The 70834-nt window shown below is 48.4% G+C and overlaps 2 protein-coding genes across 5 annotated transcripts; one reads left to right on the top strand and one right to left on the bottom strand.

The window, feature by feature from the left end:
• Positions 1 to 263: 263 nt before the first annotated feature.
• LOC102404326 (6-pyruvoyl tetrahydrobiopterin synthase-like) lies at positions 264 to 887 on the bottom strand. Its single transcript, XM_044942550.1, has one exon. The coding sequence runs from the start codon at positions 861 to 863 to the stop codon at positions 426 to 428; it is 438 nt and encodes a 145-aa protein (XP_044798485.1). The 5' UTR covers positions 864 to 887; the 3' UTR covers positions 264 to 425.
• Positions 888 to 21410: 20523 nt separating this feature from the next.
• SNX19 (sorting nexin 19) lies at positions 21411 to 53682 on the top strand. Of its 4 annotated transcripts, XM_006061689.3 has the most exons (11): positions 21411 to 23093; positions 25128 to 25266; positions 26540 to 26640; positions 26743 to 26862; positions 28767 to 28897; positions 30058 to 30154; positions 30640 to 30820; positions 33570 to 33699; positions 50849 to 51033; positions 51760 to 51847; positions 52558 to 53682. In XM_006061689.3, the coding sequence occupies exons 1-11, from the start codon at positions 21420 to 21422 to the stop codon at positions 52712 to 52714; spliced, it is 3003 nt and encodes a 1000-aa protein (XP_006061751.3). In that variant the 5' UTR covers positions 21411 to 21419; the 3' UTR covers positions 52715 to 53682. The 4 variants fall into 4 exon arrangements, with proteins under 4 accessions (XP_006061751.3, XP_044799511.1, XP_044799512.1 ...); XM_044943576.1 differs by lacking the exon at positions 50849 to 51033; XM_044943577.1 differs by lacking the exons at positions 50849 to 51033; positions 51760 to 51847; positions 52558 to 53682 and adding an exon at positions 39354 to 40062.
• The last annotated feature ends 17152 nt before the right edge of the window (positions 53683 to 70834 follow it).

Below are 70834 nucleotides of genomic sequence, written 5' to 3'. Positions count from 1 at the left end.
CCCCTTTTTAAACCTGACACCAGCATTTCTTGAATGTGGACTTCTTGATAGTGATCTTTTTGACTTCTCTGAAGTGATACTTTGTTGTCATTTTATTTTTCATATCTCTCTGATTTACCACATTAAGTAATTTTAGTGTACTCTTTCTTTAAGCATTGTAAATTTACTTTTTTTTTCTTTTGCTTCCAAATGATTCTACACCAGAACATTTTGCTGAAGTGATTGTAATCTACAGATGAAAGACTCTTTAAAGGACACTCAGAATACATTACAAACTTGGTTTTAAATTAGATTTGAGTCTAGAACAGGACTCACTCACAATAATTCAACACAATGTGGAAGTGCAGCAGTAAGGTGATGTCTTGTTAATTGTTCAAGGGGATAAAGATCTTCTTCAAATATGGATGGAAAGTAATCTCTAAGAGTTATTCTCCTTTATAGACTACAATATTATTGTCGGTTTCATATACTTTTACTTTATAAAGAACTCCCACAGGAAGAAATTTCTGGAGGTTTTCCCAGATATAAACGGCTACATTTTCTGTTGTGCTTACAATGTCTGCAAAATACGGCACATCTAGATCCAGATTCTTATGATCAAGGGGCTTCATAATCGCCTCCTCCATATACTCTTTGAGGTCAGTCAAATTCATGACCATCCCTGTAACAGGATCAACCTCTCCAGGTACTGTCACCGCTACTTTGTAATTGTGCCCATGGCCATTTGGGTTGTTGCACTCCCCAAATAATTTCAAGTTCTCTTCATTACTAAGAGATTTGCTGTGGAGGCGGTGGCTTGCGCTGAAGGAGACGAGGCGGGACACTCGCGCCCGCCGGCGAGGGCCCGACCCTGCCCTGTTCATGGCTCTACCTGTTTACCTTTTGATATTTTGTTCTTTGCCCTGTTTTATGTTTTTTATTAGTTTCCCCTGATTTTTTTTTTGATGGCCGTTAACATTTAGAGCCCATCAAATTTTGCAAATCTTAACTGCCCATAAGGAAGAGTTTTTAGGTGGCTGTTGGAGAGAATGGTCAAAGGCAATAGAGGTTCCTCTTGTCCAACTGTGGTTTCTGAGGCAATGAGAGCCTTATCAAAGTACTGAATTGGGGTTTTACATTAGAGGGGAGTCGATCATAATAAACACAAAGTTGTGTGTTTCTGTCTTTTAATAAATATACCTGAAGTCCTTATTGTAATTATCATGAAATATACTTTCTCATTCTCCAATACAAGGTTCTTTGAATTATAGTTGTTCAAAATGTGGCCTTTAATTTTGAATATACATATATCTATTCACATTCATACTTTCCCCCATATTGGGTATTAGAGATTGTTGATGGAACTCCCTGGATAACCTCAAAAGTCAAAGTCAAAGTGGAGTCGCTCAGTCGTGTCTGACTCTCTGCAAACCCATGGACTGTAGCCCACCAGGCTCCTCCATCCATGGGATTCTCCAGGCAAGAGTACTGGAGTGGGTTGCCACTTGCTTCTTCCAGGGGATCTTCCTGACCCAGTGATCGAACCGGGTCTCCTGCATTGCAGGCAGATGCTTTACCATCTGAGCCACCAAGGAAGCCCTTGGTATACCTGCTGCTGCTGCTGCTAAGTCGCTTCAGTTGTGTCCGACTCCTGTGCGACCCCACAGACGGCAGCCCATGAGGCTCCCCTGTCCCTGGGATTCTGCAGGCAAGAACACTGGAGTGGGTTGCCATTTCCTTCTCTAGGAGATCTTCCCGACCCAGGGATTGAATCTGCATCTCCTGTGTCTCCTGCGTTGCAGGAGGATTCTTTAACAGCTGAGCCATCAAGGAAGCCCTTGGTTGTCCTTTTTTATTATTTTCCATTTGTTTCCCTTAATTTTTTTTTTAAGTGCAGGCATCATTAAGAGCCCAGCAATTCTTATGAGTATGAGCTGACCATGAGCAATAGATTAAATGGTGCTTTTTTTGAAATGTCCACAGGGTGGCAGAATTTCTTCTTTCCCTACTCTTGTTAACTGTGTTAATGGGAGTCTTAGACTTAGTCCTGGTTCCTGCAACAGATGAGTTTGGAATGTGTGAGTAGAAGCACAGAAAGCTTGTGTCCCCTTCTCCTCCTGCCTTCCGTGTTTCCCAGCATTGGGGTCTTTTCTAATGAGTCAGTTCTTCACATCAGGTGGCCAAAGCATTGGAGTTTCAGCTTCAGCATCAGTCCTTCCAATGAATATTCAGGACTGATTTCCTTTAGGATGGACTGGTTGGATCTCCTTTCAGTCCAAGGGACTCTCAAGAGTCTTCTCCAACACCACAGTTCAAAAGCATCAGTTCTTTGGCGCTCAGCTTTCTTTATACTCCAGCTCTCACATCCATACATGACCACTGGAAAAACCGTAGCCTTGACTGGATGGACCTCTGTTGGCAAAGTAATGTCTCTGCTTTTTAATATGCATTGCTTTAATAAGCAATGTAGAAAAAAAGTTTGTCCTTTGCTCCTCCTTGAGAGCCCCAGACCCCTTTCTCCTCAAGGGCCCCGGATTCCTTATCAGCCTTTCAATATGAGTCTCATTACTTCATCTTTTTTTTTTAAAGAGTTAATCTCTGTCTTTTTTATTAGAGTAAATTTGATTACAATGTTGTTTTTTCCTCTAAATATCCCAAACTTTGTTCACATCTTACCATGCGTGTATGTATTCATTGTTGGTATTTTTTTCACAAATAGATTATTTCAGAGTGTTTAATATTCCTCCCTTGGTAATGAAGGTCCGTGTTATATATTTTATATCCTTTGTTGTATACATGAATCCCAATCTAATATAAATTTAAACGCACCATTTCTTTTTGTAATTACAAATTCATTTCCTACGATGTCTGGTTATTTCAAAAGTAAATGTGCTTCCTGGGAGCGATTTCTCAGTCCCACCTGCAAGTGACAGAGTCGGCATTCCTATCTTCTCTCTGCCTGACTCTCTCACTGTGTCATCTCTGGGTCTGTGCTCCTTACTTTTCGCAGAGTCATAGTCCATCGTGTAGGTGTCTGCCTTGCTCCTCGTCTCTCCACCTCTGCATGTGTGTTTTCTTTCATGTCTGATGTACGTGTACATCCTCGTCTCTTCACCTCTGCACGTGTATTTTCATGTCTGATGTACGTGCACAACCTGCAGCAGCACCCTTTTGGGTGCATTTATTTATCAAAACCTGTTTCCCTCTGCACCTGTCTGAGTGAGACCGTCAGATCACAGTGCCCTGTGTTTTCAGTTACTACACGCTTCCACACTGGCCTGTATAATGGATTTGCCAGTTACAGCCCACAAGCATCCTAAAGGGACCACTTTAACTATCCCCACTGTATCATTTCCTCGGTGTAGATTTATAGATACTGGCCTTCTGATTTCTCTGTCTTGATCTTGTTGTTTTTTGATTTTAGTGTCTCTGATGAATCACATTATGGTGAACTTTTCTATGTGTTATTTTTTTAAACACTGCAGTTGTATTTACTTTTTGATATTTTCTCTGATAGTTTCCCTATTTTACATTTTTTATTCATTATCTCTTGTATATATTTTTAAGGGTGGGGTCATTAGGGCATGAAAAATCTTGTGAATATTAATTGCTCATTACCCATAATTGTCAGGTTGCGACAACAGGAAGTGCCACTAGATGGCAGAAGTTCCTTGTGTTAACTGTGGCCACACAGTATGAGAGCCTAAGGGAAAGTCCTGATTTGGGCTTATAATTCAGAGTGGAGCATACCAGAGCAATTGCTAAAAACTTGGGTCTTACTTTTTTTTTTTTTTTTTTATTAAATATGCCTTTAGTTACAATTGAGGGCTCCCTTCATAGCTCAGTTGGTAAAGAATCCACCTGCAATGCAGGAGACCCCAGTTCAACTCCTGGGTTGGGAAGATCCGCTAGAGAAGGGATAGGGTACCCACTCCAGTATTCTTGGACTTCCCTGGTAGCTCAGCTGGTGAAGAATCCACCTGCAGTGCGGGAGACCTGGGTTCAATCCCTGGGTTGGGAAGATCCCCTGGAGAAGGGAAAGGCTATCCACTCCAGTGTTCTGGCCTGGAGAATTCCATGGACTGTATAGTCCATGGGGTCTAAGGGAAAGTCCTGATTTGGGGTTATAATTTAGCATGGAGCATACCAGAACAATTGCTGAAAACATGTATCTCCGTTTTTTTTTAATTAAATATGCCTTTAGTTATAATTGAAGTAACATTGACAGACAAGGTGATATGGATTATATTGTATAAGTGTTTATTTAATTTTAAATATACATATATAGATTCACATTCAGGTATTTTGAATAATTTGTTACTACAGAATATAGATAGATCAGACATAGTACACCTAGGTGTTAACTGATAATCAATTTAATAGGACAGTGGATGCAAAGGAGCTGAGAGAGGCTTCATAACATACGCAACTGGAGAGTCACCAAGAGGCTCACAGACCACAGGAGCTGAGTGTCTGCACAGGGCCTCATGGCTACGCACAAGGTCTGCCTAGGGGCTTCCTTGGAACATACCAGCCTAGTGAAAGCCTAGAGGCCCCACAGGCACACAAAAGATGTCTTACTAGAAGCCGTATAGCTATAAACGAGCTCAGCTTCTGCCTAAAGCCCTCCTAGTAAGACACGAGCTGAGCATCTGCCTAGAGCCCTCATGGTCCCACAGGAGCTGAGCATCTGCCTTGAGGCCTCTAGACAGACATGAGGTGCACACCTGTCTAGAGGCCTCATAGGAACACAGAAGATGAGCATCTCCTGAGAGGCCTCAAAGTTATACACCAGCTGAGAGTCTGCCCTCGGGCCTCATAGTTATACAGGAGCTGAGCATCTTCCTTGAAGCTCCAGACAGGCACATGAGAGCGTCTGCCTAGAGGCCTCTTTTTATTTACAAGTGAGAGTCTGTCTGAGGCCTTTAGACAGACATGAGCTGAGCATCAGCCTAGAGCCCTCATAGAAACACAGGAGCTGAGTGTCTGACCTGAGTCCTCATAGTTACACACAAGCTGAGCATCTACTAGAGGCCTGCTGGTTATACACATGCTGAACGTCTGCCTAGAAGCCTCATTGGCTCACAGGATCTGAGAGTCTGCCTAGAGGCCTCACAGGAACACAGGAGAGGAGCTTCTGTGTAGAGGCCTCATAATTACACAGGAGATGAGCGACTCCCTTGAGGCCTCTAGACAGAAACAAGCTGAGCGTCTACCTAGAGGCTTCTTAGACCCATCAGTGGCTGAGTGTTGGCTCTAGGCTTCATGGATCCTCAATAGCTGAGCGTCTGCCTAGAGGCCTCATAATTGTACACGAGCAGAGTGTCTGCATTGAGGCCTCATATTTATACATGATTATGTGTCTTGAAGCCTCTAGACAGATACGAGTGAGTATCTGCACAGAGGCCTCATAGACCTAGGCTTCATGGATCCTCAATAGCTGAGCGTCTGCCTAGAGGCCTCATAATTGTACACGAGAAGAGTGTCTGCATTGAGGCCTCATATTTATACATGATTATGTGTCTTGAAGCCTCTAGACAGATACGAGTGAGTATCTGCACAGAGGCCTCATAGACCCAAAAGAGCCAAGTGTCTGCCTAGAGGCCTCATAGTTACACACCAGCTGAGGCTCTTCCTTAGGGCTCATAGTTATACACCAGCCAAGCGTTTCATAGAGGCCTCATAGTTATACAGGAGCTGAGCACCAGCCTGAGTCCTCATAGTTGCACACAAGCTGAGCATCTGCCGAGAGGTCTCCTAGTTATACACCATCTTAGCATCTTCTCTGTGGCCTCGTATTTATACACGAGCTGAGGATATGCTTAGTGGCCTCATGGTAATACATGAGCTGAAATTCTGCTAGAAGCCTCATTGGACAGATGATCTGAGGGTGTGCCTAGAAGCCTCAAACTTATACATGAGCTGACAGTCTGAATAAAGCATCATTGTTATCCGTGAGCTGCGAGTCTACCTACAGACCTCATAGTTATAAACAAGCTGAACCTCTAACTAGAGGCCTCATATTTGTTCACAAAGTGAGCATATGCCTGGAAGCTTCAAGGTACAAAATGAGCAAAGTTCTAAATCCCAAGAAAACCACCATTCACAGAGAGACATGCACCCCACTGTTCACTGTAGCACAGCTTCCAATAGGCAAGGCAGGAACCACAAAATTTCCACCCACAGCTAAAGCTTAAACAAGATGTGGTACATATATACAGTGGACTATTAGCCATAAAAAGCATTACTGAAAGTATGGTACTTTCCACTCTTCTCTACAAGGTTGGACCTTGAAGGATCATATGTCAAGTGAAATGTGCTAGACAAAAAAAGAAACTAGCAAATAAAGGACATTCCTGGAAAAATTTAAACGAGATAAAAGGAGCTGAGAAATCAAAGAATCATATATTAAAAAAAAAAAGTAAAGGGCCAGTATGATATGCAGGAGGTTGGGACTAACATATACAAACAAATCCATTACTCCAACATAAACACCAAGATCTATATATGTATGGATAATCCACAAGAATAATCTCATTTCCTCCTTCCTTCCACATTCACATAAAATCTGTATCTCTGATAGATACTGCAGAAGATTCTGATGTTCAGCACACAGAACTTTTCTTGACCTTCTGCAATAAGCTCTATGGAAAAAGATTCCAAAAAGGAAAGATATCCTGAGATATCCTGTGTGTATATGTCATAACTGATTCAAGCAGCTGTATACTGACGAAAAGTACAAAACTGCAAATCAACTACATCTAGCATAGCATCTAAATGAGAGAAAATAAAAAGAAATACAAGAAATATCTATTTCATTCCCTGTGACCTCCCTGACTTGGGCTGCTAACCCGCCCCTGGAGTCTAAGGAGGCTTTGTTCCCATGGCTGGACTGTGTTTGGTCATGATGCTAGAAATCTGAAAGTAAAAGTGTTTGTTAGACTCTTTGCAACTCTGAGGACTGCAGTCCGCCAGGCTCCTCTCTCCATGTTCTCTAGGCATGAATGATGGATTAAGTAGCCGTTCCCTTCTCCAGGGGTTCTTCCCAACGAACATATTGAACCCTGGTATCCTACATTACAAACAGGTTCATTAACATCTGAGCTACCAGGGAAGCCCCCACCAGGGGTGTGGTCGTGATACTGGGAAGGGGGCCCTTAGGTTAGAGCCCTAGCACACCTGCACTGTCCGGCTGGCTCGGTCTGTGACCACACTCCCTCGTGCGACCAAAGGATGGGGGCACGATGGGGGCACACCCTTTGACTTCGAGGACTTCAGAAAACCCCTAGTTGCCAGGGGTCCTGCTGATGGGGTCCCCAATTCAAGTCTCCACCCTGAGAGGGCGGCCTCCTAGGCAACTCAGAGGGGTTGCATCCCAGGACATGAGTTTCAGATGTTCATGGTGAACATGGTTCAGCCTTCTGCAATAACCTCTATGGCAAAGGATCCCCCCAAAGAAGAGAGATGCTGTACGGACATGTCATAATGGAATTAGGTGACTGGATGCTGACAAGCACAAAATTAGAGATTCAAGAAAAGTAAAAGAAAAGCAATGCCTATTTTGTTCCTGCCAGTCTCCCTGACTTGGACTGCTAACCCGTCCCTGGAGCCCGAGCAGGCTCGGGTCCCATGGCTGCATGGGATGGGGCAGACAAAGTGGAACAGGCGCCCATAAGCGAGCCTCCTCTTCAACCTGTCCTGTCTGGCTTGCTTGGCTGGGAACGGTGTACCCACTGTACCCAGCCCTCTGACCTCCAGCCCTTGGTGAAATTCACCTAGCCTCTAGGTCACCTGCTGCTAGGGTTCCCATGTCAAGCCTCCTTCCTGAGAGTGCAGCCTCCTAGGTCCGCTCAGCACGGCTTGTGGTTCAGGTTGGGAGCAGCCCGGAGCGGGTGGTGGTGAAGCTTCAGGGGGAAGAAGCAGTGAGACACAAACCCTTGAGTGTTTCCTCAGTCACATTCCACTCAAATTCACAGCTTGGCAATCCAATCTCCCCCAAGGATCTCACGGCCCCAGGAACGAGAGTTGGGCCTGAAGAAGGATTGTCACCCGGTGCACATTTCCTGGAACTATAACTTGACTACCAGTGCTGACTCACACCTCCAACTCACAAGTCCTGGGGGGCTCTTAATGACAACTGCCCTCAGGAAACACCCCGGGGCTGGTATTTCAAACACAAATGCCAAACACAGCCAACTTTCAAGAAGCCATCTGCAACAGGTAAATTGTCCTCGTACCCTTTAATGAAAAAGAAAAAAACAATAAAATAACACCAAATGGCCATGGGACAAGATGCTCAGCATCCTTAAATAGTACAGGAAAATAGAAAAATGACAACCAAGGTCAAACCATACCACTCAGAATGGCCATTACCAAACATCTACTAGCAATAAATGTAGGAGAGAGCTGGAAGGGGTGGGAACCCCCCTATGCAGTCAGTGGAAATGGACATTGGCAAGAGTCACTCGAAAGGAGACTCTGAATGCTAGGGGGAAAAAAAAAAACACAACTCTCAAGAGACCAGAGCTAGGATCTGACATTCCCACACCTGGGCCTTTAGCCCAAGGAAACCAGTCTTCAAAAAGACAAAGGCACCCCGGCATTCACAGTAGCTACTACAGTAGCCAAGACACAGAACCATAGAATTGCCCCCGACAGCTGAGAGCTTACACAAGATGTGCTGTATATATACGTGTGTGTGTGTGTGCGCGCACACACAACAGGGACTATTACTCAGCCACAAAAAAGCACCACTGAAATGATGAAATTATGCCACTGGTCCCCAGAAGGGTGGACCTTGGAGATTCATACTCTAAGTGAAATCAGCCAGATGCACAAAACTGCAGATGATGAACCTTTGAGGCAGAATAAAAAAAAAGAGAGAGAAAAAGAGAACTAATTTACAACACAAAAGGATCCTCTGAGGAGAATTAACCCAGTTCAGTTTAGTTGCTCAATTGTGTCCAACTCTTTGCGACCCCATGGACTGCAGCAAGCCAGGCCTCCCGTTCATCACCAATTCAATTAACCCAAGCAGGCAATTAAAGAAAACAAAAAACAGTACTGGGTCAAGATGAATTAGGAGATTGGAACCAACAAATACATGGAAAGCCCTTACACAGAAGTCTGTCTATAAGAATCCACAAGGATTTCCTCTTTCCTTCCTTTGACATTCTCACAAAATTGACATCTCTGATAGATACTGCACAAGGATCTGATGTTCAGCACAGGGAATTTTTCTCTACCTCTACAATCACCTCTGTGGAATAAGAACCCAAAAAAGAATAGCTGTGCTGCATGTGTATGTCACAACTGAATCAAGTATCTGTGCACTGAAGACAAGCTCAAACTGCAAATCAACTCTACTCAAACATAGCACTGGCATGAGATTCAAGAAAACGAAAAGAAATAACAGCAATATCTATTTCATTCCTTCCAGCCTCCCTGGCTTGGGCTGCTACCCCTTCCCTGGAACCTGAGCAGGCTTGGTTCCCATGACTGGGATGGGGCATGGCATCAGAGAGGGGGCCCTTAATTTAGAGCCCAAGTACACTTGCACTGTCTGGTTGGCTCAGTCTGGACCACATGCCCTCGTGCACCCAAAGGATGGGGGCACACCCTCTGCCTTCGAGGACCTTGGAAAGCTCACCTAGTCACCAGGGGTCCTGGTGATGGGGTCCCCAATTCCAAGTCTCCATCCTGAGAGTGCAGCCTCCTAGGCACCTCAACAGGAGTTGTGGCCCAGGCTGGAATGAGTCTGAAGAGGAGGGAAGAAACTTTAGGGAGAAGTAGTGACACAGAAGCCCTGGAGTGTTGCTCAGGCCCATTCCATTAGAATTGCCAGCCCAGGAAGCTGACTCTCCTTAAGGCTCTATTTGGCAGGAGGCCCAGAGTTGAGAATGAAGAAGTGCTGCTGCCGTGTGGACATTTCCTGTAACTACAGCTTGATCACCTGGGCTGAGGGACACTTTTCAATTCACAAAGGCCCGTGGGCCTGCTCCTTTCCAGTAGTCATGTATGGATGTGAGAGTTGGACTATAAAGCAAGCTGAGCTCTGAAGAATTGATGCTCTTGAACTGTGGTGTTGGAGAAGACTCTTGAGAGTCCCTTGGACAGCAAGTAGATCCAACCAGTCCATCCTAAAGGAAATCAGCCCTGACTATTTATTGGAAGGACTGATGTTGAAGTTGAAACTCCAATACTTTGCCCACCTGATGCAAAGAACTGACTCATTTGAAAAGACCCTAATGCTGGGAAAGATTGAAGGCGGGAGGAGAAGGGGACAACAGAGGATGAGATGGTTGGATGGCATCATCGACTCAATGGACATGAGTTTGAGCAAGCTCTGGGAGATGGTGAAGGACGGGAGCCTGGCATGCTGCAGTCCATGGGTTCACAAAGAGTCGGACATGACTGAGCGACTGAACGACTACAAACAGTAAGTGCTGGAGAGGGTGTGCAGACAAGGGAACCATCCTCCATGGATGTTTGGGATGAACGTTGGTAACAGCCACTATGGAGGACACTGGGAGGGTTCCTTCAACCATGAAAATGAAACTAGAAAGCTTCCTAATACCATGCACAAAATAAACTTCAAATTATAAATATCGAAATGTAATGATGGGTATTATGAAAATCTTGAGAAAAATATAAACAGGATACAATTTGACATAAAATGTAGCAAGTTTGTTGAGGATCTACCTCCTAGGATAATGAAAAATAAACCACAAATCAGAAAATGGGACCTCTTTAACCACCAAACCATTTCCATTCCAAAGGAAACCCTAAACGAGAGAGACAATCTTCAGAATAGGAAGAAAGATTTGCAAAGGAAGATACCCACAAGGGATTCATCTCTAAAACATACAGACAGCTCGTGCAACTCAATAGAAAAAATAAATACAACCCAAGAACAAAATGGACCAAAGATTGAAGTGGATATTTCTCTGAGGAAGGCCTGCAGATTGCACTTAGGCACATGAAAAGATGCTCAGCATCACTAAGTGTTAGAAATATGCAAATCAAATGAGTCCAATGAGGCAATCACTCACATTGGTCGGAATGGCCATCTCAAAACATCTTTAAGAATAAATGCTAGGACTTCCCTGGTGGTCAGTGGTTAAGAAGCTGTCTGCAAATGCAAGAGTCACAATTTCAGTCCCTGGTCTGGGAAGATTCCACATCTATGGGACAACCAAGCCTTTGAACCACAACCACTGAGTCCTTGTGCCAGAACTACTGAAGCCTGGCACTCGAGAGCCTGTGTTCTGCAACCGGAAGCCACCACAGTGAGAAACCTGCACGGTGAAACTAGAGAGCAGCCTCTGCTCGCCGCAGATAGAGAAAGTCTGCACTCAGCAACCAAGCCCCAGTGCAACCAAAGACAAAGGAATAAATAAAATTGTTTAAGAAAGAATAAATGCTGGAGAGGGTATGGAGACAAGGGAACCCTCCTAAACTGTTGGTCACAATCCACATATGAACATCCAGCAGGGAGAACAGTATGGAGGTTCATTTAAAAAATACCATAGAAATACTTTAGGACTCAGCAATCCCACACCTGGGCACAAACCTGGAGAAAATAAAAAATTTAAAAGACACAGGAACCCCAGAAATCTTGGCCCCACAAGGTTCAATAGACAAGGCTGGGAAGCAAGCTAACTAGAAATCACAGTTGAATGGATATATGATAGGATACACGTACATAATGCAATATTTCTCAACCACAAAGAAGCAGGAAATACTGCTAAGTCCAGCTTCAGGAAAGAAGCTTGAGATGATCATTCCAAGTGAAGTAAGGAAGACAAGGACAGACATGTGTCATATGATATCACTTCTAGGTGTAATAGAAAAATGCATACAAATGAACTTCATTACAAAGGAGAAACAGCTTCACAGACTTAGAAAAAGAAACTTGCAGTTACCAAAAAAGAAATGTGGAGGGTGTGCAGGGAGTAAAGAGCTGGTTCAGAACAATAATACACCTTATAAACACCTTATACACCTTATAAACACCTTATACACCTTAGAACAGTAGCTGTTGCTTAGTCACTCAGTCCTGTCTGACTCTCTGCAATCCCATGAACTATAGCCGGTCAGGCTCCTCTGTCCATGGGATTTCCCAGGCAAGCCTATTGGAGTGGGTTACCATTTCCTACTCCAGGGGATCCTCCTGACCCAGGGGTTGAACCCGTATCTCCTGCTAGTCTCCTGCATTGCAGGCAGATTCTTTACCATTGAGCCAGCAGGGAATCCATTAAACAGATGCTGAAGGGCTCCTAATGGTCACAAGTCCAACGGGGTTTTAAATGACACCTGCCCTCAAGAAATGTCCTGGGATAAATCATCAGAAAAGAATTCCAAACAGGGCCAAGTTTCAGGAAGCCAGTTTCAAGAGGCAAATTGAACTCACAAGGCATAAAATATTAAAAGCACATGGAAAGATACCCCACATCAATAATTATTAAATCAATGCCAATCAAAACTACCATTGGTATCACCTCACACTGGTCACAATGGCCATCATCAAAAAGATCTACAAAGAATAAATACCGCAGAGAATGTACAGAAGAGGGAATCCTCCTACAATCTTGGTGGGAATGCAAATGGTGAAGCCACTATGGAAAACAGCACGGAGGTTCCTCAAAACGCTAAACACAGAGGTATCATATGATCCTGCAATCCCATTCCTCTTCTTAGGTCCAGAGGAAAATCACCTTTCAAAGTGACACATGCATCTTGATTTTCAGGACAGCACTATTTACAATAGTCAAGACACAGAGTCCACTGACAGAAAATGAAGACTAGGTGGTACATCTATACCCTGGAATACTACTCAGCCATAGAACAGATAATCATACTGGCAGCAGCGTGGATGAACCAAGAAATTATTCTATGTGAGGTAAGTCAGAGAGAAACAGACAATACCCTAAGATATCATGTAGAGGTGGAATCTATAAATTCATACTAATGAACTAATGTACAAAACAGAAACAGACTCACAGCCTGAGAAAACCAGATTATGATTATATCATCAAAAGAGAGTTTGAAGGGAGGGATGAATTAAGAGTATGGGATGAAAATATACATACTCAGTTCAGTTCAGTTCAGTCCAGTTGCTCAGTCGTGTCCGACTCTGCGACCCCATGAATCGCAGCATGCCAGGCCTCCCTGTCCATCACCAACTCCCAGAGTTCACTCAGACTCATGTCCATCAAGTTCGTGATGCCATCCAGCCATCTCATCCTCTGTTGTCCCCTTCTCCTCCTGCCCCCAATCCCTCCCAGCATCAGAGTCTTTTCCAATGAGTCAGCTCTTCGCATGAGGTGGCCAAAGTACTGGAGTTTCAGCTTTAGCATCATTTCTTCCAAAGAAATCCCAGGGCTGATCTCCTTCAGAATGGACTGGTTGGATCTCCTTGCAGTCCAAGGGACTCTCAAGAGTCTTCTCCAACACCACAATTCAAAAGCATCAAATCTTCGGCGCTCAGCCTTATTCACAGTCCAACTCTCACATCCATACATGACCACAGGAAAAACCATAGCCTTGACTAGATGGACCTTTGTTGGCAAAGTAATGTCTCTGCTTTCGAATATGCTATCTAGATTGGTCATAACTTTCCTTCCAAGGAGTAAGCGTCTTTTAATTTCATGGCTGTAGTCACCATCTGCATGTATCAAGTCGATAATGAAAAAGGACCTACTGGATAGAACAGGGAACTCTCCTGAACAAACTGTAATAACCTACATGAAAAAACAGAAGAACAGATATATGTCTATGTATAACTGAATCAAATTCATGTACACCTAAAACTAAACATCAGAAATCAAACTTTACTCCAATATAAAATAACAATTCCATTACAAATTAAATTAACTGGGCTCGGTCTAGGGGAAGCCAGACTGTGATTACCCCAGTGAATTGGATCTGTGATGTGCTGTGATATTAATATGACTCATGCGAAGCTGCCTGACCTCATGTGCATGCAACAAGATGAAGAGAAAAAAAAGTATCACAGGTAAATCAGGGCAACACCCTTAATTCAGAGGATGGGAATCTCAGAGGGGACGAGACACACTGCAGGTAAAGAGCAGACGGGGGTCTCCAGGTACAGGATCCTGACCGTGTAGGTGGGGTGAACTCACACAATCTCCAGGACTGAACCGGGGACACATGTCCTCAGTCTCCAAGGCGACACCTCCTCCCCAGTCCCCGCACCTGGGGCCCCTCGACCCTTTGTTAAAACACCAGGTCTCTGCTGGTTGGACCCCTAAGGCAGAAACGAGGGGGTTCCCGTAACCTCCTGGGACGGTAGGAAGAAGGGTAGGGTCGGTCTCCTCTCCCCACATTGTCCCACAGAAGTCCTCCCCTTTCCCTTTGGTTCTGTGATATTAACTGTTTCTACAGCTGTCATGATCATGTTGAGCGCACCACCTTGGTTCTGGCAGGCTCGGTCCTTTCTTGTCCTGCTGAGGAGCTGAGAAAACACCAGACGCAGGGCTGGAAGACGAGGGGCAGGTCTGGTCTCTGCTGAGTAGGACGGTCGACCTGAAGGAGGTCACGGCAGCAACCTCACCTGATCCCACTGGCTTTTTGCCTGATCCGCGTGCCCTGCAGTCAATCCACCAGATGCCTGCCCCCCTTCTCCCCATGCTCATGCTGGAATAATTACCAGGTAGCCCACCTGAGGAGTCCCCAGGAGCCCCAGGGAGGGTGAACCTCGCAGGGGTAAAGAAGCAAACAGGTACAAGCCTGTGTAAAGTGAATACACTAAAGTATTCATTCCTAAACACAAGTGAAGCTCTCACGTGTTCTTCCCTCTTTCTTAGCTTTGTGTGTGGGGTCTCCCAGCACACGATCCTGACCATGCAGAGGGGGTGAGACTCACACAGTCCCCAGACCCCCCACCTGGGGTCACACGTCCCCTCGGTCAGGACACCATGGCTGTGGTCAGCGGGCCCCCAGTGTGTAAACCAGCCAGGTCCCTGGGGCCTCCTGGGACCCTAGAAAGAAGGGAAGGGTCCTCTCCACTCCCCACAGTGGTCCCTGAGAAGTCAGGCCCCTCCTGTCTTCACTTGGTTCTGTGTGATCTTTTGCTGGTTTGAAAGCTCGTGCTAGAGTTGAACACACTACCTTGGTTCTGGCGGGCTCTGTCTTTCCTGTCCTGCTGAGATGATGAGGAAACAGGAGAGCTGGGCTGAAGGATAGGGGGCAGCCCTGTTCTCTTCTGAGGAGAGTCGACCGGAAGGAGATCACAGCGGCAACCTCACCTGCTGCCCATTGACTTCTTGCCTGATCCCTGGAATCAGTTCAGCACGTGAACCTGCCTCCCTACTCAACCTGAATGTGCTGGAAAATTGGAATGATTGCCAGGTAGCCCACCTGAGGCGCCTCCATGACCCAGGGAGGGGGAACCTGGCAGGGGGAGAGACTAAGAGCCCACCGCAGCCCTGACCCCGGGAGGGCCACGGAGCCCCCCCAGAGAAGAGCACATTGCCCAGAGCAGCCACCTCAGCTCCAGACCCCAGACATCTGAGCGCTGACATTCAGACACAGGTGCGCAGTTTTCCAGGACAGAGGCAAGCCAGGTCCTACCCAGGTCCCCAGTCCTAGTGTAGACAGAATAGGGTCAGGTCTGAATGTTCTCACTGTAGAAGCACACGGTCACGTGTAAACATCGTCAGTGTAGACAGGACTTGGAGAGGTCTAAGTCTCTCATGTAGACAGACCTTGGTCAGGCTTAGACTATCTTAAAGCTGCTCTCCCCAGAGGCACAGGGTGTCTCACTGTTGGAGGAGGCTCACCCTCGTGTGGACTAGGATGTGGGTTTCTTGAATAAGAAATCATCGCTGGGCTCCACACTTCACCCACATCAGGAAACTGAAGGAATCTGTGTCATTAAGCATTTCAACTGGCAAAACAAAAATGTTACCATTTCTGTAGCCACGTGATGGTCAGGATCCAGGGGAGAGCCAGGAATTTCTTAGAGTATAGCCCAGTGTCCTGTAAAGACAGACAGGAAGTGGCCCGATTCCAGCATCCAAGGCTTAACAGCAGGAGACTGCCACACTGGAAGACTTCTGGAAAAATATATTCTTTATCAGAGAAAAATGTATTGTTGAGATTACAAGCATATTATTATTTGTGAACCTAAACTATTCTTAAAACCTTTGCACCCTGATCTTTGTGGTTCCCGTTGGTTCCTTTGTATTCAGATTTTCTAGGTAGAAACAAGCCATCATTTCTAATCAGTTTCTTCTAATTCTGTATTTCTTATTATATGTATGAAAGGTCAGACTTGAGAAAAAATTCCTGCAAACAATTAGTGACTCATGGAGCCCATTAACTGCACACACTTTGTCTTCTAAGTTTCATTTTTCTCCCTGAAGAAACCTGAAAAAATAGTCCCCCTGATGTTTTTGCCTCTCTGTTTAAACTGAGCTAAAATAAAAATGATATTCATAGCAACAGATAAGAGTTTTTGAGGTTTGATATGTTATACCAGGGTAACAGGGGCTGGAGAAGATGGAACCTGTCTATGCTGTTGGTAGGCAGACAGCACCCTTAAAGTTTTGGGGTGTTGGTTCAAGTATGTGCCAGAATATTGTACAGACCCAAATTAAAACTGTTATAAAGTTTTCATTGGCAGGGTCGCCACCTTTGGGCATGACAGTGTCCTGCAGTCCTGTGGCAGTTTCCCACAACAGCAACTTTTAAGGTTTTCCTTCTAGTACTTAATATTCACAAAAATTGCTGGGCTCCTCATGACACTCGCTCTCATGAAATCTCCAGAGATAAAGAATGAAAATGCAAAGTAGGTCAAACTATCAGAAGAAAATCAGATCAGATCACATCAGATCAGTCGCTCAGTCATGTCCGACTCTTTGCGACCCCATGAATCGCAGCACGCCAGGCCTCCCTGTCCATCACCAACTCCCGGAGTTCACTCAGACTCACGTCCATCGAGTCCGTGATGCCATCCAGCCATCTCATCCTCTGTCGTCCCCTTCTCCTCCTGCCCCCAATCCCTCCCAGCATCAGAGTCTTTTCCAATGAGTCAACTCTTCACACGAGGTGGCCAAGGTACTGGAGTTTCAGCTTTAGCATCATTCCTTCCAAAGAAATCCCAGGGCTGATCTCCTTCAGAATGGACTGGTTGGATCTCCTTGCAGTCCAAGGGACTCTCAAGAGTCTTCTCCAACACCACAGTTCAAAAGCATCAATTCTTCGGTGCTCAGCCTTCTTCACAGTCCAACTCTCACATCCATACATGACCACAGGAAAAACCATAGCCTTGACTAGACGAACCTTTGTTGGCAAAGTAATGTCTCTGCTTTTGAATATGCTATCTAGGTTGGTCATAACTTTTCTTCCAAGGAGTAAGCGTCTTTTAATTTCATGGCTGCAGTCACCGTCTGTAGTGATTTTGGAGCCCAGAAAAATAAAGTCTGACACTGTTTCCACTGTTTCCCCATCTATTTCCCATGAAGTGGTGGGACCAGATGCCATGATCTTCATTTTCTGAATGTTGAGCTTTAAGCCAACTTTTTCACTCTCCACTTTCACTTTCATCAAGAGGCTTTTGAGTTCCTCTTCACTTTCTGCCATAAGGGTGGTGTCATCTGCATATCTGAGGTTATTGATATTTCTCCCGGCTATCTTGATTCCAGCTTGTGTTTCTTCCAGTCCAGCATTTCTCATGATGTACTCTGCATATAAGTTAAATAAGCAGAGTGACAACATACAGCCTTGACGAACTCCTTTTCCTATTTGGAACCAGTCTGTTGTTCCATGTGCAGTTCTAACTGTTGCTTCCTGACCTGCATACAAATTTCTCAAGAGGCAGATCAGGTGGTCTGGTATTCCCATCTCTTGAAGAATGAGGTAAATACAATCTATAATTTTTTTTTAAGAAAGTGTAAGAAAAGGTTCTTTTGAGAACCTCTTCTCTTTCAATTGAGAAAAGGTTCTCAATTAGGTGAATAATTAGACACAAGACAATCAGAATGACAATCTATCACCATAGAGAAGTCCAAAAGACCACTCTCAAAAAAGTCTAGAGACAAAAAATGCTACAGTGGGGTGAAGAAAAAAGACTCTTATATAGTGCTGGTGAAATTTTATTGGTAATTGTTGCTAGTGAGGACGTATCTAGCTGTGCATTTTAATGGTTGAAACAGATGAACCATATGATCTGGCAGTCCAACTTCTGGGAGCGCATGTGGAGAAAATCAGATTTTGGAAAACTCATGCACACAATTATGCACCACAGCAATTCACAAAATAGCCCAGATATGGAAATAAGCAAATGTACATGGACAGGTGAATGGATAAAGAAAAAGTAATACATTGATACAATGAAATATGACTCTGACTTTAAACAAATAATGTCAACTGCAGGGACACAGATAAATCAAGAGGTAAAGTTAGATGGAGAGAGAAAATTATTACATGATTTTTTTTATATGTATTTTCAGTTATATGTATTTTTCAGGTACAGGTGGGAAAGAGTACTCATTATGTGTGTGCGTCCTAAGAGGCTTCAGTACTATGGACTGGAGCATGCCAGGCTTCTCTGTTCACGGGATTCTCCAGGCAAGGGTTGCCACGCCCTTCTCCAGGGGATCTTCCTGACCCAGGGGATTGAGCCTGCGTCTCCTGCATCTCTTCCATTGGCAGGCGGGTTCTTTACCACCAGCACCACCTGGGAAGCCCTACGCAGAGTACATCATGTGAAATGCCGGGCTAGATGAATCACAAACTGGAATCAAGATTGCCAGGAGAAATATCAATAACCTCAGATATGCAGATGACACCACCCTTATGGAAGAAAGTGAAGAGGAACTAAGCCTCTTGATGAAGGTGAAAGAGGAGAGAGGAAAAGCTGGCTTAAAACTCAACATTCAAAAAACTAAGATCATGGCATCTGGTCCCATCAATTCACAGCAAACAGATGGGGAAACAATGACAGATTTTATTTTCTTGGGTTCCAAAATCACTGCAGATGGTGACTGCTGCCATTAAATCAAAAGACGCTTGCTCTTTAGAAGAAAAGCCATGACAAACCTAGACATATTAAAACACAGAGACATTACTTTGCTGACAAAGGTCCATCTAGTCAAAGATGGTTTCTCCAGTACTCATGTATGAATGTGAGAGCTGGACCATAAAGAAGGCTGAGTGCTGAAGAATTGATGCTTTTGAACTGTGGTATTGAAGAAAGTCTTCTTCTTGAGAGTCCCTTGGACTGAAAGGAGATCAAACTGCTGCTGCTACTGATGCTAAGTCACTTCAGTCGTGTCCGACTCTGTGTGACCCCATGGACAGCAGCCTACCAGGCTCCCCCGTCCCTGGGATTCTCCAGGCAAGAACACTGGAGTGGGTTGCCATTTCCTTCTCCAATGCAGGAAAGTGAAAAGTGAAAGTGAAGTCGCTCAGTCATGTCCGACCCTCAGCGACCCCATGGACTGCAGCCTACCAGGCTCCTCCATCCATGGGATTTTCCAGGCAAGAGTACTGGAGTGGGGTGCCATTGTCTTCTCCGGGAGATCAAACTAGTCAATCCTAAAGGAAATCAGTCCTGAATATTCATTGGAAGAACTAATGCTGAAACTGAATCTTCAATACTTTGGTCACCTGATACGAAGAGCTGACTCATTAGAAAAGACCTTGATGCTGGACAAGATTGAAGGCAGGAGGAGAAGGGGATGACAGAGGACGAGATGGTTGGATAGCATCACCGACTCAATGGACAGGAGTTTGAGCAAGCTCTGGGAGATGGTGAAGGACAGGGAAGCCTGGGGTGCTGCAGTCTATGGGGTCGCAGAGAATTGGACAGGACTGTTGTTCAGTTGCTGAACAATTCAGGACTGAACAACACCCTTGAAGAGGCAGCAGAAAGATCCCCTCTCTGTGAGGTTCCCCTTCACTGCTACAAACCACTGTATAATAATTTGCAACCCTCATGCATATAATAATTTGCATTTCACCATATCCCATACTGAATTGTGTTATTAAATATTCACTTGGGACCCAAGAACTCATCTCCCCAGTTATCTGCAAGGTTTTTGAGGACCCTTCACCACTTCTATTCCTCCACACCACCTATCACAGGGACTGAACAAAGATAATCAGACGATTTGATTGCTCGGGGTAAAGCTACTGACGAATAACCCAAAGCACAAAAATGATTTTGTTATATAGTATTATGGCACCCCACTCCAGTACTCTTTCCTGGAAAATCCCATGGACAGAGGAGCCTGGTAGGCTGCAGTCCATGGGGTCGCTGAGTCGGACACGACTGAGTGACTTCACTTTCACTTTTCACTTTCATGCACTGGAGGAGGAAATGGCAACCCACTCCAGTTTTCTTACCTGGAGAATCCCAGGGACAGGGAAGCCTGGTGGGCTGCTGTCTACGGGGTCGCGCAGAGTCGGACACGACTGAAGCGGCTTAGAAGAAGAAGAAGAAATTATGAAATTTTAGGAATACATCTATCTCTGTATTAATGTTTTATGCCTTGTATTCTGCAATTCCTGAGCTCAAGTTTGGTTAGCTGAGCACCGGGAATGAGAGAGGGGCGTTTTGGAATGTGGGGTGAATGTTAAAGTGTATCAGGCCATCGAAAAAATGCCCATTTGAAATTAAAACAAACTGGATTACTGAGTTTGCCTAAACGGTAGAAGGTGTTTGCAGAGTTCATTTAAACACTGCAGCTCGCACCGAGTCTCGGAGGGGCATTACCTGCAGGACTGCTCCCAAATCCGCACCGCTAGGCACCTGTTTGGCGAGCTAGTGCTCTGCAAGATCTCAGGGACCATACCTGTTCGCGCTGTGCAGTCACCGCTCCTCCTCACCACCAGGCGGCGCCATGCAGCGCCGAGCAGAGCCGGGGAACGGATCGCACGGCGCTCTCCCCGCACGCCCCGCTCCGACTGACGTCGACCCGGAAGTAGTCGCCGGCGCCCGGCCGGCCAGCAGCCTTAACAGCAGCAGGGCTCGGGAGGTTAGGTGCCCAGCTTCCCCAGCAAGGCGAGGGCCCTTCCGAGGCGGCGAAGGAGACGCCACCGCTTTCACTGGCGCCGAGGCTCAGGCGGGCGGTGCGCGAGCCGGTTGCGGGCACCTCGATGGTGGACTCACTAAATATTCGGTGGGCCCACGGCCCTGCCCGGTCTCTGAAGCCGCAGGTCACCGACCCCGCACCATGAAGGACGCAGAGTCTTCCTCGAGGGCAGCGTCCCGGCTGGACGGGGCTGCGGCGAGGCCGAGCCTCCGAGCTGGCCCTGTCGCCCGGCCTTGCCTGTAGGACGTTAGGGCCCGCGACCCGGCCCAGGCCTGACCGGCACCCGGCTCTTGTGTCCGCGCCACATTCGGCGCCCCCATCCCTGGCTTTGACGTGAGGGAGGGAGGCTCTGGTCCGGGGAGCCCCCGCCCGCCCGCCATGAAGACAGAGACGGAGATCCTGGCGCCGGAGCGCCCGGCCGGGCCCGGCGTCAGTCACCTGCTGAGTAGCCGGAAGCTGGTGGCCCTGGGGGCCGTACTCGGCTGGCTCCTGGTCATCCACCTCCTGGTCAACGTGTGGCTTCTGTGCCTTCTGTCTGCGTTGCTGCTGGTGCTGGGAGGATGGCTGGGCTCTGACGCCATCGTGGGGGCTTCAGGGCGGCTGCACCTGGAGCGCCTCATCCCAATGGCCGTCTGCCCCCCAAACCCCGAGGCTGAGAGGCAGCTGGAGCAGGAGATCGACCGCACCATCCGGATGATCATGCGGGACTTCGTGTCGTCCTGGTACCGCACGGTGAGCCAGGAGCCAGCCTTCGAGGAGGAGATGGAGGCAGCCATGCGAGGGCTGGTCCAGGAGCTCCGGAGGAGGATGGCCAGGGTGGACAGCCATGCTCTTGCCCAGAGGGTTCTGACTCTCTGCGGTTGTCACCTGCAGAGCTATATTCAGGCGAAGGAGGCCGCAGGGAAACAGAGTGGCCCAGGGGAGCCCTCCCAGCTCTGGGAGGCTTACTGCCGGGCCAGCGCTCCACACCCTGCAGTGCAGAGCCCCAGCGCTGAGGTCACCTACACACGTGGCATCGTGAATGTGTTGCTTCAAGGACTAGTACCGAAGCCGCACTTGGAGACCCGGACTGGCAGGCACATAGTGGTGGAACTCATTACTTGCAACGTCATCTTACCACTGATCAGCAAGCTCTCGGATCCGGACTGGATCCACCTTGTACTCGTGGGCATCTTCTCCAAGGCCAGAACTAACCCAGCAGGAGTGGCTAATCCACTCTGCCCAGCCAGTGCCCTGGAACAGCCCTCAGTGCCCACATCTCTGCCGCTGATTGTTGAGGTCCAGGGTCTCGCAGAAGCCCCTTCTCCAGCAGCAGCCCCAGTGCTCCTAAGCTGTAGTGAGCCAGACGGGCCTTCACACCCCTCCCCAGACGTTGAAGAAGGCCATGAAGCGCTGGAGGGAGATCTAGGGGGAGTGTTGGAGGAGAGAAAAGTCGAAAACAGCTCTTCTCATTTCCTGCAGCCTCTGTTCTTGTCAGAAGATGCAGAGCTGGAGTCCCCGGTGTCTGAACTGAGCAAAGAAACCATCATGCTCATGACCTCAAGCCCCTTCCTCTCTGCCAGTATTCAGGATGCCCTGTGTGCCCTCGGGGGCTCCCAGCCTCTGGAGCCTAAGGATGGCAAGGGACCCGAAGGAATAGAAGGAACAGAAGCTGAGGAGGGTCCAGGAACAGAAACAGAGCCAGGCCTGCTTGCCTCCATGCTGAATTCCTGCCCAGAGATCCAGATTGACACAGCGGACAAGGAGGGAGAGCAGGGAAATGATGCCTGTCTCTCAACTTTGCTGCCCAGTCCAGAGAGGATATGCCCCCCACGCCCCTCGTGTTTAGAGAAGGATCTCACCAATGGTGGGAGCTCCCTGGACTCCAGTCTGCCACAGGTCCTGCTCTCCTCCTCTCCACCTGGACCCCTCAGCTCAGCCACCTTCAACTTCGAGTCCCTGGGCAGTCCAGACGGCCCTGTGGTCATCCAGAACCTTCGCATCACCGGCACCATTACTGCTCGAGAGCACAGTGGCACCGGTTTCCACCCATACACGCTCTACACGGTGAAGGTAACACTTAGTGCATGGTCACCACTCTGGTCTGGGAATGGGTTTGGAAAGCAGTCGGTGAGGCCAGTGTTTGGAAGGAGGAAGTCTGCTCTTACTTAGTTTGCTCTGGTTAATTCAACCAGTATCGATATGGAGGGTCTGAAGCTCATGAGTGAAGCAGAGTAGGCTTCCACGACACTCTCACAGACCGTCCTAGAATCTCAGGGCTGTCACTGTGCTGGGAATCATATTTTTCCAGTGGATACAGCCCAGAAATCCTTTCCAGACTACTTCTTGCTAATTTCTTTTTTAAGTACTAATATCCTTTATACTTTGTTTTAGAAAGGAAGGTTGTTTACCTGTATATACCTCAAAAGGTGGCAAGTCCCTCTCCCTGGAGGTGTTTAAGTGTGGTAGTAGGAACTGCTTGGCAGAAGCGATAAGAAGGGGGTTCTTGAAGCAGCAGCTCCCTAAAGCTGATTTTGATAGAGTGAAAGTCGCTCAGTTGTATCTGACTCTTTGTGACCCCATGCACTATACAGTCCATGGAATTCTCCAGGCCAGAATACCAGAGTGGGTAGCCTTTCCCTTCTCCAGGGGATCTTCCCAACCCAGGGATCGAACCCAGGTCTCCCACATTGCAGGCAGATTCTTTACCAGCTGAGCCACAAAGGAAGCCCAAGAATACTGGAAAGGGTAGCCTGTCCCTTTCCAGCGGATCTTTCTGACCCAGGATCGAACTGGGGTTTCTTGCATTGCAGGCGGATATTTTACCAGCTGAGCTATCAGGTTTTGATATAGGCTACCTCCAAGTTTCCCAGAAAGTTGTATTCTTAAAAAATAAGTAATCCTGGGACCCATTCTTGGGAAATTCTCATTCAGAATCCATTAGCACCTGTCAGAATCCATATTCTGACAGCAGGTTCTGCAGCCCAAGAGATTCTGAGGCCTAGCCAAGTTTGGAGACATATCATATAGTGTCCCTCATGGAGCAGAATAGCCACAGAGAGCATCCTAGCTCCCAGGGGCTACGGATGTGAGAGCCCTCACCTGAATTCCACATGCATCTCTTATCTAGGCCTTTCCTTCTCAGTACTGGCCTGAGGGACTGCTTTGCTCATTCCAACTCACAAGGAACACCTCTGTCTGGCTCTAGACAAGCTTTCGACACCAGCCTCAGTCTCACCACTCTTCCATTGCTTGCCCACAGAATACCTTAACCAGACAGAAACACTAACTTACTCCTGATGAGAACAAGCATGTGTATCGTTCTCCCACAGCATTCGTTGTATCTTACACAGTCTCCCCCTGTAGGTATGAAGTTGCAGCTTTCATGCCATTCGGGGCGTTCTCTCTGGGGGGACATTCAGCACTGCTGTCTTTTCCCACATGCCAGCCCTCCTCACATATGAAGACAGCCGACTGTGACCCCATAAAATATCTCCAGTCTTCACATGTCTTCTCGTCATACAGACAGATGATCTGTCCTTGGAAAGAAAGATTCAGTGTTGCTCCAAGAATAATAATTAATCAGCCCCAAGCAAAACAAAAACACATGTTCCTTTAGTGTAGTCCAGGCAAACAAATGATTGTTGTTCCTCAGCTGTTTTCGATTATTTGTTCTTCCCTCAAGTAATATAGATAATCACTGGTTTGAGAATAATGACAAGATGGTTGTCTCCCTATAACATCCAGCCTCATAATTTAGGGGTAAGAGAGCCGGTATCACTATCAGTGTCATACCTTCTGTTTTATCCTCTGTCTTTGGGATTTGAAAGTGGTTATGAGTAAACAGGGTTTGCAGGGAGAACTTTGAAATGGAAGGAGTGAAAGGCAGTGGAACTTCGTTTCCCACCGCCTCGGCCACCTCTGTTGGGAAAGGCATCGCATTGCATACAGCACCCGCCCTGGGATTTGAGCTGTTCGTTAGAGCTTAGAGCGGCAGTGGGGCCTGAGAGGCTAGGGACAGAACAGGAGCAGCGTGCTCGCTTGACCCTGCTCTGCGCTTACTGTGTGCCAGTGAGCTGGTGCAGCCAACAGACGTTCTCTCGACAGTATGAGACGGCCCTCGACGGCGAGAGCAGCGGCGGCCTGCAGCAGGTGGCCTACCACACCGTGAACCGCCGCTACCGCGAGTTCCTGAACCTGCAGACCCGTCTGGAGGAGAAATCGGATCTCCGAAAGTTCATCAAAAGTCAGGAGTTCCCCAGCCCCGGAATGCCTGCTTGCCTTTCGCACCGAGCCACCCTGATCTGAAAGGCTGGAGGCCTGTTATCTGTGAAGAGGGTGGAAAGGGAGAATGCGGCCTTGAGGGTCCCGTGCTCCCTCTGTTTGCTTTTAGGTGTTCGGGGTTTTGGTGCGGGGCAGCACTCATGACATGCTTTCCGGGGTACTGCTTTGCCTCTGAATGCTTTGTTCTGGGGCCCCATCTAGTTTAAGCTTAAAAAAGAAACTTCCGTATTTCCACCTGTGCCTGTGAGAAGTTAAACAGGTTCATAGACTGGTTGCTGTTAAATATTAAACTGTTATCCAGAAATCCTTGCTGCCTTTCCTTTAACAAAAGGCTTCTTGGTGTGCCGTTTGGTTCTCATAAGGTACAGGAACAATAAGAAGACATAAAATTTAATTCATACCATAAAAGCTGTTGAGCAGCTACTCTGTTTTTTAAGAAAATGCCAAGTGAAAGTGAAAGTTGCTCAGTCATGTCTGACCCTGACTATACAGTCCATGGAATTCTCCAGGCCAGAATACTCGAGTGGGTAACCATGTCCTCCTCCAGGGGCTCTTCCCAACCCAGGGATCAAACCCAGGTCTCCCACATTGCAGGCGGATTATTTACCGGCTGAGCAACAGGGAAGCCCATGATCACTCAGATAAACATTTTTAATAAGTTGTGGCATAAATCATGGATTTCAGTTATAGGTTTTCTTTCTTAATAGCAATAGTTAATACTGAAAATATATGCCCAGGTCTCTACTAAGCTCATTTAGTTCTCATAAAAGTCTACAAGATAGATACTATCATTATCCTCATTCTACAGAAAAAAGCTAGGATTAAGCAGGTTGCCTAAGGCCATTATTACAGCAGAGATTGGAGCCAAATTTAAACTTGGGTAGTTAGACTTCAGGGCTGTTATGCATCCTACTCTAGTGACCTCTTATACCTTAATATTATCATGAATAATGGAAGTAGGCTCTCTGTATTATGTCCTTGGGTTATATCTCTAACTCCTGAAATAAAAAAACTCGCATGGAGGGAAGGCCCCAGGGGAGGGACTCTGAAGGGATGAGGCCCAGGCCTTGGTACCCAGCTCCCACCCCAACCTCAGGTCACTTCTCAGCTCAGTTCGCAGGTGAGGAGAAAAATCCCCAGGAAATACATTTGCATTTCTGTGTCTTATATATGTGATGGATAATAAATGGAATAGTTCTTAGTAAATGTTAATCAATTAACTTTTTTTTTTAAAGATGTGAAGGGCCCTAAAAAGCTCTTTCCAGATCTTCCGTTTGGAAACATGGACAGTGACAGGGTGGAAGCCCGCAAGAGCCTCTTGGAATCGTTTCTAAAGGTCAGCATCCTCTGCTGTCATTGTAGCCACCAGACACCCAGGCCAAGGTGGGAGACCTGGGGACTGGAGTTTCTCTCTGAAGTCCTTCTTGTGTCTTTTCAGCAACTCTGTGCCATTCCTGAGATCGCGAACAGTGAGGAGATGCAGGAGTTCCTTGCTCTCAACACAGATGCTCGTATTGCCTTTGTCAAGAAGCCGTTTGTGGTCTCCAGAATAGACAAGGTATGAGCAGGACTGGGTGTTCAGCCTTAGTTTCTTGCAGGGAAGGGGGAGGCATGTTTGAAAGGCAAGGGAGCCGGGGGAAGGGAGAGCAGCACAGAGGAGTAAGTGGAACATGGACTGGGGTTTTCAAGACCTGTTACCAGTACTGCTGAGGGCATCATTGCTGAATGACCGTGAGCGTCAGTACTCCTGACGCTGTAAGCGTGCACAGGTCTCCTGGTGGTATCATGACGCTGTGATTTTAGGGGAAGGGTACAAGGGTCGGTTCACATCTCCACGGACAGGCGGGAGCAGGAAGGCCTCTTCTGGCGATGAAGGTCATTCCCAGCGTTAGTCACTCAGTATGGAGCCCTTAGGCAGGACACCGAGCTGGATTTAGATCTGTGTAGTGATTCTCTGCTGGAGAACAAGGTTCCAAATGGTATCTTGGAACCTTTGGAGACAGTAGCAGAGCATTTGAGCACCACACTGGAGCCTGTGAGCAGTGGTTTCTCACTGATTCTCACGTCTCCAGGACAGAAGTCTGAGGTTTGTGCTGATCAAAAATGCATGTGTTGTAAGAGGTTAGAAAGCGCTGACTCTTTGGCCGAAGAGGGGGTCTCCCTCTTCCAATCTAGACTTTAGGGGATAAAATGATAAAGTGGGACTTCAAGTGAGGGGTGTTCGGAGACATTCACTGCTATGAGGAGAAGACTGCAAACTAGGAAGGGATAAACACGGTGAAACCGCGGAGTTCCTTGCACGTTTGCTCACCCATGCTGATGTGTTCTTTCACTGATTTTTTTTTTTTTTTTTAACCTTCACTGATTTTTTTCAACACCTGCCCCCTGGGTGCCCACTCAAAGCCACACGCTGTACTCATTGCTCATGACACAAGAGTGAGCAGGTACGGGCTCTCCCGGCAGACTACCATTCTGTGAATCTGGAGAGCGAACTGTATTTTCTCAGCTACATTCTCCACATCCATGCAGTTCACTATGTTCTTTCCCTGAGTTGCTGTCCCCTGGTCTCTACTGTGGTCCTCCTTGACCATGTCAGTCTTGCCTTGGCTGTGCCAGCTGTGCTCCCCAAGGAGGACTAACACAGGATGAGACAAAGCCAGCGGCAGTGTTGATTAATAGCGAGAGTCACTAAAGGAAAAGTCAATGTTTCCTTCCATCTCGCTGATATTTTAGGGTTTCATTTGTTCGTTCTCTTTAGCAAAAATCTGTATGTTATTTTCTCATTCTGAGAAATAGAGATAGCTCTTACTCTTCAGCAAAGATTGTTTTATTTCATCCGTATGAATAGAGAAGTTTGTATGAATTCCAGATCCTTAACTTTAACCTGAGTGTTTTTTGCCATTCTTTCTGTAGTTAAAGAAGAGGAATTGTTTGAACTAACTGGAAAACCAGTTTTTGTTGTTGTTGTTTTTTACAGTGAATTGCGCTGCACATTTTTATATCATAAATGTTTTTAGACTATTCCTTATTTTGATCATCTTTTTCACTCTTCCTTTTCTTTGTATATTCTTACGTGTATCACTTCCCCTTTGTCACATCTTGGTGAAAGTACTATCAATTTGAAAACTAAAAATCATTCTGTATGAAAAAAAAAGAAATTGAAAGTGAAAAGCATTTCACCAGCCTGCAGAACTCCCATATTTTTATTTGTCATGTTGTTTTGCCTTCTTTTCCCATGGAATCCATCGTCTGTCTTAACTCTGTGAGGAAGAAGATTTTCATGGCTGTGGAGGAAAGGGGAGAGAGTTGCCATTGAGTCATTAGCTGGTATCTGACCATGTGGATGGATAGGGCCCTGCTAGACAGGTCAGCTGGCTGCTCGTCCAGGATGCAGAAAGCACCTTGAGACAGCTGCTGCTGCTCGGTGGTGCCTGTCTAACCCCCCATCTGTGACCCCTGCAGATGGTGGTGAGTGCTATCGTGGACACGTTGAAGACCGCGTTCCCTCGCTCTGAGCCCCAGAGCCCTACAGAGGAGCTGAGTGAGGCTGAGACAGAAAATAAGCCCCAGACAGAAGGCAAGAAGGTTTCCAAGTAAGACACCCTTCCCAATTCTCAGGGGATCTCCGGTTTTCAGTCAAGGCCCATCCCTGCTCTGAGGTCCTAGAATAGAGGGGAGGGGTCATCTGTGCCTGTTTTTATGCAAAGTCAGACTGCGTAGCAAGCCCAAGGTCCTGCAGAGGTAGCCTGGCTTCATGTTGGTCTTGCCCTGGGAATCCAGGGCCCAAACTGACCAGGGAATTTTGACTAGAAGGAAAACTCTAGAATATGTATGTTCTCCCCCACCCCGCTTGGGAAATTGAAACATTTCTTTTAAGAATTAAGGCTTATCATTGATCTCTGTTTGTCATGGTTTCTGGCTCAGGAGTCGGGTACACTAGCGTAAACAGGAATGGGCTAGAAGGGACCCCTTCAGGGGGTCAGTGGTTATTGCTGCTGCTCCAGCCTGCACTGGCAGCTCTCACAGCCAGCAGGTGGGGAGGAAGGGCACCACACTTACCTTCTCGGGCACTTGCTGTATGTATCTGGGCCATTACAGAGAGAGAGAGAGTGCTGGTGGGAGGGAGGGGGTTGGAGAATGTTTATGTGTGCGTCTCACTGTCTTTTTCTCTGTGTTCATGTCTTAATGGGCTGGCAAGAACCCTCGCAATTCTTAGCCTTTTGTTTTCCCCCCTCACTGGGCCCATATTTTGAAGGGTAACCATGTTGCCTGTGCTTATAAGAACCCTATTTCTTAAAACATTGAGGTTAGGCCTTGTGATTCCCTCTCTGGTTTTATCTGGAACACAAGGGGAATAGTGGATGTGCAAAAAGGTGTGAAGAGCAAGGGCAACCTTGGTCTGTGGCACTTGTCTATTTAACTTTCAACAAATTTTTAACGAGCGCACAGTATGTGCTAACCACTCTTCTAGCCTGTGGGATACAACTGTGACGGACAAGTCCTTATTTTACGTTGACAAAAGCCCTTCCACAGGCGCGTTGTAAGCATAGCTCAGTGCAAGAGCTGCAGTGTGTGTAAGAATATTGTTTGGGGGATTTCAGAGTGAGGCATCTCTTGGCAACTCTGACCACTGTAAGCTTCCAAGAATAAGTGTGGACATGCCTGTTTTGAGGTATTAATACTTGGTCAGCCCTTCGTATGGGGATCAAGACCATGAATTACACACTATTTCTGCTCTTCGTTTCTGTACCAGATCCAGATTGAGGTTCTCATCCAGTAAAATTGCTCCAGCACTGAATATAACTGAGGCACACGAGAAGGTTCTCTACTGTCTCCAGGACAGCGGTGTGGTGAGAATCCCTACAGAATTCTTGGGATCATCAGTTAGGAGGTCAATCCTGCCATTATAGGCAGTTGGGATGTTCTCCAGAATCAGAAAGGTCTTTGGTGCCTTCCTAAAGGACTCAACCGACATCTGGGTCTCTGGTTTTTATTCTAGGAGCATTTTCTCAGACTGGTTTGGAATTCCTATGAGTTCTGGGCTGGCCAGTTGGCTTCTCAAGGGTGGTGGGCTTCTCAAGGGTAGTAGCCTTGGGATAATAGGTGATAGAATGAGAAAGCCAGCTCCTGGAAGGAAACATGATTTTTGTAGCAAACGAGACTACAGAGGCATTGTTCTCCTTGCAGTTTAGGTTAAAACAAGCACCTTTTCCTTAAGTGGTCACAGGGTCAGTGGGGTCCTCTACTCGAGACACGTGCAGGGAAGCAACGGGAGCCATAGGTGCCCCCCACTCCCTGCACCCTGCCTGTGACACAGCCCCTTCTCTCTTCTCAGGAGTCAGAGACCCTCTCCGTGTCTGGGATGGAATCCTTTATTGAAAAACAGGCAAAGTTACTAGAAGCTCAGCCAGCAGATGCTCCTGGAAGAGATTCTGAACAGACTGCTGAGGGGTGTGTGGACGGTCGCGTGTCAGATGCTGCTGCTCCAGCCCAAGGCCTCAGCAGCAGTGATCCAGGTGAGTGACAGCGGAGAGCCCGGTGTGTCCACTGGATTGTGACCGTTGGGTGGCTCTGTCAGGTGCCAGGGTACAGAATGGCACAATCCCAGGGCTGAGTGGATCAGAAGAACTCGGGACATAAGCAGGGCGTCCAGTCCAGCAAGATAAGATCCATGTTTCTATTAATAGTAGTGTGATTATTTCAGTTGTTCCTAATGTACATTGGCATTATCTTTGGATTGCTCCCTTCGTTTAGAAACTGTCTTCTCTGGTGTCTGTGGTGCCACTTTCTGGTCTTCCTGTCTCTCTTGTGTTCCCTCCTCTGTCCCTTCTGTTGGCTCCTCAGCCGTCCAGAGCTTCATTCTGTCCCTACTCTGTGCACTTGTCCTGTGAGCTTCTCTGTTGATTGGTGTCAACCCTAACGTGTGCTGGCGATGCCTCAGTCCTGGAGGTGGGTTTCCACTTGCCTACCGAAAATCTCCACCTTGGTGTACCATATGCTCAGTCTCTCAGTCGTGTCCGACTCTTTGCAACGCCATAGACTGTAGCCTGCCAGGCTCCTCTGTCCATGGGATTTCCCAGGCAGGAATACTGGAATTGGCTTGCCATTTCCTACTCCAGGGGAATCTTCCTGACCCAGGGATTGAACCCACATCTCGTGTGTCTCCTGCATTGGCAGTTGGATTCTTTACCACTAGTGCCTCCTGGGAAGCCCAGATGTACTGCAGGGCAGCTGAAATACAGCATGCACAAAATGGAATTTCTCTTTTCCTCTGGATCTGTTCCTTCTGTTGTGTTTACTGCCGTGGCCAACAATGCCGCCTGGTTACCAGGGTGGAGCAGAGGAAGACCAGGTAAGGCCACCGCTCTGTCTTCAGGAGCTTGAGGCAGGGCAGTCATGCTTCCTGGAGGTGCAGTGTTCTCTGCAGAGGGAGAATTAGGAGGCCTGGATACTGGTAGATTTGCTGTGCCAGAACTTACAAGAACAAAGTCTTTCAAATCCTACAAAACAAAAGCATCCCTTGCAAATAAAAGATCACAAAATCCTGGGCCCAAAAGAGGAAAAAAGGCTGACTTCACTATTGTTTCTCAGACACCCACAGTCAGTCCGCACTGTGGACCTCAGTTCAACTCTATGAAAAATGGAGTTTACAACCCCAGCTGTTCACACACTTCTCTCTGGTTAAGTAAATGTGTTATGAGAGCAAAAGCATCAAGAGAACTATGAGAAATTATAGATGAGATGGAATGGGTAAGATAATATAATTCTAGCCAAAATCAAATCTTTAAATGTTGTGCATTATCACCCTAAAGACATCATTTATTCCTGTGCCATTCTTTGAGCCCTGAGAGACTCCACGTGCTCGCATGATAGATAATTTACCACTTTCACCAAGAGGACCTGGGCCCTTGTTGCTTTCACTCATTGTTACTGCTGTGCTCCTTGTCGCCACATGGTGGCAGCTCTGCGTGTGTGCATGCTCAGTCTCTTCAGTGGTGTCCGACTGCAGCCGCATGGACTGCAGCCCGCCAGGCTCCTCTGGCCATGGGATTCTCCAAGCAAGAATACTGGAGTGGGTTGCTCTAGCATGGACTGCAACTCTAGGTAAATGCTAAACCTGCGAAGAAAAGAGAATTGAAGAGGGAGATTGAGGAATGCTATTTTTCCAAGAAACTGAATATCACATTTTGAACAAATAACCAGAAAGCAGACACATCAGCTCCTATGCCCCCTTGAATGACAGAAAAAAAAGGAGAATATATACAAGAATTAAGATTAAGAAGGATTAAGAAGAAAGTAAGCTTCAGTTCCAGCACATTTATCCAAGTTTGACATCGTTCACATTCTATAAGAACCCTTAAGTGAGCTGTGCTTGGGCACGCTTGCACAGAGAAAACCCACTGATCCTAGACTAATACAGTTACTGTTGATGATTAATTATAACTTTAATCACAGCTGTAGTACCAGATAGAAGAGGATTTTTTCAGGAATATTCTGTAGTTCTGGGGCAGTCTCCTGGAAGGCAAGTCAGAGGCGATGGGGGACCCCATGAACAGAGTTAGAGAACAGACGCTTCCATCCATAAACTACATCTGTTTTAAAAAGTTCTGCTTAGCGTGAGTATGAGCGTGTCTGTGACCCTTTCCGTCTTTGAAACAGGAAAGAAGTGAGTAATCATCATGGCCTTTTACCAAAAGTGCAGTGTTCTTCCCAGAACCACATGTTATCTCAAAATCAAACTGAGACCTCCTGGATCCTAACCCTCAGCTCCGTGTAATGGAGTTGCTTTCAGAGCCACTTGCTTACGAAAAACAAGTCCCACATCTGCTGCCCCGCACATTTCCCTGCTGCCCCGCAGAGGCGAGTGGATGGAAGGGAAAGGGACCGGGCCTTGCCACTTCCAGTTAGTCACCAGTTGTGAGCACTTACTTGGAACAAAATGTGTTCAGCTGCTTAGGGGAAATACAGAAGAACCAGAAAGGAAACCAGAAGAACCAGAAGGAAAGTAGGCAAAATAGTTACCTATAAAATCAAAGATTTTATAGATAAAAAATTACTCAGTGACTTAGGAACATAAATTGTAAAGAAAGACAGAACCTGCCACTGAACTTTGTAGAGATGCAGTAAACGTCTCTTGACTTGAATACAGATAGATGACACAAATGTGAGATGCTTGACATAAAGGTGGAGCAGACCCAGGGCCCTGAAACATGTCCTCGAGTGCAGGTCTCTTCCGGGTTACTCCAGATGCCCTTTCATCCCCAGGAACAGAGACCGAGTTGGCTGACACAGCCCTGGACCTGCTTGTCTTGCTGCTCATGGAACAGTGGCGATGGCTGTGTACAGAGAGCGTGCAGAAGGTTCTTCATCTTGTCTTCGGGACCCTAATCCAGAGGTAGGCCTGCTGGGTGCCCCTTCAGGTTAGAGTCTCAGGTTAGACGGAGGTTGGAGGTGGTTCCTGATTTCTGCCCTAGAGAGGGAAAGCGTAGAGTCCAGGAGACCTGCAGCCAAAAGAGAAGAGAGAACCTGTGTCCAGGGCTGTGGGGTGACGAGCTGCAGAGCATCACGTGGTTGTCTGAGGTGTGGACAGGCCTACTCTTGCAGGACCCCCGGCATCATCCCCTGAATTCAGGCACTGAGCTGAGCTCCTCCTCCGCTGGGGTCCGTTCTCCCCCAGTTTACCCCCAGGCCCTGTACCTCTCACTTTAGTGGACGTACGTGTCTCTTCACCAACAGTGTACAGTCACCGTGACTACCAACAACAAGGAAGAAAAGAGAAAAACCATCGTGTGCTCTCCTAGTAAAGACTAGTTTCTCCAGAAGGGGTGGACATGGTCACAGCTGAAGAAGCACTGACGCATGGTGGTGGGGAAAAGGATACTGAGATTTGAAACTTGGGTTGTATAATTCCAGCACCAGTTGAATTTCCTGAAAAACTGGTACGCAGATGGAGTTTCTAGTGCTGGCTTTCTAACCATGAAACTGATGCAAGCTTTGCTCAGCTGCAGGAGTCCAGGAACCCTGTCTCTGAACCAGGCAGACACACACAGCGCTTGAGCTGTGGCCGCTCATGCTTTGACCTCTCCCGTGTGAGACATCCTGGCAGATCCCAAAGTCGGGAGCCAAATCCTGAACCCTTCTGTTAGCGTGTGACTCATGCTAATAGGTCACTCTGAAATTAACAGTTTTATTAAAAAGAATTATGTATCTATTCTACAATAAGTAGGAGATCTATTATTAACTTTCCTACTGGGCAACTGTCTTGGTCATTTTCCTTTATTCATTGAGAAAATATTAAGGTCTGGTCAGTAGTGAACAAAACAGACACGGTCCCTCCTTTCACATATTTTATGGTTTAATGAGGGTGAGAACGGAGGGCTTTATCCATGTTCACCAAGAGAGTGCTTGGTGGAGGCGCAGGCCCCCCGGGTGTTCCACAGCCGCATGCTTATCCACCGCAGCATACCGCTGCTCCGCTGTGTGTCGTCGCTCTGAGCTCTGGAATCATTGTGGTTGTCTGTCTGCAGGTGTCTGGGTGCATAGAAAGTGTTCCAGTAAATGTTGGGTCTTCGTACTTGCAGTTCAGAAAAAGGGAAGGATAAGAAGTGGATTCTGTGTTTGATTCCTCCAGCTTGTGGCCCCAAGTTCCCTCCCAGTTCAGGGTGCCCCACCCAGGTCAGTCTTCAGCTGCAGCTTCCACTACTCCTATTACTCTCTGCTCTCTGAACCACACAGAATCCGTTCTGCTCAGCAGTACAACCTTGTGAGGTCTTCCCGGGCGACTTTGTGCCCGTGACCAGAGCGTCCGTGTGTCTGACAGCAGGAGGCAGCGCCCAGGCCCCCCTGCAGCACAGGTGCTGTCCCGGGGCGGCAGTGTTCTCCAGGCACTCCTGCTTCCCCGCATGCAGAGCTTCTGGAGTCAGGGCTGCCCTTCCTCACGAGAAGAGCCTGGAGTCAGGCTCAGTTCCTCCTCTCTCCACCCCCGTGCCCTGACAGTTGCATGGGAACCACACCTCGGGTTAGCTGGGTGGATGGCTGGCTGGTGAATGTAGCTTATGCCCTAAACAACATCAGAGGGAGAGCTTATGGCTGAATCCCCTTGAGCTGCTTCTCTTTCCACTTAAAAAAAAAATGGATGACACCTTTTTTTGTTGTTAAAGGGAAAAAATTTTGAATGTGTTAGTGAATTTGAATGAAGGCAAAGTGAGGATTGCAGAAGAACAGAGTTTTGTGTCTAGGTACTTCCAGACAGCTCTCCATGACTGTGGTCTGTTAACCTCTGTTCGCCCTAGATGTTTTCAGGTGGTGGCATTTTGTACTTGTTGACTTGCCTCATATCTCTTCCTGTCAGAACTTTATTCTTAAGACCATTTAGTTTTGTATGAGCTGCAGCAGAAATAGGAACCCAGCTGTTGACACCGTCCTCGCCCTGGGCCTCTACAAACTAGACTTAAATAAAGAGCCTCATCTTCCTCTGTTCACGGTCTTGCATCTTCTCGATAAAGCATTATTCCCAGCTTTTTAATGGTACACTTGACCTTCTTCTCAAGTATCTTGTGCTGGGTCACATTGTTCTTGAAGCTTCCTTAAGACAGCAGTCAGGAGGTCATGGAGAAGGAATCTCTCCCAGAGCCCCCTCCAGAGGCTCAGAGGACCTGAGCCTGTGGCCCGTGGTCTCTACCAGCAAGCTCTGAGTGCCGGCTCCCCAAGGAAGAGACAGGGCTTATTTCAGGTTCAGAGTGTAGGCGTTGATGGTCTTACTAGCTTCAGGATCCACCATCCAGCCAGCATCTGTGGAGAGCTGACTTTGTGCAGACACTGTGCCAACATCATTTAATCCCCTCAGAAGCCCTGTGAAAGAAGCCTTATAATCCCTACTTTAAAGGTGAGGCAGCTAAGGCTTGCAAAGAATCATGATTGTTCAGTCAAGATCACAGAGCTAGTAAGGATGTACAGGCCGTTTAAACCCAGGTTTGTCTGATGTTCAGCTGCAGGATCAGACGTTTGCCCTATGACTTGAAAAGATAAAAGCCAGCCCCCAAGTCTTTGACTCAGAGCAGTCCATATTCCCCAGGAGGAGACTGCCAGTCAGCTTGTAAAATGAAAATTGCATTTGAATGTGCATCCACTCACACACGACACAGAGTCCTCTGCAGCACACTAAAGCCAGTCTGTGTCACTTGTCCCCTGGACAGCTTGCATTTTATTTTTAAAGAGGCCGGCGCAGTGCTGCATTCCTGGGCTCTCTTTGCTTTGGTAAGCACATACTCTGGAATGTGATACCTCCCCAAAGCTGCAGCACCCCTTCCACCTGTCCTTACTACCCTCAGAGAGGTGTGGTTGGTCCCCGCTGGGTCAGGGTGGACCTCTCCCAGTCTGTCCCCAGGACTGAGGCCCAGGAGGCAGCATAGTTGCTCACTCTCTGAAACAGCACGCCGATAAGCTGCATCCATTTGCAGAGCACCTGGATTCTCCAAGTTCTAAAGCGAAGGAGAGTCGATATTGATGCCACGAGTACCTGCCACAACTTTTCTGGTTGAGCTGGACGCACTGCCATCATGGACGGCGTCTAAAGTTAGACGCTTCTCCTTTTAAAAATGTCATCATTGTCCAACCTCCAGCATTATCATCTCCAAGAAGACAAGTTCATTTCTTCTGCTTCCAGCTTTCTGTATTCTCCTTGATCCCTCTAAAGGCCCATATACATAACTGCCTAGGACGCCAGGGACTGCTCCCAGGTCCAAAGCATGCATACTGTCACTTTTTCCCTCTCTTGCACATATTTAGTCTTCACGCCACCCTCCCCCACATCCCCGCCCAATCTCTCTGTCCCTGGCCTGCGAGGGAAAAGAGTAAATTCAACCTCATGACCCCTCCTTCCAAGCCAAGGTTGGAAGAGTTTGAGCCAACTGCGTAAATCTCCCTTGATTGTTGATACTGTGGAGAGTGTGGGGGAAGGGAGCTGGGGAGAAGTTAGATGCCCAAAAAAGGCATTGTTAAGTCAAAGGCAAGTCTGCACGCATGCGCGCCTGACCTCATGTGTCAGCTTCTGTGCTGGGAACATCCAATTATGTAAGAGGGAGTGCTCCTTATTTGGAGTTAGAGTCAAAAGGAGGGGAGAGGGGTGGGGGAGCAGTCTAAGCCAAGGTGTGAATCCAGCTTATGCAGACCACTCATTCAGAAAGCAGGAGAAGCTGACAGTGTCTCTGAGTGCGTCAGATTCAGGTTTAGGGACTGGAACACTCAGACGCTGGGTGGGAGGAAGGGAGAGAGAGGAGAAACAACTGTGCTCCATTGACGGGAGAAGGTGTGGGGCAGGAGCATCCAGCCACGGTCAAGGGTGAGATTATTCTGGAGTCCTGATGTAGAGCAAAGGAATGAGAAGAAGCTGGCCCAGATCCCCGCCTGGGTGCCCAGAGCAAAGCCATGATAAAAATATGAGCCAGGCTAGCAGGAGAGTACACGAGTGCCACCTCCCGTGGCCCTGCCCTCCCCATGGCCCCAGAGATGGCAGCAGACACATTCCTGGTGTCTGTGTCTGCGTCAGGGTTTCTTAAAGAGTGTGATTGAATGAGTGAGTGAGTGAGCGAATGAGCATGTGTGCGTATTGAGGGCACGTGGGAACAGAGCAGTGTGGCAGAAGGGTGGGAAAAAAAGAAAGTTGTGTGACCTGTGGATGTAGGCAAGTAGAAAAGTACACGAAGTCAGGAAGTAGATAGAGAAGAAGAAGAAAAAGAATATGTCAGGTTATGTTGTGGAGCATGCTGTGGGTCCAGGAGAAAATTCAGTGGCAAGCTCCGAACCCTGCACCAGGGCATGGAATTGTCTTCCGAGGGGAGAGGTCTCTACGAGTCATCTCCCAGGGAGGGTCAGGAGAAGGCGTATGGGTGGCGTATGCGCCTGTTGGAGAGGGCGGTGCTGGCAGCGGGCAGTTACAAGTTGGATGACCAAGAATACTCTTGTCATCCATTCTCTCTGGTCACTCCACAACTTCAGGTGTTCTCTGAGTGGAATCTGTTCAGGGGCCTGTTTCCCGGTGGGCCTCTCTAAATAGCAGATAGATAAACCGTCTTCCTGACGTTGATTATGTCTAACGGGCAGCTCCAGGCCCACCACTGAAAGGGCATGAGCAGCTGCAACCAAAAAGGAACTGACATTGACTAAATACTACATCAGGTAAGCGGGCGTGGATTTTATATACTAAGGAGCAATTCAGTTCTCTGAGGTAGACGTGTATTTTTTAAGTGAGCAAAGTGTTATTTAGATTAAGTAACCTTCTCAGAATTATAATAAGGGCCACACCCAGGATTCCACCCAAGTCACCCTGGCCTTCAAGCCCATCCCCTTCCTGCCACCGCCTGCGGCCTCCTCACTGAGCAAGCTTCCCCATGAGGCAGTGGCCACAGGACTGACCTCACCTGAAAGTGCCATGTCCTACTTCTGTCCAAGAGACACACATATTTGATGGTAGCATATAAATTCATTTCCATCCGTGTTTTATTCTTAAACACTCCTGGATCAGAAATTATGTAGTCTCCCTTTAGTATCTCTATTCTACGTCCTATTCGCAATCAGAAAAGGGTTATCATAGTTCTGATTCACAGTTTCTCAAGACACAGATGCTGGGTTTTTTTCCTTTGCTCCATAAATTTCTCTTTCAGTTCAGCTCTGGTGCCTTGTGTTGCCTTACACCTGAGCTCTTTCTGTGCACAGCTTCTATTGAAAAATGCGTTTGTTTGCAAGAGCTACAAAATGATCTCAAACCAAGTCTAGTTTTCCTGTCTGATTACATCCTTGCCCCTTCTAGTTCCAGTGCTGGCCTGGATTTGAGGGGCTGACGTCTATGTTCTGCAGCAGTGGCTTTGCTCAGGTTGTATCGTGCTTCCTTAGGGAGAGGAACACTACTTGCCCCCCACCTTTTCCACTAGACCTTGGAAAAGGGGAGCTCTGACTTCGTAGACTCGGTCAGGATAGGCTTCAGTGGTCTCCAGTTTTATGAGTGCCCTCCCTGCCGTATTTCTTAGGTGTCTCTTATTCTACCCATGATAGGACCAAAGCACCCAGCCTTTCCTGTTGTCTGCCGAGAGTTTCAACCTGAATCCGTCCTTACAGCTGTAACAGCTCGGTGTGCGTTTGCACCTCCGTGTGTGGGATACGCTCCTACCGTCTCGTACACTCACAGGTGCAGAATTGGCAGCAGTTAAAACCAGAGCATCATGACATATGTAAGCATCAAAACCTTTTTTCCAAGTCAAATTATTGCCATCTCTTGCCTATCTATAACTACAAAGAGGAGCCTGAAACAGGTTTTAGGACAGGTTCAGACTGCAAGCATCTGGTGGGCAGGCACTCGTCTCACTCACCATCCTGCTGTAGGCATTTAGCTGTGTACATGGAGGGTGCTTCGTAAGTTTTTGCCAAATGAATGAACATCACTTGCCCTTCTGGTTGAATCGGTCTCTCTTCTCATCACTAGTGAGAATCTCGGGAGTTCCCCAGCGCTGCTGGGATGAGAAACACAGATGTAAGAGAAACCCCCTTGCCTGTCTCCCCCACAGCTCTTTAGTTGGGCAGCTGCTCCCCATCCCCCAGCGTCATGGCTGGGCCTCGGGCTATCTCCCACCCCAGCGGCCTTCTCTTTCTTCTCCAGAGGGACAAAGTGCCCTCTGCCATCATGGGCCTCCTGCCTAAGCTTGGACCTTCTGGAAGCTTCTCCTGCTGCTTTGCTTTCTCACCCTCTGTCCTTCCATGTGTGAAACTAAGGATATGGGCTTTGAAGTCACACAGATCTGAATTCACATCTTCCCTTGAGGCTTGCTGTCTCTGACTCACCTTTGCTTCAGTTACTCCGAGTGGGAGTAACAGTGCCTTGCTCATGAACTGATGAAGACTTTCGTTGCATGCCTGCCATCCGGTGGCATCAGTAAATGTGAGTTCTTGTCCGTCTCTACAAGCCCCACGTCCCGTTTCCTTGGGGACTCTTGTTCCCTAGGGCGGTCACACATTTGCTGTAGGATAGAGAATCTGTTTACATTGCAATGGTTTTTTGCTGAGGTGTTTGTAGTGAGCTCGCTTTGTGATCTCTTAGGAGCAAACACCCTGTGAGACACATGGCCTTTTCTGCATCCTTCAAATTAGGGTGTCTTCCTCTGTTTTAGCTGTCTATGAACTCTGTCCTGTCCTCACATTCCTACTTAACATCTTCCCAAGTCGTATCCAGTGTTTCAGAACCAGGGAACTACCTTTTAACCCAGGTACTCCCAACACTTTACTTTCTAGGAAACTAATTTTATTTAGTTCTTGTTGTGGTGACCTCTTTATAAATAATTTTTGAAAAGTCTTTGTGAGATTTGATACTATGTTGACTTGCTGACTGCTAGCTCTTCAGGCCTTTTATCCATCAAGGTCCCTTCAGCCTAAGAAAATAAATAACCCATAAGAATCCATTAGAAATACTGAACAGTGTAAGGTCAAAGAACACAGTATAGACCATAAACACAGTTTTAAAAAGTCATAAGGATTCTTGAGGGTAATTGTTAGGTAGGGTTTAGAGAGGAAAGTGTTTAATAAAGTTAGACCTTGCAAGACGAATCCCTTAGAATGGTTTAGGGTAAAGAATGTTCCAGACACTGGAACATTTTTAAAGAGGGAAACGGACATTATTTCTACTTTTAATAGTTGCCTTTAAACATGTTTTGCGTATTTTCAGCCAGCCCCTTTCTGAATGTGTGTGTGTGTGAGTGTGAGTGTAGAGAGTATGGACAGCCTGCTGGACTCCTCCTGCTTGGGGCAGTTAGGTGTGAGTCCTCCATGTGGACTCCAGGTGGCAGCACAGGATAAACAATCCCTGTTCGCAAGGCTTGGAGGGAGCTGCGGTTGTAGTCGTCACCCCGGTGGGGTAGTGATGCGGCGGGGTAGTGATGCAGCATTTGCTGTCTCGCCCCATGGCCCGGAGGTGGCTTGTGCGCCCTCTCCTTTGTGCCCCTGACTCTGTCAGCCAGCTTCTTTCTTCCTTCACCCCCGCCCCTTCAGGTGGTTCACTGTTCTGACACATCCCTGAGCCCGCCAGGAGAGTCAGTCTTACAGAGGGGAAACTAAAGCATGAAATGCAGAGCTCACGCCTTAGCCCCTTCGTTTAGTTCCCTAGACCTGGTAGAGCTTTGTAAGAGGATCCAGAGAAGCCTTTCTCTGACACACGCACAAACACACAGGCACTTTCACAAACACTTTGACGTTTTCTCCTTTGATCTCAGCAGCTTTGTACAGAAGGCAGGGCCAGAGTCAGTCCGTTAAGAAGGAACTCAGAGCTCGGTTGTTCGCACTTCCCTGTGGCCCGGCCAGCCTCCAGCCCGCGCGGCTCTGCAGTGCTGCTCTCACTCGCTGCTGCAGCGCTGCGGGAAGCCTCGCGGCTCTTCTGGCCGCTGGGCTTTGCTTCCCCGGAAGGGTATGGATCAGTTTTATGTGTGGTATTGGGGTGGAAACTCTGATGGCCTCTTCCAGATGGGAGACTCTGGACTAGGAGAGATTCCAAGAAACAAGGAGGGAGTAACTTACTGTGCGGAACGTGTCCTGCTGTTGCTCTTACTGGGGCCACACGAAAAACAGGCAGGTATCAAAAATGTGTGGCTGATTTTTCTGTTAGCCCTGATCTCAGAGCTGGTTTATGGTGCATTGATGACAGCCTAGTGTGAGGCTGAGAATAGTTGTCCTGAAGGCCTTCAGAGGGACATAGGTTTGTGTGATCACCTTTGAAACTGGAATCCTGAGTGTCATGATGCTCGGTCTAGAACAGATTTCTAAAGATCTCCATATGCGATCAGACTCTCTTTATCCCATGAGCACAGAGCCCCCAAGCGACTCCTTGTTCCATATTTTTTAGAAAGGGAGCCAGACCTTTGCCATTGGCCATTTTTTACCCAAATATCCTGCTACGTTATTCTCACCAGCTTCAAGTGATGGGTTGGATTCAGATGAATGCTGTTCATCCATCGGGGGCACTTCCCAAAATACACACATGACTCACAGTCCTCAAAACCCTTTTGCTTCCGTTTGACTTTCAGCCTCTTCTTGCCTCTGGGCCTATTTGCCAGGAAAACTGACAAAAACCTAGACTGCTGGCAGCTGTCTGTCCTTTCTAGGATTTATGGAGCGTGGCTGACCCCCTCCTTTGCCCTCCACCTCTCTTTTCTTGCAGTGAGTGCAGAACCAGGTGTGATTGTGTGGGTTCTTCATGGTGAGTTCTGAGTTGTAGCACAGCTGACTTATTACCCAGTTCATTTACTGTCCACCCCACAGCTGCTGTGTTGGCACACAGCTTAATTTTAATATTAGCCTGAATAGAAAGTTCTTAGGAAGAGAAATCTGCCAAACGTTTATGTAGATGCATATAAAATGCCAAATACAAAGGATTTCTAAATTGTCTACCTTTATTATTGTCCTCCATCAGCACAAATAACTAAGAGCTCAATATTGTTTTGCTGCTTTGAGTACTGAGACGTTTGCCTTCTGCACAGCTTAGTGTGAGCTGTGTGCCTTGCATTAAGGCCAGTGTTTGTCCCACTTACAGCAGTGATTCACTTAGTAACTAATACTTATTGATTACCTACTATGTGCCAGACGCTGAGTGAAATGATCAAAATTTAAAAGACCCCTGGTTCCTACCCTAGGAAGTTTAATATCCAGTCAGAGATGCAATCTTATAAATAAGGAGTTACAGTTTAAAGTTCTGACTTTAAAAACAGCTCTTCATGATTAAGAGAAGGGACTAAGTAAATTATGAGAAATCCAGGGAGGGTTTATAGAGGAGATGACCTCTGAGATAGGATTTAAATGATGAAGGGAAATTGAGAGCTGGCGTTGGAGAACAGAGCATTGAAGGCAGAGCAGTGAAGCAAGACAGTGTATGTGTGGAACTCAGAGAAGCCTGGGGCGGTTGGGATGTACGATGTGTAGCCAGTGTGGCCAGAGATTCCACTGCAGAGCTCAGTAGGCACTGACCCATACAGAGCCCTGTCACTATTCAGAGAGCATAGGATTCACCGCTATTCATTAGCAAAACATGTACAGAATTAAACAGAAGATGACATGATCAACTTAGTAACTTAGAAAAATCATTTACATGTGCTATCGAGGATTAATTGAAGAAAGCAATTTTCAAACTGGGGAGACAAATTGGGAAAGGGGTGATGAGGACCTAAGCAAAGATCGGTGCTGCAGAGATCATAAAAGCTGATGAATTCATGGGGTCCTGAGTACTGAGGAGGTCGGCTGGACCGGTTTTAGTAACTGTTTCAGTAATTAGGTGATGTTGCAGGGGGCAGGTGGGCTAGGGTTGGAGAAGAGGCAAAATCAAGAATGACTCTGGTTCTCCCTTGTGGATTGAGAAGCAATGCTAGCAGATGGCATAGTAGCCTTCCAAATAATATATCTGACTTGTGATTCTGAAAGTTCCTTGTTGCTCATTAAGTCAGTGGATTATTACCTACTTTTGTGTGACGCTAGATGATGATACATGAGGAAGCATGGACTGTATCTCTAATAAGTTTCAGATTTCTAATAGAAAACTTTAGGACCTCAAGGCCTAGATTTCTATCCTTTCTTCTACCTGTAAGCTCTGTCTTTGGAAGAAAGAGGAAGGTGTGGCTTGAACAGTTAACTGTGTAGCTGGAACAGAGGAAAGGTTTGTAAATTTCCTTACTCTGGCACATGATGCCCACGTGGTGGACTCCTGACTGCAACTGCAGTGAGAACATAACTTGAGGACCACAGGAAGGGCTTACTTGGCAGGACATCCATCGACTCAGTGAAGAAGAAAAAGCTGCAAAGAAAACTGAGGTAAAACTAAAACTGAATAGAATGGGAAATAACTCACAGAAAGGAAAGTAGACGGGAGTGAACTAGAATTCACAGAAGAACATAATAGAGAATCTGTCTTATATACCACAATAACAAAGGGACTTAAAGTTTATCATGGAGCATTTTGGAATAAGGTTGATTCATTCAGTATATGTTTGATTATGTGAACTGTCCTAGTCCAGTAAATGCTGAGGAAGACACCAAAATGAACTGAGATCCCTGCCATCAAAACTTCACAATCTTGTCTTTTAAAAGTTTTAAGAAGCTCAACCGATATGTATTGAGTAAATGGAATAAACAGATTAAACACATGACTCCAACGAGGAAGGAGAAGAATCAGCATCAGATGAAATCAGAGTCGTTAACTGGGATCAGATTATAGATGAAAAAACAGAGAAAAGGGACATGCAGTGAGAAATGCAAACAGTAGAAATTAGAACTGGTGAGAACGGTGTCCACTAAACTTGAACTCAGAAGGAGCTGACATTGTGGATAAACGTTAGGGGGAAAGATTTTTTTTAAAAAAAGTTTAAAACAGGAACAACTAAGATAAATTGTTTGGAACAGATCTTGTACTATTAACTGGCTACCTTGAGAAATCATTTATTTATTCAACAGCAAATTGGTGTACTCTTTGCCTGGGGTATTTCTGTTTTTTTGTTGTTGTTGTTGTTTTTACGTAAAGGAAAGTGTCTAATAAAAAGAAGTGAGCAAGCATGATTAAACTAGAATTGAAGACCAAAATAGGAATGGAAATAACAAGAGAGCATTCATCTGCTTTAAAATTCAGGTACCTGACCAGGTGAATTCTGTTCCATGGAACTGAAAGAATTTGCATTTATCATTGAAGATCTAAGATCATGAAGAAAATTTCTATATAGGGATGCGTTGCTCGGAGATGGACAAGTGACTAGCCTTTTAAAAAATGGATACAGGCTTCTGACCCTGACTTTTACCTCTGGAAACTTCTTAAGTGGATTATTAAATAGATGTCTTGTGAACTCTCAGGAAGAGGAACACGGGCCTCAGAACCCAGTGTGCATTCAGTGGGAATGCTAACCTTGTTAGCAAGGTTTTTTTTTTTCTGTCTTAGCAGGATTGGTTGGAGAAGGTAATGGCACCCCACTCCAGTACTCCTGCCTGGAAAATCCCATGGACGGAGGAGCCTGGAAGGCTGCAGTCCATGGGGTCGCTGAGGGTCGGACACGACTGAGCGACTTCACTTTCACTTTTCACTTTCATGCATTGGAGAAGGAAATGGCAACCCACTCCAGTGTTCTTGCCTGGAGAATCCCAGGGACGGGGGAGCCTGGTGGGCTTCCGTCTATGGGGTCACACAGAGTCGGACACGACTGAAGTGACTTAGCTGCAGCAGCAGCAGCAGGATTGGTAGGCCATTAAATGATAGGAATGCATAGGTTGTTGTATTGTCTGTGGATTTCAACAGGATTGTGCCATATTTCTCTAATATCCATATGGACATACATGGTCTGGACTGCAGGACTTTTAAGTGGTCCATGGCTATCTGAGGATCTTTAGCCCAGGTAGCTAATAACTTGATAGCCTAGAGGGCACTTTCTAGTGAAAACATAGAACTTATCCTTTTTGTCAGTGAATTTGCAAGTAACTCTGATCTTAGAGATATAATTAATACTCTGGGTGACAGAAGTCAAGATTCAGAAGACTTTAGAAGAGTTAGTTCAGTTCAGTCACTCAGTCATGTCCATCTCTTTGCAACCCCGTGGAGTGCAGCACGCCAGACTTCCCTGTCCATCACCAACTCCTAGAGCTTGCTCAAACTCATGTCCATCAAGTCAGTGATGCCATCCAACCATCTCATCCTCTGTCATCACCTTCTCCTCCTGCCTTCAGTCTTACCCAGCATCAGGGTCTTTTCCAATGAGTCAGTTCTCTGCATCAGAGTGTTGGAGTTTCAGCTTCACCATCAGTCCTTCCAGTGAATATTCAGGACTGATTTCCTTTAGAATTGACTGGTTTGATCTCCTTGCAGAAGAGTTAGAATGGTCATCTAAAGCAAACAAGATGGGATTTAACAAATAAATATTATAAAGCAGAATTTAGATTCTTTTTTTTTTTTTTTAATTACACAAGTGTAATACAAAAGGACAAGCCTAGATTTAACAGGAGTCTGTGATTTCTGGTTAAAGCGCATACGTGGACTCAGGGTGCTAGCTGGCTGCATACCCAGTGATGAGTCAGTGCTTTAGTGTGTGTGCCCCAAAAACCAGTACCGTCTTTGACTGTATTAATACAAGTATGGTATCTGGCTTGAGGAAGGCACCGTTCTCTGCCTTCTTTGCCGGTCAGGGCACATTGTGAGGTTGTGTCTGGTTCTGGGCACTGTCCGTTGTAAGAGAGGACAGCAGTGAAAACCCTAACCTGCCCTCCCTTCCCCCCACCACCATCAGCACTGCTCAGTCGTGTCTGACTCTTTGCAGCCCCATAGACTGTAGCCCACCAGGCTCCTCTCTCCGTGGAATTTTCCAGGCGAGGATACTGGAGTGGGTTGCCATGCCCTTCTCCAGGGGATCTTTGTGACCCAGTGAACAAACCTGCATCTCTGGTGTCTCCTGCACTGGCAGGTGGATTCTTCACCACTGCGCCACCTGGGAAGCTGAGCCCAACCCCCCACCGCCCCATGAAGCCATACTTATCCAGGGCCTTCCTCTCTCAGCCATGGATGCAGTCTTAGAAAAGACATGAGGGGAATTTGGTTAATTGGCTTAGATGTGGTCCCTTAAAGCTTTCTCCCCTTATTCTTGAGATTTGATTCTGCTCTTTTGATGGAAAATGACCTTCTGCTAACCTTGAAGTCCCATCTTAAGCCCTAGTATTAAACTGTCTCATTTTTAGCCACCGCTTCATTTCTCTGTGTGTAGCTATTTCAGACCAGATTCCTTTGAACGTGGACTGGACACGGACTCGCAGTGTAATGGGTGCCCTGGTCTCTGCATCCTCTGTCCTTCCATGTCTGGCACTGGAGGCTCTTCATGTCTCAGTGTCCATCTGCTATTGTTTTTTTCTCCTTTTATTGCCTGTTCTGGGCCCCCTAGAACATCTCTGTGCTCTGAGTCCTTCAGAGATGGCCTGACAGAACACTTGTGGTCTGGCTTTTTTTCTTCTTTGGGGAGAAGCTAGAAGATAGAAGAAGATATCTAAATCAAATATCAGAACTGGAATAGTAGTAGAAAATAAAACCAGTGCTATTTGAGGCTCTTCTCCATATTTATTTTAGCGTATTTACCTCATGCATCTTGTGTTACATCAACAATAACATTTGTATTTAGTAAATGATTTCTTATAAATAATTTGTAGATAGTAAATAGTCCAAGGGATGTGTGTGTGTATCTCCACCTTGAAACTGGAGCTCTTAGCTTAACAGTGGTAGCAGCAGATTCCAGAACCTGATGCTGGAGGAGCTATTATGGCACACTGGACTGCAGACACAGAACACAGATTCCATTCCTTGTGCTTCAAGACACAGATTTCTCTTTAACCTCCCCACCCCTAGGTTAAGAACAGAAGGATGACATGTGGAATGGAGAAATGCAGGGAGCTAACGAGGCTTTCCAGGTGGCTCAGTAAGGAATCCACCTGCCAGCGTAGGAGACGTGGGTTCAATCCCTGGGTTGGGAAGATCCGCTGGAGAAGGAATGGCAACCCACTTCAATATTCTTTCCTGGGGGATTCCATGGACAAAGGAACCTGGCAGGCTATACAGTCCATGGGGTTGCAAAGAGCTGAACACGACTTAGTGACTAAACAGCAACAACAAGGGAGCTAAGGATGGGAGTCAGGGTGTCGGTCGCTTAACACTCACCCCAGAGCCTCATCTGCTGGCTTCCTGTGCCTCAGCCCAGGTTCAGGACTGAGGGAGTTCACAGTGTTAGATAAAGAAGGGTGGTGTGCATGGAGCCTCACTCTGGAATAGAAGGAAGGGGAAATGGGTTGAAGGAGAGGAGCAATGGTTGGATGAAGAAATCCCTGTGCTCTTCCTTGTTTATCAAATACTGTTTCTGTGCAGCGTGTCGGGCAGACTATACAGATCCCTGGAGGGGCATCGTGTGTAGCAATAAAGCATGCTTTCGAGAGGGGTCTCTGGCGTACAGGTGGCTTGTACTGTCTGCGGGTGGGGCAGCAGGGGTGCTGGTGATTATCTGGATTTGGACTTGATCGCTTTCCCCTCCAGACAGGGATGCTCGTCACTTGTGTCGAGAGGCCAAATCTCCAACGTTCTGTGAACAAAAGGTTGCCGCCTGCGTCTTCTCCACAGGTTGCCTTCTCCCCTAGCTGGAAAACGAAAGTAGGCTCATCCCAGTGCCCGGGAGGCAGCCTCTTGTTTCCTTCGAGAGGAGGAGGAGGAACGGTGGTGGGAAGAGGACCCTGAAAAGGGAGGGAAGCATCTGTGTGGTGGGCGCGGCTTGTCTGCTGCCCGTGGGGCATGAGGCGGAGCAAGAGCACTGAACCTCGCAGCACCCCACTTCTACAGTGGACCCCTCTCTTTAGACACGAAGTTGGTTTCATTTCAGCTGGTTTACACAAGTCCTGCCTCTCCCATTCCCAGGACTGACTCTTCTAGGCCCTTCTGTTTATTAGTCCTGTGCCTCAGGGCTTAGGGCGCTTACCGGCGCCTTTGTTTTGTTCAGCAGCTGATGTTTTGCTTGGTGACCTCAAACGTCTTTGTCAATTAGTTCTGCTAAGCTCTGACCATTTTATTTGACTCACTGACTCATCCTCCTCATCAGGGGCTTATTCTTGCCTTTTTATACTGTGATTCTTCTTCCCAACATCCGCATTGAGAGTTTGATGGGTTATAGACCAGTAGGTTTGTATAATTTGTCTGTTGCCACATGTTAATGTTTGTTCTGCATCCAGCATGTGTTGATGAGATGCTTGGTCACCACGGGAGGGAGCAGAGGGGACCTCCTTGCCCAAATCCTATTCGAGGTCCTGTTCCCATTGAATGAATGACCATTAAAGTAAAGCAGGCCCACAAGGGGGCCGGGCACCCAGGGCTGCTGTTGTCATGCTCAGTCAAGGAAGGGCTGAGTGGATGCTGAGGTCTCTCCAAAGAGTCGCAGGTGCTGCTGGCTCCAGAGGACAAACTGAAGGTCAAACGGAAGGGCAAGCCAGCCTATTGTTTGCATCTGTGAACGAGAGGCTGAGCTAGAGCTAATGCTGGCTGAAAGGGAAAGTGTTAGTCGCTTAGTTGTGTCCAACTCTTTGTGACCCCATGGACTGTAGCCTGCCAGGCTCCTCTGTCTGTGGGATTCTCCAGGCAAGAATACTGGAGTGGGTGGCCATTCCCTTCTCCAGGGGATCTTCCTGACCCAGGGATTGAACCCTGTGTTTCCTGCACTGGCAGACAGATTCTTTACCACTAAACCACCTGGGAAGCCCAAATGGTGATGGCTATTTTGGGCAAGCTTTGTGCCGCTCTTGATCTCCATCGATGTCTGCCGTTGTTGCCCTGCCGTTACCTTTCAGACTTCCTATTCTTAGAATCATCTGTGAGCCCTGGGCCTGGGGGAGTGCAGCCCCCAAAGCTGGAATGCCTAGCGTGAGCGGAATGCAGACTGTCTGGCAGAGTGGAGGTTAAATAAAGTTTGCCTTGGCAGCCCCCTCCACTCTTGGATGGACGACAGGCAGCTCAGGTCTGGAGTGATGGCATGGGCTGTGTGGTGCAGCACCAAATAAAGTCTTCTTTGCGTGAGTGACGTTGCCAGCAGTCCATTCATCCCCGTCACGGCCATGCCATTCTCAGCACGGGCCTCTGCAGTGTCGAACCTCAGCAAGTGACCACACCACTCTGGAGACCTGCAGAGACAGGGAAAGCGCTTCGGTGGAAATGCCTCGCAGGCCCTGCATATTGCAGTACCTGCCCTCTCAGTCACTGACTCATTTGTGGAAGCAAGACAGAGGGGTACATTTTCACTGTAATAAGAGCAGTTGCCAGTCAGTCATTTCACTGACATTTCACAGACATTTCACTGTGGGAAGATGTTGTGGTGGGGACCTCTTGCAGTGCTTATAATGTAGTTGGGAAAGGCAAGCTGTAAATATATGAGGCAGTAAGTAATATTCCAAACTGGAATACCAGTGCTTAGTCTGTGTTGTAGAAGGAGCACTGCAGGAGGCCTAAGGAGCGAGCATTTCTGGGTGGAATGCTCAGGAAGGAATTTGTGGAGGATGTGGGGTTTGAACAGGTTTTGCTAGAAGGACAGAGTTCTACTGCTGGCCAGGAGAAGGCCTGGTCTGTCGGGAGCAATGGGTGATGTCAGGAGTCCTCAAGACAGGTTGTGGGGGCGTGGATGGTTGGCCACGGAGAGGGGTTTGTATAAAGTCCCCAGACCCTGCGCTGTGTACACGGCACTGAGAAGTCCCAGTGCTTCTCGCTGGAGGACGGTTGGAAAGGTGCAACCTCTCCAAAGCCAGGGCCCTCAAATGCTCTGTTCTCAGCCCCTGACACATGGGTGCTCACACTCAGTGAATGACTGTAATCCTATCGTCACTCGTCTTCAAGTTCTGGGAGCCCGTGCTGTCGACTGGCTTGGTCTCGCCTGTGGGAGCTGGCGCTGCCTTGGCGTTGTTCTGTCCTCATTGCCTGGAGGACTTGCCCTGGCTCTGGGTCCTCCACGTTGCCCTGACCCTTATCTCTTCCCCTGCAGGTGGCTGGAGGTACAGGTGGCTCATCTGACGTGTCCACAGCGCTGGGTGCAATACCTCCGGCTCCTCCAGGAGTCCATCTGGCCAGGCGGGGCTTTGCCCAAGTGTCCTCGGCCTGTGAGGACCCCGGAGCAGAAGGCAGCAGCTGAGAAACAGGCTCTGCAGAGCCTGATGGGTGTCCTGCCAGGTGACTGCAGAGAGACTGATGGTGCCATAGCCTTCCTCCCCACACCGCTTTCCTGCCATTACCCCACGCCCTTCTCCTGTTTTCAAAGGGCCTTATCTGCAGCAGGACTCAGCAAATGTGTTGACCTGCTATTTCTGAGGCCAACAGGAAAGTGGTTGGGACTTCTGGGGAGGCTGAGGGAACAGGAAGTGTCTTCGGGGCAGGTGATGACTTCCAGCCCTGTGGACCAGGGAGGAGCATGACATGCCTGCAGAAGCCCAGCTTGGGGACCAGTGGCCAATGAGTAAAGTGCACGGTCCTCAGCTACATAGACACAAACTCCGAAGAGGGCTTTTTCCTTCCCTTTATATGGTTTTTTTCGGAGGACGGGGAAGGCAGTTTGCTGCCTGTGGTTGTGCTGGGGGGAGGAGGGTACAGTGGTGGACTCTTACCCCAGACTGTGCCATTTACTCTTGTTAACCTCTGTTCTCCAGCCTACACCATTGTATCAGAAGCAGCGACAGGTTACAGAATTGTCTCCTGGGGCCCATCTTATTTAGATATCTAACTTAAGAACCATTTTTGTTGGCTTTTCCCTGTCTCCTGAGGATATAGTTTGTCTGTGTGGTTCAGAGATGTGCCAGAAGTACCCAGTGTGACTAAAGACAGCAGACGTCCTGAGGAGGCAGTCCTCGCAGAGGCTAAGGCTTCGTGGTGAACTAAAACCATGTCCACCTTTCTTTTCAGATGTCATCGTAGAAATCCTTGGGGAGAACAAATGCCGGCTGAGCTGGAGTCTGGTCTTGGAGTCGCTGCAGCAGCCCCTGATCAACAGGTGGGCACGGCGGAAGCCGTCTCTGGTCTCAGAGGGTCCCGGGCTTCTGGTTAAACGGCTGCACCGAGAAGACTGGAACCGCAGTGTCTCCCTGCCCTGGGCCCCGGCTGCAGGTGCAACGACCGTTTCCCTGGCTTCCGAGCAGGGGTCAGTTGGCCGGGAGCTGGTGGGACCAGCCACTGTTTGCATTGGGAAGAACTCTATGCAGGCCCCCGTGGGAGCTCCTGAGAAGGCCCTGGCAGTCCTCAGCACAAAGAGGTCATGGTCCCCTGGCCGGTGCCGGGGGGGGCAGAATTCCGCCGGTGTTGAGAGCACGTTTCCTCCCCTCTTGGCCCTGCCCTGAGCACGTTGTGTCCATGAACTCCCACTCCTCATGTCCTGTCTGCCTCATCACAGGGGACCTGAAGGTTCCTAGTAAGTTGTTACTACAGGGATTCCCCTCGCTCAGGGCTCTTCAGAGCAGTGCCAACGTGCTAGATGTAAAGAAATAGGGAATTTCCTTAAATCCAGTCTCAAGTACCATTTCCACCTTTGTTGCAATCCTAGCCTTCTTTAGTTCAGCAGACTTTTATTTTACAGCCGAGACACTGCAGTCCACTGAGGATATCAATAGCGGGCAATGGGGAGGTGAGATAAATGACATCAACAGGATCTGGTGTCCTGAGACCTAGCCAGACCTTCCCCCAAGTTGTTCTTTTTGTTTGTTTCAGGCATTTGATTTACTGCCTCTGGGACATCATCCTGGAATTGTTGGAGCTCAGTGCCTCTGCCGAGGAGTCTGCCGCAACCAGCTCCACCGCAGACACCCCAGGAAGACGGGCATCTCCCCTTAGCCAGAGGCCATTGTCCCGTTTCTTCGAGGGTTAGGAAGGGCGGATCACTCTGCCACCCAGAGACAAGCAGAAGACCATACCCTCTGGAACAGGGCCACACTCAGAAGGCCTGGGGTCTCAGCAACAACGTCCCCCCTCCCCCCCGCCACACACACACACACACACACACACACACACACACACACACACACTTGGTCTGTAGCAGGCAGTGGGCGTATGTGCGCCATTGCACGCACATCCATTTCCATGCCTCCTTGTGTGTGGACTGTTGCTGGTGGGGGGATCCTGGTTCCTCAGGAAATGGGAGCCATGGGGGAGATGAATGAGCCCCCCAGCTTGCCCTCCTCCCTGACACTGTTTGCCGGTAGCCTGGCCTGTGCACACGTGCACCTGAACCCCCCCGCCCCCCCCATGCAGGCTCCAGGGAGACCGGGAAAAGCACCACAGCTGGGTTTTCTTGGAGGAGAAGACAGTCTTCTGAGTTCTCTCTTCCACCAGGAAACAATCCATCCAGGAGTACTCTTGAAAGCCAAAGCGCTGGTCTCTTGAGCGTCCCCACAGCCCACAGAGGGAGCCGCTTCTCAGGGCTCTCCACGCTCACCGGTGTTGCCCAGCACCCTGGCCTGCAGAGGACGTGACTTCGGCTGCTGCCCGAGGAAGCTGCTTCCCTGAATGGCAGACTGCCAAAGCTCCGGGGGGCCCACCCCACCCCTCCACCCTTTCCTGAGAGAGGGCTGCACTGCAGGCTGTACCAGCCCCTCCCCAAGAGCAAGTGCATGCTGGCGTCTGCGGCCTTCCCTGTCTGCCTTCACCCACCCAGCACAGCAGGTCACTCCGCCGTGACGAGTGAAGAACAGGACCTGCACTAGCCTGGAACATTCCTGCTTCTCCTGTCACCCTCCCGCCTCTGACCGTTCATTCCCAGCTTCCACTCTCCTTTGCTTATGGAGCCCGACAGCAGATGTTAGGTCCTGGGCAGAGTAAAAACGTGTGTCAACGTGGTCTCTGGCTCTATGGGTTAGGATGCTTTAGACTGAAATTACTAAGAACGTTTATTTTTTTCCATCAAACCAGTCCCTGAGTAGGTGAGGCCCCGGGTTGGCAGATGCAGCATCTTGGACCTCATCGAGGGCCCAGATTCTTCCCATATTTATTTTGCCTTGTAAACACATTAGCTCATCTTCAGGCCACCGGCCTTCACAGTTGCTGCAGTTCAGGGCATCACATCCACGTATGACAATATCCTTGAAAGAATGGGGGCGTCTCCCCCATGTTTTCTTTTAAAAAATGAGGAAACAGTTTTCCAGAAGCCTTCAAGAGTCCTCAGGACTCAATGGCCAAAACTACCTGCCCTGAGCCAGTCCATGATGTTGAGGATGCTTGACCACGATTGGCTTCTAGTAGTGTTTCCTCCTGGGGAGGTCACTCGCCAGGAAGGTTAGATACCTGAGAAAATAGACGTTAGCAAGGAAGAAGCAGAGGTCAGGTGTTGATGAAGAGTGTCTGTTGCAGGGCTCATTCTGCAAACACCACCAAACCCCCCTCTGTGCTCAACTTAAGAGTGAGGTTTGCCAAACATGCCACCTGAAGCTCTTCACATGCTTCACCTTCCCTCACCCACACGTCAGCCCCAGGAGGTGGTTCTGCTCTGTTCCCACTTCATGGGCACACGAGGCATAGAGGTTGGGATGGCCACAGGTGCTTGAGGAAATTGCAGAGCCCACACGCAGAACCACTGTTCCAGTCTACCAGAGGGTGGGTTCTCACCTGTGAGGAGCCTGTGGTCTGGAAGACTCCTGGTCAGGGCCATGTGGCCATGCAGTGGTCTCTGTTGCAGCCACTCAGCTCTCCCATGGGGGCCTGGGCAGCCACAGCACGTGCTCCTGTGGGCTCGGAGCTCCGAGTACCCCGAAGCTCTGTTCACATGCCACGGCAGGTGCTGGGTTTAGTCTGGAAGTAGGCCACAGACCCAATTCTAGTGAGTTAGCAGTGCTCGCTGAAGTCAAGTGTGCGTGAGAATTACCTAGAGCCAGGGTAGAGGCCTGGGGAGCTGCATGTTAAGCTCCCAGGGGTAGCCAGCAAGAATGCAGGCCTTTAGCCACACCTGGAGTGTTGAGGGGTTAGAACCCAGACAGCTCTACTTGGGTGCTGTTAATGCACCACTGAATATTAAAGTCACTTAATTGAGGTGGTAATTCTATCTGAACTGACTCTTAAAGGATTAATAAGAGCCTGTGAAAGCATGGGGAGTTCAGATGCAACAGTGAACCATGGGTGAAGACATGGAGAGTAGCCCCCCCGAAAGACACCTCCTGTGTGACCCACTTCCCTGAGGTGCCTGGAGTGGTCGGGCTTACAGGACAGAAGGCGGTCATGGGGCAGAGAGGTGGGGATGCAGTGGGGACAGAGTTTCAGCTGCTTGGGAGGAAGAGCTCTTGGGACCTGTTTTCACGTATATGTAGTATATGTAGCACTGCTGAACTGTACACTGAACAATGCTGAATTTTATGTGTATTTACTGCAGTTTAGAAATTTTAAAAATAAGCTGTATGGCACCAGGCAAGCCCAGCGTGCGGGGAGGGTGAGGCTGGAGCCTCCGGGGCTGTGTGCCTGGAACCTGGGGTCCATTCCAGCCGCGTGGTGGGGGTCATGAAAGAATCCTGGGAGCATTCAGCAGCAGTCCTGAGCCTTGATCACACACACAATCAGCCCTGCTTGGTCCTGCCCCTGGAGACTTGACTCCTGCCTGCGTCATTCTGACCCCTTGAGTGCTCCCAGCCCATCCCCACTGCTGACATATACAGTGGCTTCAGGCTCTGTGGAGTGTAGTGAACTTCAGGTGGTAAAACCCCAATCGGAATCCTCGCTCTGCCTCTTGGCAGAGGATGCAGATATGTTGGGAAGCTCACCTTCACGGAGACTCTGATTTCTCTTAGAAAAGGGGACAGAAAAGTTACCGCCCTTTTGAGCACAGAAAGAGCCCGGGTGTAACAGCAGGCCCTGCTGTGCCATGTCGGCAGCATGGCGTCCCCGCTCCCCTGTGTCGGGGGAGCAGCGGAGATGCCAGTCTTGGGGAGCCCCCTCAGAACCTGCTGCTGCTCGTCTTCCTGTGCTCCGGAGCAGGAGGGTGTGTTTCCTTAGGATGAGGGAGGAAGGTGAGCCAGCCCTGCTAGATACAGATGACAATGGGAACCTGGGAGGAAGGGAAAGGACAATGCTGTGGGCGTGGGAGCCCAGCTGGGCAGGCTCTGCCATAACTTAGCAGCTCTGTTTCCTCTGGGAGAGCCAAAAATCACAGGGAAGTGCCCGCTGACACTGCCTTTGTGGACCAGAGAACGAAACGACTGCAGGGTGAATTCCAGACAGCAAACCTGCCTCACTCTGGTGTAAAGGGTGAGGGTGTGCTTCACACGAAACAGTATCTCAGGAGACAGCCAGTGAGGGGAGGCACCCCGAACGTTACGTCTAGACCCTCAGACTTGCCTGATGCTTGGCAAAGGTGGCAGGGTCTGGTTTAAAGGTGGGGGCAGAAAAATAAACCCAGAAGAACATCCAGTCAGAAGCAAATGTGGATTGTCACACCTTTTTCCTGCTGTGACCAGCAACAGGGTTGGAGGCAGGGCAAGCTCAATGCAGTGGAGGAGGTGTGGGGACCGACAGTCACCTGGACAGACGCTCTGCACTTGTCTCAGTCTCGCTGAGCCCTCCTGCCACGTCCCTCTCGCTTCTCACCTGTCTCTGGTGTGAAAGTACTTTTGAACTCAGCTTTTTTGGAAACGAAAACAAACGTGACAGGATACAGAAAACTACTCCGGGCTCTGATGTTTTCACCAACACGACAAAATCTGATTTCTCCGCACATCTTGATCCTTCAAACCTTACCTACAAGCGCTTCTGTATGAGTCATTAGCACACCATTTCCAGGATGTAGAGGGTTAGGAGGGGGAAAATGAAAGAAAATAATAGAATCAAGACTCAAACTTAGAAAACCATAAGTGACCTTATCTACTTATTCTAATCCCAAACAGGGCTCTCTGTCACTGGTCAGTGTTTAGGAGATGCAGACTAATTTTAACACTGAAGTGTTATAAGGATCAAGAAGGTAAATCTGCAGCTTTTACATAAGCAGTCCACACTTTGACATTTTTTAAATTGAAGTATAGCTGGTTAACAATATTACTACTTTCAGCTGTACAGCAAAATGATCTGGTTATATGAATACATCCATTTTTAAGGTTTTGATTCTTTTCATTATAGTTTATTACAAGATAATACAGTTCCCTGTGCTATACAGTAAGGGCTTCTCTGGTGGCTCAGATGGTAAAGCATCTGCCTACAATTCAGGAGACCAGGTTCGATCCCTGAGTTGGGAAGATAACCTGGAGGAGGAAATGGCAACCCAGTCCAGTATTTTTACCTGAACAATTCCATGGACAGAAGAGCCTGGTGGGCTACAATCCTCCTTGTTTATTTTTTATATGGCCATGTGCATACTTTTGACTTTTCCTTTCTTCCCTGTGTGTTCCATGTTACTGTTGCACTCTATTATTATGAGCAAGTTCAGTTCAGTCACTCAGTCGTGTCCGACTCTTTGCGACCTCATGAATCGCAGCACGCCAGGCCTCCCTGTCCATCACCAACTCCCGGAGTTCACCCAGACTCCATCGAGTCAGTGATGCCATCCAGCCATCTCATCCTCTGTCGTCCCCTTCTCCTCCTGCCCCCAATCCCTCCCAGTATCAGAGTCTTTTCTAATGAGTCAACTCTTCACATGACATGGCCAAAGTACTGGAGTTTCAGCTTTAGCATCATTCCTTCCAAAGAAATCCCAGGGCTGATCTCCTTCAGAATGGACTGGTTGGATCTCCTTGCAGTCCAAGGGACTCTCAAGAGTCTTCTCCAACACCACAGTTCAAAAGCATCAATTCTTCGGTGCTCAGCCTTCTTCACAGTCCAACTCTCACATCCATACATGACCACTGGAAAAACCATAGCCTTGACTAGACGGACCTTTGTTGGCAAAGTGATGTCTCTGCTTTTGAATATGCTATCTAGGTTGGACATAACTTTCCTTCCAAGGAGTAAGCGTCTTTTAATTTCATGGCTGCAGCAAGAGAGAGTGGCAATCAAGCGGGCCAGATACTTGGATTAATCCATGAGGGTGAAGACCAAGATAGACAAACAAAAGTCTGAGATTGCAGATAAAGGCACTCACATGAACACAGAAGCTGTGATTTCTCTGTGCCTGGTAGCATTGCATGGTGATCCATCAGCCCGAGGCATCAGACCTTTTGCCTATGCTCCTTGATAAAGAACCATTCTGCCACTCATTGCTATCAAAAAGATTAGCCTTGATTTAGCAAAATGTCTGCATTTCATCTCAAATCTTGCCGTTAGGGAGGACAGACCTTATTAAGAAAAAAAAGCAACCCTTTCTTTGGAGTTTTTGTCCTTTACAAAGACATGGAGTCCCAAGTCAACCCAGGGGTGGCAAGCCAGGTTCTTTCGAGAAAAGTGAGGGTCCCTTTCATCAGGGCTCAGTGTGTCTCTGGGAGAACTGTGTGGACGGGGTGGGTGGTAGGGCTTTTACTCGGGGACAGAATGTGTTGTGGAGATGGTCTCTCAGAAGTCTAGGGGCCTGTACTCTGCTCTTGCCTACTTCCATCCTCTGTCACATGCTCTTTGCTCAGGTGTGTTCCCTTCCTTACTCCAGCTCTGCACAGGTGGGCACCTTCCATCGTGTGAGCTGATTCACATGCCACCTTCTCCTCGAAGCTTTATCTGATTGGATAACTCAGAGTTACCTACACTGCCTCTCAGATCAATGTGCATAGATGTGGGGTCTTCAGCGACAGGTTGCAATTCTTTGAGGTCAAGGAGCATCATTCCTTTTCTGCTCCTGTTACACGCCGGTGCCTCCTCAACCCTCCTGTCTGCCTGGTGCACAATAGTCACAGATGCTCACTCAATTAAGGACATTGCACTCATCAGCTTTTAAGAGGCAGAATATGTGAATAAGTTGAATGAAAGAAGAATTTGCTGGGGACAAAATAGGAATGAGGGGGAAGCAAATTTTCACTTTTAGGACCTTACATCTTCATTCTAAAACAAGTATCACACGAAAGAAGTTCATTTTCCTATTTCCTGTGCCAAAACCCACACAGCTTTATAACAGTACTGTTTGCGGTCTAAGTGTGTAGGCCATGATAAGGTTCTAAAGCAATATGCTTCTTCAAGAAAATTGGTCCTGATTTGAAAATGGTTTTTAAAATTAGCCAGCCACAGAAACACCCAGCATACCCTGTCTCCTTTCCAAGTCCTCCACCTTGACCTGCTCTTTACCTTACTGGGATTGGAAGACAAAAATCTGCCTGCAAGAAATAGCCTCAACTGCTTCCTGTCCCAGATGCAAATTCATCAGGAGTGCAATTATGGTGAGGACAAACAGCTTTCTCTTCCATTTGCTTTCTGGAAATCCTTTGGTCCCAGACCTAAAATTTTTTATTTCATACCTTCTCTGATAGTTTAAGTCACGTCTAAGATGCTGCAAGGAAGACCCTTCAGAGATGCAATAATAGCCACAAGAAAAGGAGTACGGAAATGCCGCGTCACTCTCACAGGTGTTTGCTGTCTTCCCCGCCACATTCACTGCTGTGACTGTGAGCCCAAGCACAAATCAAAACGGGGCAGCTGCCATCAGAATGAAAACTCAGGAATCTAAGACGTCCGGAGTAGCTGCAGGTCAGCGTGTCGGCCCTGGGGGATAAAGTCGCCTGCTGTTTCTGGGCCCCAGTAGGATCCTCTAGGCCATGACTTGAAAGAGGGCAACAGCAGGTGAAGGAGAAAGTTCAGTCTGAGGATTAAACAATGACGCATTTCAGGGAAAGGAGGAAACCCTAGACAACCTAGAGCTTGGGTCACATGCTATCTCAGAGCAGGCCCATGGAAGGGGGCCCCGTCTGCTGTGGAACCAAGTCTGCCCCTGGGCCAGTGCACACGTGCATGACACATGGTGTGGGGCAGTCTCAGGAGCCAGTCTGGTGTGTATCCACCCCGGGGCGGGTTGGGCAGCCTGTAGTGTAAACCTCCTCGGGATTAACCAAGTACTCAGGGTAGAACCCTGGGTAATTAATACCAGATCTGTTCCCTGCACTTCCTACACCCTGCATAAGGGTGAGGACCCAAGTGTTTCCTTTCCAGCATTCTGTTTGGGTGAGATAGAAGAAGCTGTTGTCCTAATGTTGGAGACATAAGTCATCCCCTCGTACAGTGCCTTGTGCAGATGGCTTGTGAGTGGCACGTGGCATTTACTGGCCAGGCGAGAGCTGTCTGGAGAGATAAGTGGGCAGTAAGTATGTGTGTATGGAGACAGCAGTAGTGTCCGTGGCCTGAAGTGCGGGGCTGTGCTCTTCCCTGCAGCAGTCTGGAGAGGAGCGAGGCCAGAGCTTGTGTCTCAGCGGGCCTGCGCTCTGGAGGAATGCCCACTGCTGGGGTGGGCAGACCTGAGAGCGTTATAAGATTAGGGTTTCTGTAGCGGTTTCCCAAGTGACAGGAATTTTCCTCATCTAGTCTTGCTCATAGCAGGCAGCCCGAACCAGTTGTTTGCCTTACCCAATTCCTTCCCTGTGTTTATTTCTGAAGCCCTTTCCTTAAAAACAAAACCAAGTAAATAATAACAGGGGAAAAAAGGTTTAAAAAGACTTCATATCTCTGGCATTTTTCCTTTCTTATGCAACTCAAAAATTGCTTTCTCTTTAGTCCCTAAATTTTTCTCCTGTATCAGCTTACCAGTCTTTGTGGACCGATCGGCTGTCCCTGGTCTAATTGTCTCTTTGATCCATCAATGCGGACATCAACTTAAGATTACATGTAAACCTTAAACAGGTGATATTTCTTATCCTTGACTCCACATTTGATATTCTATGAGGAAGACTGGGGTGGGCTCCCAGAGTAGGGGACCACCATCCCTTCCCCTTAGCTGCAAGTTCAAGCGGTCCGAGAACTTGCCCAGATGGTGTTCAGCACCACAGGGCCTGAGACGGGGAGACCTTTAGGGGAGTTGTCCTGGGGGAGGGAAGAGCGTTGTCCGCCTGCTCACACCAGGCCGGCAGCCACAAAGCCTCAGAGCCCAGTGTGTGCCTCCGTCCGAGCGGACGGCGTGTGCTCGAAAACCGCAGACAGAACCACAGCTCCGGAGCCAGACATGACCTTGTTCTTCAGTGAAAAACAAGTGAACGTCACCTGCGCCAGGGTCACTTGGCAGCAGAGCCCCGCGACAGAAGGGGCTCCACTGAAAGGGCAGCACAAATCCGGGGCATTAAAATAACCCGAATGGTGTTGTTTTCTGATCAAGTGTCTTTCCCTCCCGGGTTTGTGAGTTTCGAGCCTGAGAATGTCTCCCCACAGCTCAGGTTTCTCTGCTGCCACCCTGATCTCAGCCTGGAATCCAGGTCTGATGGAACTATGTCACAGTCCCGAAATGGAGAGACTTCATCTCACGGACGGTGGTGCTGGCAGGCTTGGCTCAGGCGGCCGGTCCCGGGCCCCGGGCAGCGTGGCACATCCCAGCTCTCAGTGGACATATGGCCTGAGCTCCAATCTGTGCCCAGTAAACTGGGGTCTGTGAACCCTCCCACCGGGAGCAGACGGGGAGCACAGGCCGAGGTGCCACAGGCTCACTTGGGGACAATCACTTCGGTTTGCAGACAGGTGGACCCTGGTGGGAGGCCCTTGAGTTTCTGGAAGGTTGGATTGGAGGGCAGCAAGCAGCCAGTCACACGATGGAAGACATGGCTCATGGCCGAGCTGAGCTGCTGTCTTTCATTAGCGGGGCCCCGGGGCGATGGCCTCACCCGCAGGGCAGGTGAGGCCTGGGGGTCAACGAGGAACCACCCTTTTCTTGGTGAGGACTAGGCCTCAAGGGGGACCACCCACTGCTCATGTGCAAGAGAAGGCAGCAGAGTGTGGCCACTTGGGCCTGGTGATCTCCTGGGTTGAGGAGCAGCCCTTCCAGAGCAGCCGGGGGCGGAGGGTGCCTGGGCCCAGCCTCGCTCCCCACCTCCGCTGTGAGAACTGCAGCGGCAGCCAAGCCATTGCCCCTAATCCTGCTTCAGCCCCTGCAGACTCCCTGGAGACGTCCCCTCGAGCCTCTTCATGGTCCAGGAGCCGCACCTTCTGCGGGGCAAGGTGTAGGAAGCCTGGCCTCCAGGTCCCAGAGGTGCTCCTGTCTTGAGTGGCTGCTTCCATCCCACGCATCTCCTGCCACTGTCCTTGACCACCACCTGCGGGCATGAGGCCAGCTTTGAGGCCCTTCCCTGCGCAGGCTGTATTTTACCTCTCAGTGCCCCCAGTGCCACGCAAGGTGCTCACAACATTGACTCTGAAGAACGCACCAATGGCAGCCCATCACACCTGGCACGGAATCCTGAGGTGGGATCCAGGGATCAGCCTCATCTCCCCCCACAGCCTCCCCACCTCCGCCAGGGACCCCATGCTCACATCAGGCCTCTGGCCCGTGTGTCTGCTGGCATGTCCAGAGCTCATTCCCTTGTCCATTGTTTCTCTCACCAAATGCCGCCTTCTCTTCTCAGACAGGACTTTCCTGAGCAGGCGGGCTGGAAAATAGCTGTCTTTACCACATAATCCCATCCTGCTGTGTTGTTCTTCTTAGCACTTACTACCAACTGACAGTTATTGCATTAGCTCACACAATAGATTACTACGTGACACTGCAAATGTTTTGATTTTTTGTTGTGTGTGACTGACTCCCATAAGACTGCGAGCTCTAGGAGGGCCAAGACCTGGCTTTCTCCCCAGCTAGTCCTGCGTGCTGGCCCATAGCAGTGCTGGAATGCTGTAGGTACTCACTCCTCACTGAACAAATGGGTGAGAAAATGCATGAGCAGATGAATGTTTCTTTGTAAAGTAAGAACCGATATAAATTATCTCTTAATGTGATGGGTAATCAACTCCCAAATGATCTAAGGCTTCCTTTTAAAGAACCAAAGAGCATAAGAACTATAAAGGTCTTTGAAAGCTGGTCAATCCCCAAATGTATAGAGTAGGAAACTGAGTCCCAGGGCGGGAGAAGGGCTGCAGTGAACACTCACAAAATCAGTGTCTTTGACTTCCAGCCATCAGCTCTTTCTAAAACAGGGTCTGACATGATAACTCTTCTGAACAGATTCTGACCTGTCAATTTTCTACTGGTTTTGCATGCAAATAATTTTTACTAAGATGAAAAACAAAACAGACAAGAGAACGAGGCCAGCAGCATCAAACTTCACCTCCTAATGCCTCCAGGTATGTTGACTGAAAAGCAAGCCTCTGTACTGCCCAGAGTCCCTTCAGTAAGCTTGATGTTGTTGAGTCACTTGGTTGTGTCCGACTCTCTGCGACCCTACAGACTGCAGCACACCAGACTTCTCTGTCCTTCATCATCTCCCAGAGCTTGCTCAAACTCATGTCCATTGAGTTGGTGATGCCATCCAACCATTCACCCCCTGTCACCCCTTCTCCTCCTGCCCTCAGTCTTGTTTCTGCATCCTTCCCCACTTTTATGTGTCCGGCAGGACCCTGCAAGATTGTCTGCAATTGGAATAGAAGAAATGCAAGCGTAAGCCAAAAGCTAAGTTGTGCCTGGGACTCCGCCCTCCGTCTGCCCTTCTCCCCAGACACCTGTGGAATCTCACCGTGGGTACTGTAGATGGACACAACCCGTTCAGTTCTGCAGTAAGGGGTGCACCTGCTCTGCTCATCAGACATCAGCCATTCTTGATGTTCCTTTTATAGAAATTCTCTAGAGGCTTCTAAGAAAGTCCCAGCCTATCAAAGCCTTCTCTCCCAGCTGGCCCTGGAGGGTGACTCCCCCCTCTTGCTCTGCATGTAAAATTATGTTTGACAGCAATGAAAACCAACAGTTCAACAGCAATCATTTCTTGGCAGGACAGATTGGCATGAGACCTGTCCCAAAACAAAATAAGCCTTTCAGGGAAATATTTTTCAAGCTGGGTTGGCCTTCTCAAGCCTCTTGGAGATTCTAATATGGCTGACTTGGGAGTCGAGGCTGAGCCCCAGCCAGAGCCATCAGTGACGGTCAATGACATGATGGCCAGGAGGGGAGACCCAGGGCTGAGTGTCTCTTGAACAGCTCAGACAAGGGTGACTGCTGCGGACCTTCCCCTGGGGAGAGGCTGTCTACACTGCGCCTGCTCTTCTCCAATATCCCGTCAGTGATTTCAGTCCTGGAGGAGGAGTCAGACAAGCACCCCTTTCTTTCCCTCCTCCTCTTTTCACTTCCCAGCTCCTATCCATCATTTTTTACAGTTCTTAGCATCACCACCTTTCCCAAGGCTGTGTGTGCCACTCTAAGGGGACCTTCTGTCACCAGGGAGCATGCTCTGTTCCCTGTACCTGAAATCTTGTTCCATCCTGTGTCTCTGGTCTCCTGCCTCCTAAGTTGCTATGAAGCCTTGCTTTCTAGGCTTGGTTCCAGCGTGGGCCCACAGCATAACGCAAACATCAAAGATGGCAAAGAGCCCAGGGACATCATGGTTCATCGTGCCCTGGGAATAGCCAAGCCACGTTTGCGCTACTTCTGAACGCCCACCAGAGGTAGCCCGAGACCTCCGGAGTCAGGCCATAGCCGGGGCCTCGAGGCCAGCAGGTGGCACTGTTAGCTCAGCCACCAGCAGGGAGCGATCCCCACTGGGCAGGTGGGCAGCACCCTGTCTGGGCAAGTGGCGTCCCTGCGTAGGGAGGGCAGTCCCCGAGGAGACGCTGCCACGACCCGCCACATGCAGCTTCCCCACCCCACAAGCACAGCCAGGCCCCATGAGCCTGAGTTGGTGGAAAGCTCCAGATGAGGAACTGGGTTCTCGGGTTCGGGTTCTCACTGCACAGATGCTTTGCTGGGAGGCCTGGAAGGAAGTCATTCATTCTCTCTGCCCACAGCTTCCTCGACCTTCCATGTGTTTACCTAACATAAATTAAAGCCATACTGTAGGACCAGATGGGCTCAGGACTCAGGAACAAAAAGGACAAGCCCTGTGTTGGACAACGTCGCAGTGGGCAGGGTGGGGAGGGGCATGGACCCTATAGAGGAGAAGCAACTTGCTCTCATAGAAATTGCTACTGTCAGCTTGGGCTCCTCAGAGGTGGTCCCGCCCTGTTTTCAGTGCTCTACGTAAATTAACTCATTTAATCCTCCCAAAGAGGGCATGAAGGATGAGTTCCTCCCCGTATTTAAAGGTGGCATGATGGAAGCTTGGAGGGGCTAACTGACTCTTGCTGGCTCATCTATCTGTAAGGGGCAGAGCTGGTTCAAAGCCAGGCAGTCCAGCCCCTAGCCCATCCCCACAATCACATTGTTTAGTCATCTGGTCCCCAAACCAGCGCAAATCCGTAGCAGAACCAACGAAGCTCCTATACCTCACCCCCAGTTCCTGTTCTCTCCACCACGGTGCTCCCCCCGGTCCTGAAGGCCCTCCGTCAGGGGTGCTCTTCACCCAGGTCTCCAAGGACCTCCTCCCTCGATTTCTTCTCTGTCCTCTGCACCCCAGACAGAGCGTGGCTGCGCACACTCCCACCCTGTGAACCCCTGCATGTCTGATACCCCTTTCTCTGCTTCTTCACAGATAACAGTTACCACCACTTACTTGCCATTCATGTGTCTTCTTCTCTAAAGTGCAGTGTCTGAAGGCAGGCTCTATGGTCCTCAATGCCAGAGCCCTGGTGCCCGGCACATCAGAGCATTCAGTAAACAGTCGATGAATAACAGACGAGCAAATAGCAGATCAATCCACAGGGTGGAAGCAAAGACCTGGGGTGCTCTGTGCCCCGTGCTTAGATACCACTTGCACACCCAGACCTGGCCAGACCCTGCCTCCTCTGGACGCTCTCTGAATCTTTCCACTTCTTGGAGAGATTTGTTCCTTGAGGTTTAATATCACATCCCCAACAAATCTTCGCTTAAACTGTGGGTACTTCTGAAAGGGAGATTACAATACCTCAATGAATTTTCAGCCATGAACACTCCTGAATATACTAAACAATACATATACAACATTTTATATATGAGAGCCAAACTGAAATAGAGCTGGCATGGATGCAGTCCTTATAACATGCCCATCAAAGCACCTGTCGCTTTGCACGCTGCACTGATTGCCTTCTATTTCTGGCTCTCTGCTTTCCTGGCACCCATGAGTAGGGTTCTTCCCAGATGCTTGGTGGTGGGTGGGTGGGTGATACCATGTGACTGGTCCTAGCCCATCACACCTAAGTGGATCTGTTACCCACTTAAAGTTCCAATGAGAGACATGGGCACTCTCTTTCCCTTTTGACTCAGCCACCTGCCAGCCTTAGCCCGAGTCCCCGAGTGACTGTGATGAGCAGGGGACCCCATCTCCCCAGTCTCCACACAGCACTCTTGTGAGGTATTCTGTGCTGTCCTTGTTTTGCAGAGAAAGAGCAGGCTCTGAGTCATTAAACGATTTTCCTGAGATGACACAGGTAATAAGTGACAGCCAGGAATGGAAATCAGGGGTGTTTGACACTAAAACACATAACTTTCACTTACTCTTACTCTCTGGCAAATCTGTATTAAATAAAAAATGAATAGGAAAATGGGAATACCAGCCATTTTCTGGAAAACAGAAGCTTTGTCAGGGTACCACGGCTTTGGGGAGTAAAGAGGGCACTGGGGTCCTAAGAAACCCATGACCAGAGGGGATGTGAAGGGGATAATCTATGAACCACATTGTCCCGGTTCATATTTTTGCATGTTGAAGAGTTAGAATCCTTGGTCTGTATCCTGATTCCTTCCACCTACAGACTCATTAATGCAGTAAAGGAATATGTGGGCTTCCCAGGTGAAGAACCCGCCTGCCAATGAAGGAGCCCTAAGAGACACAGGTTTGATCCCTAAGTCAGGAAGATTCCTTGGAGGAGGGCACGGAAACCCACTGCAGTATTGTTGCCTGGAGAATCCCATGGACAGAGGAGCCTGGTGGGCTACAGCCCATGGGGTTGAAAGAGTCAGATACAACTGAAGCCACTTAGCTTGTGTGTACAACATGCACGTAAACGATTACGCAATGAGGTCTATCCGTGTGCCAGGTCTTGTGCTGAGGGTGCCCTGATGGGCGCTCTCCAGCTCCCCGCTGTCAGGGACCTACAGGCTGTCCATAGAGCCCACTCCTTCCATGTTTCAGACAGAAGCAGCCACCCCTGTGGAGGCTAAGTGGCCAGTCGTTTGCTCTGAGAGTTCTCGAGAGTCGAATCTCAGCTCCCCCACGTGCTCTTGGGCACAACTTCTGAGACTCTCTGCTGTTCCATTTCTCATCTGCCCTAAGCTCCACTTGACCTTGTGGAGTGATCACCAAAGTGATGGGATAAGCATCTGCAAGGACAGCCCAGATGTCTTTTAAATGGGAAGTGGTACATGGACGAGAAACCCTCTTCTCCCAACCCTCACGTTTAGTTTTTAAAGAGAGAGGAGACAGATGTATTTCCACCAATTCTGAGGCTTTTTAAGAGGAAGGGGTGGGAACTCGACACTGAAAAGAAGCCACTGTAAATGCTGTGACGTGTGGAATTTTTGTGGCCTGATGGCTTTGAAAATAAACGCCAGGCTGGGTGTAATCGCACCTCCTGCCACAGGAGATTAGCTAATGTGGGTGAAGCACTTGGAGTTCTGAAAGCAAAATACTGTCATGATTAGCAGGATTCTGATAGCTCCCTCTTGAGATTCTTAACTGACTTGCTCCGTGCCCTTTTGGCAAATCCTTGTATTGCTGCTTCCAGAACCGGGAACAAAATTTTTCGGATCAGATGGGCTCCTCCACTGCTCTTCAGAAGACCTGTTAGGTGGAAGGTCCTGGGGTCTCAAGGAGGAGGTGGAGACTGGGAGAAGGAGGAATCAAGAGAAGGAAAGAGAGAAGGAACACCAACGCAGCTCAATTCTCTCTTCCCATTAAGGCCTTCTCCAAAGCACTGCGTTTGTGTACAAGAGCAAATGAGGTGTAATTTGTTACCAAAAGCAAATCTTGACGCTCTCACTATAAAAAGTCTAAAATAAACAAAGCCCAGGGGAAAAGGGACCTAAAAGGAAAGAACACTGCTGCACAGAACAGATGGTTATCATGAAAATGGGAGGGACCAACGTATCCCCTGCTTGTGTCCCTCCCCGGATGGTCCCTGCTTGCCACCTGGGTCCATCCTAGCTGCAGAAGATCCCCTCAGCCCCCTTTCCCAGGCTGGCTGGTCACCCACCCCTGCGTGCCACACCTCTCCCACACCTCACCTCTCACCTTGCCTCTGGCAACGGTGTCAGCATACTTTTAAAATTCCTTCTGGAAGTTGCTCATGGCCCTGGAGCAGGCATGCTGTTTCCTCTGTGTTATCATGGCAGGCTTACATGATGCAGCCGCCTTGGTTAGAGCTGTACAGTGGTCCTTCGTTTGCCACTAAAATGTGTTTCTCTCTGATAGAGTTTAAACACTTCAAAGGCAGGACTCTTATCTTACTTACATCTGAGTACATAAATGTGTGCCTTGATAAAACCACACTTTATTCACCAGTACACGTTGAACATTCCCCAAACGTGCCCACCGGTGCCAAACTACATGGAAGTGGCAGAAAATCCTGAAGGTCTGCCTCCCAAGCAGGAGCCTCCTGCAGAGTTTTCCACTTTCTGCTAACCTGGTACCTGAACTCTTCATTGTGGACAATCTCTTCCTGCAGGGACTTCCCTGGGGGTCTGGTGGTTTAGACTCTGCAGAGGCTTGATACCTGATTGGGGAACTATGATCCCTGTGAGGCACAGACAAAAAGACAAACAAACAACAACAACAAAAACCCTAAAAATCTCTTCCTTTGGATGAAGACAGGGTTCTCCTCCTCCCTGGGATATTCTCAGACTCTCAGATAAAGTCTGGTTTTGTCCTGCTTCCAAACGACTGGCCTGAGAACTCCTGCCCTCACCTCAGCACTGAGGTCTGGCTGAAATACTCCAAAGAGCCTGGCAATGATACATATCTCAGTTACAAGAATTAACATGCTCTCCAAGTCTTTCTCTTCTTAAGTGGCATGGACCCAAAGGAACTCATTGTTACTGTCTGTGTTTGGGGTTGGGGAAGGCCAGGGCCCCGTATTCTCAGGAAGACTAAGTGGGTAAGAATAGATGCTACCCTGGGCAGAACACAGATCCCCTTCAGAACACAGATCCCCTTCAGCAGGGTCTGTCATGGGCAGGCTCTGGGAGATGAATGCACCCCTAAGCGTCGATGCAGGTGGTTCTGTGAGAAGTGTATTCCTTTCTGAGGCTGAGCGGATCGTGGAGAGCTGGGGGCCATGAGGGCACCTTTATCGAGAGAGACAGCTAAGGGCCTACAGAAGGATGAGTGATGGAAAGATCTGGAAAGTGATGTAGCCTGGAAGGGGAGGATTAAATGGCCAGAGGGAAAGAGGGGTTTCTTTGTGGATGAGGATGGAAGTGAGTCGTCAAAGCTCAGAGAGATGACTTGAAGACAGATACCCAGAACCTCATTTAGAAAATCAGGGAGGTGTTAGGATGACTCCGAGCAACCCTGGAATGTATTTGTAGGCTTGACCCTGACTTGCATATGTGAAATTGCATAATTTGAGGCTAATTTGTTTTGAATTTCTGCCTTATGGGTCTCTTTAGTTTGGATAATCCAAGAACATCTTGTGAAAAACTTTGAACTGGGGTTTAAGTTGAACATGCAACACAGCTGAGTGTGGAAAAGAACTGTGTACACATCTGAAAGAGAAATCATTTAAAACCATTCCTTAAATCCCTAAGCAGAACAGTGTGTGACTGGGAAGAGCAGACTCTTTGCCCCCATGTTCCCTGAGGCATCCCCCCCTTGCTCTGTGTGTTGTTTGTGAGGCTGACCTGTGCTCAGCATCTGTAGAGATGTCAGGTTACCTGTGACATTTTCCCATAAAGGAAGGATGAGCTCTGGGGTCACACATACCTAGGCGCTTACTCCCCTGGGACTGGGAGGTCAACTTCAGAGCCCCTCCCCCACCCACCTCAGAGGCTTCCCCCAGAGCCTCTGTCCCCTGTGGGTGACACAGGGAGGCCTGTGCTCACATGCCCTTCCTGTAGGCCTAGAGTACAGGTTGGGTGTCGGGTGTCCAGCAGGACCTTGACCCGCGGGAGGCACCCCATCTATCCCTCCGCTTCTCTGGGGACAGCAGTGGGTGGACAGACACAGTGGTCACCTGCTGACTCCAACAGGTCCTCTCACCTCCGTGACCTCTCAGCCTCTCTGTCTCCTCTGACTCTGCCCTCTTCCCTCCCCTTCCTTGGCAGCCTCAGAGCTTTTACCAAATCTCAAATCTCACTTTAAAGCCCCATTGGGAACACTCCAAGCGCTTCCTGTGCCCACACTCTCCGCAGGGATTTCTGAGGACTTTGATGAATGGGTCCTGCTCCCCTGATGTTCTCTCTCATAAACACATCTTGCCTTCACATTCTCCCTCCACTCCGCCCCGCCCCACCACACATGCCCATCTTCCTGCCCCTCAGCGCCTGCAGGACGCCCTTTCCCGAAGGACACGCCTGTGAATATTTTGTCCCTCTGCCTTGACGGCCCCAGATTGAACTCCCAAGGGCCTATCTTTTATCTGATCAACTCCAGTCTTCCGAGTTCAGCTTTGAAGTCACTTCCAGGGTGCTGTCACCTGTTCAGTGCTGCTCTTCATGGAATGATGTCTTGTGTGTGTGTGTTAGTCGCTCAGTTGCTAAGTCACGTCTGACTCTTTGCTACCCCTCAGGCTGTATGTAGCCTGCCAGGCTCCTCTGTCCATGGGATTCCCCAGGCAAGAATACTGGAGTGGGTTGCCATGCCCTTCTCCAGGGAATCTTCCCGACCCAGGGATTGAACCCACGTCTCCTGCATTGTGAAAGTGAAAGTGAAGTCGCTCAGTAGTGTCCAACTCTTTGCAACCCCATGGACTGTAACCCACCAGGCTCCTCCGTCCATGGGATTTTTCCAGGCAAGAATACTGGAGTGGGTTGCCATTTCCTTCTTCACTCCTGCACTGTATGCAGATTATTTACTGTTGCACCACCAGGAAAGCCCGAGGTGTCTGTAGTCCTGTCTTACTGTCTCTACTAAAAAGACCT

Source organism: Bubalus bubalis, chromosome 5, assembly GCF_019923935.1.
Source record: "Bubalus bubalis isolate 160015118507 breed Murrah chromosome 5, NDDB_SH_1, whole genome shotgun sequence".
NCBI lineage: Eukaryota > Metazoa > Chordata > Mammalia > Artiodactyla > Bovidae > Bubalus > Bubalus bubalis.
This window is presented reverse-complemented; position numbering and strand designations above follow the sequence as displayed.

Bases quoted from the DNA above. Each gene is read 5' to 3' on its own strand.
- LOC102404326 (XM_044942550.1), bottom strand. From the start codon at position 863: ATGAACAGGGCAGGGTCGGGCCCTCGCCGGCGGGCGCGAGTGTCCCGC.
- SNX19 (XM_006061689.3), top strand. From the start codon at position 21,420: ATGAAGACAGAGACGGAGATCCTGGCGCCGGAGCGCCCGGCCGGGCCC. The intron at 26,863-28,766 runs GTATGAGCAGGA...TGACCCCTGCAG, and splicing joins TGGTCTCCAGAATAGACAAG to ATGGTGGTGAGTGCTATCGT. The intron at 30,821-33,569 runs GTGAGTGACAGC...TTTCATCCCCAG, and splicing joins CCTCAGCAGCAGTGATCCAG to GAACAGAGACCGAGTTGGCT.